The 60948-nt window shown below is 40.4% G+C and overlaps 7 protein-coding genes across 8 annotated transcripts in view; 3 read left to right on the top strand and 4 right to left on the bottom strand.

Annotated features, from left to right (window-relative positions):
* Positions 1 to 8774: 8774 nt before the first annotated feature.
* On the bottom strand, positions 8775 to 9939 carry LOC138617507 (otoraplin-like). Its single transcript, XM_069692581.1, has 4 exons — positions 9743 to 9939; positions 9441 to 9580; positions 9122 to 9232; positions 8775 to 9033 (listed from the first exon to the last, which is right to left on the bottom strand). Exons 1-4 carry the CDS (start codon positions 9855 to 9857, stop codon positions 9010 to 9012), a joined length of 390 nt encoding a protein of 129 aa, XP_069548682.1. The 5' UTR covers positions 9858 to 9939; the 3' UTR covers positions 8775 to 9009.
* Positions 9940 to 11041: 1102 nt separating this feature from the next.
* gtpbp2a (GTP binding protein 2a) lies at positions 11042 to 23191 on the top strand. Its single transcript, XM_069692770.1, has 12 exons — positions 11042 to 11649; positions 13029 to 13055; positions 13817 to 14001; positions 14212 to 14320; positions 14608 to 14805; positions 14974 to 15148; positions 18588 to 18807; positions 18970 to 19105; positions 19232 to 19290; positions 19384 to 19555; positions 19878 to 20042; positions 21063 to 23191. The coding sequence occupies exons 1-12, from the start codon at positions 11455 to 11457 to the stop codon at positions 21249 to 21251; spliced, it is 1830 nt and encodes a 609-aa protein (XP_069548871.1). The 5' UTR covers positions 11042 to 11454; the 3' UTR covers positions 21252 to 23191.
* Positions 23192 to 23953: 762 nt separating this feature from the next.
* On the bottom strand, positions 23954 to 28686 carry polh (polymerase (DNA directed), eta). 2 transcript variants are annotated; one of them, XM_069692767.1, is made up of 10 exons: positions 28505 to 28686; positions 27408 to 27542; positions 27012 to 27244; positions 26708 to 26901; positions 26520 to 26623; positions 26285 to 26404; positions 25895 to 26018; positions 25627 to 25692; positions 25328 to 25500; positions 23954 to 25234 (listed from the first exon to the last, which is right to left on the bottom strand). In XM_069692767.1, the coding sequence occupies exons 1-10, from the start codon at positions 28639 to 28641 to the stop codon at positions 24238 to 24240; spliced, it is 2283 nt and encodes a 760-aa protein (XP_069548868.1). In that variant the 5' UTR covers positions 28642 to 28686; the 3' UTR covers positions 23954 to 24237. The 2 variants fall into 2 exon arrangements, with proteins under 2 accessions (XP_069548868.1, XP_069548870.1); XM_069692769.1 differs by having other exon boundaries at positions 26708 to 26883.
* Positions 28687 to 38721: 10035 nt separating this feature from the next.
* LOC138617530 (polymeric immunoglobulin receptor-like) lies at positions 38722 to 42201 on the top strand. Its single transcript, XM_069692605.1, has 6 exons — positions 38722 to 38728; positions 38986 to 39309; positions 39609 to 39908; positions 40049 to 40136; positions 40293 to 40356; positions 42115 to 42201. The coding sequence occupies exons 1-6, from the start codon at positions 38722 to 38724 to the stop codon at positions 42199 to 42201; spliced, it is 870 nt and encodes a 289-aa protein (XP_069548706.1).
* A 1690-nt stretch (positions 42202 to 43891) lies between these two features.
* vdac2 (voltage-dependent anion channel 2) lies at positions 43892 to 49867 on the top strand. The gene is made up of 10 exons (XM_069692766.1): positions 43892 to 44025; positions 45390 to 45461; positions 45585 to 45634; positions 46375 to 46527; positions 46650 to 46702; positions 47574 to 47801; positions 48197 to 48215; positions 48330 to 48461; positions 48575 to 48632; positions 48799 to 49867. Exons 2-10 carry the CDS (start codon positions 45395 to 45397, stop codon positions 48888 to 48890), a joined length of 852 nt encoding a protein of 283 aa, XP_069548867.1. The 5' UTR covers positions 43892 to 44025; positions 45390 to 45394; the 3' UTR covers positions 48891 to 49867.
* A 1119-nt stretch (positions 49868 to 50986) lies between these two features.
* On the bottom strand, positions 50987 to 56030 carry LOC138617622 (neurofilament medium polypeptide). The gene is made up of 3 exons (XM_069692765.1): positions 54996 to 56030; positions 54781 to 54905; positions 50987 to 54382 (listed from the first exon to the last, which is right to left on the bottom strand). Exons 1-3 carry the CDS (start codon positions 55923 to 55925, stop codon positions 51403 to 51405), a joined length of 4035 nt encoding a protein of 1344 aa, XP_069548866.1. The 5' UTR covers positions 55926 to 56030; the 3' UTR covers positions 50987 to 51402.
* Positions 56031 to 57867: 1837 nt separating this feature from the next.
* Positions 57868 to 60948, bottom strand: part of comtd1 (catechol-O-methyltransferase domain containing 1) — a 3219-nt gene continuing 138 nt past the window's right edge. The window contains exons 2-7 of the mRNA XM_069692764.1: positions 60779 to 60897; positions 59730 to 59835; positions 59025 to 59143; positions 58486 to 58540; positions 58268 to 58401; positions 57868 to 58146 (exon numbers count right to left, since the gene is read on the bottom strand). Coding sequence (XP_069548865.1) covers positions 57994 to 58146; positions 58268 to 58401; positions 58486 to 58540; positions 59025 to 59143; positions 59730 to 59835; positions 60779 to 60897 — 686 coding nt within the window. The 3' untranslated portion in view covers positions 57868 to 57993. The remainder of the gene's footprint in view (positions 58147 to 58267; positions 58402 to 58485; positions 58541 to 59024; positions 59144 to 59729; positions 59836 to 60778; positions 60898 to 60948) is intronic.

Genomic DNA, 60948 nt, shown 5'->3' with positions numbered 1-60948 from the left:
TTTGCCGTGTCTCTAACATGTTTTAAGATTGCAGTATTTTCTTGCGTTAGTTTGACATCCGAAACTGAATTTCTCATGAACTTTTTGCAATCTGCTCATACTACCAAGGTATCGTCTTCCAAAAGGTCTTTGGGTTTCTGCTTTGCCGCTAATAGCCCTGAGCTGCAATAATTTGATTGTCAGTGTAACATTGGCAAATTGCCACTGACCTTAACTTTTAGGTAGAAAAGCAGAAAACATTGTTGGCGTTGTATTTTGAGCCAAGCCCATTTGCCAGCAGCCAATGCTCTGTGCCACATAATGGGATGATTTGTCAAAAACACAACAGTAATCAGCTAAATTATATCAGTGGGTGATTGAGAGTTTACAGTAAATTTGTAGATGCGCCATCCTCATCACTGAGACAAATGTTCATGCCCCGCATGTAGTCAGAAATGATGTTGCTGTCATGACTGCAGTGCTTTAATTGCCATTACTTGTGTATCATGCTGAGTGCCCCCAACATGCCAGAATCAAATACCTCTAACGCATTTGTTGCTGATGATTTTGATTGGACACTGTGAAAAACATTACTTGAAAGTTAATTTTTTCTAATCAAGCCTCCTGAGCTGGACCTAGTCCTCAGCTACTCATAGCACTGCCAACTTTCCCATTTTCTTTCGCTCATTAAGTCGTCAGCAATGTCAGCTACCTCCAATCTGATGTGTGAGTAATTATCAGCTTAAGCCAGGCTGTGACGTTTGACAATCCCCGACATTGCAAGCGTTTTGAGAGAGGCTGATGAGACACCCTGACCTTTGAGGCACAACAGGAAATAATCACACTTTAACTAAAATCGCTGTCATAAGCCCTGCTGAGCTGCATGTCCTCAATTCAGACATACGTGTGCAAAAAAAAAAAAAAAAAAAAAACAGACTAACATGAAAATTGAATACAGAGCAAGGTCATTCTTCCAATCTGCCTCTCTTAGGTAACAGGCATTAGAAATGATGTGTGTGAGCATCCTCCAAACAGACATTTCATATTCTTATTACGTCAAGAATCGAAATATGAGATTAAGAAATTGTATTATGATTACACAGCTAAAAAAAATAAACCACAAGAACTATTAGGTATAGAGTGTAAAATATTCAACCTCAGCCCATCATCTTCAGAAATGCGCCTGTTTTTCTAAGAAGCTAATTTCTAGTGTGTCTGTGACTACAGGAAGGGGACAGGCCAAGTGACCTTAGCAGGATATGATGACAAAGAGGTTGAATCATTAAAACAACATATCCAGCAGTCTCTGTGTGTGGGCTCTGATGCGCTTTCCATTTTAAAAGGACATTAGGGCTAATGGTAATGGTAACTCAGAGGTTTCCAAGCCTCTTTCCAGCACTGTCCGATGTGCTTGCAGCCAAAGAGCGTTGTCCATTAAGAAAGCAAACAATGGATATTTTTCATAGGTCACATAGGACATAGGACAAAGGGTAAACATGGCTAGGCCACAAACAATTAGTGGTTTATGATTTGCTTTAGCTATTTTAGCAATGCTAAAAGTTCTGATGTTATCCTCTAATAAGACAAACAAATAGACAGGAAGGAATGAACGAAACGGGTGACAAGGAGTAAAAATCACACAAAGACATTGACATGATCATACTTAAGCATCAGTTGCTGGGAACAAAGGTTACAATAGATGCAGGGAAGCTGTGTAATAAAAAAAAAAATCGATTTTACGTGCATGAGCATTATATGTGTGGATACGCATATTTTTCCATGTCATTAAACTGAGAAGGCTCTTTCTGTCTGATAATGTGCTTCGTGTGTAAGCAGCACACACGTAAGTTACAGCAGCGACTCTCATGGAAACATGTAGATTGACACCTCTCATTGGACTCTTAGCACAGATGTGAGAACCTGCACCTTTTGAGCCAGCCTGAGATTAGTGATGGCCACAGTCCCTTTGTAGCTCCGTAACTGCACTGAGTTGACAGCGGCTAAGCGATATGCCGGCCATTGTGTCCAGTGACTGTAAAGTCAGCGCAGCTAATTAGCAGTTATGCCCTGTGCTGATTAATTTATTCTGTGCAGCCTCATGTATTTATTCGAGTAAAGGTAATTCATTTGAATATGGTTTAATTGTTTCGACTTCCCAACCTCACTAGCCATAGTCACTGTACCGTATTTTATCTAAATGATTAAAAGCCGTTCCCCTCATTAAAACCAGTCGACTGTGCAGCGGATGATGAGCAATGCTTCCTTCCAACACCTTCTTCACAGATCCACCATGTCATTGTAAAAACAGGCTGTGAGCAAAGTGCGTAAATAAAACCTGCACTGGCTGCTCCAGGAGGGTCAATAAAACTACAAGCTGAAATGCATTTAGAGATCCTCAATGAGAATCTCATTGTTCATTCCACCCCTGCGATTTGCGAGGATATCCCAGCCAATCAATACAAGGACCATTAAGCTTAACAAACCTGGGTCCTCTATAAACTGCCTGCAGGCTCTCTAGGACAGCCTGCCTACCTGTAAAGACTCAGAGGCAGGTGGCTCACACAAAGCAGGATGTAATTTTGTTCTGACACACTGTATTCTGACACTTACTTGTCACCTAGTGCCCAGAACCTCTCATGTTACTGTACATGTGGTGACGCAGATAACCCCCATAACTAATAATGCTAATGTGTGCGTGTGCATGTGCTCCATTTAGACCACACTATTTGCTATGATTTGACATTCAGCAAATGGAGCAGTACATGACCAGTTTTCCCCTCATAATGAGAAGTTCTAATACAGCAGGGTTTTTTTTTTTTTTTGTTTTGTTTTTATATTTCATCACTGACAGTCATGTTACTCTCTGGCAACAACCTTTGGGTGGCTGCAAGACTGAGATATGGAACTTGAATGAAACTGGATGAAAACTAATAGATGAACCACAGCCTAATGCGGTACGCCGACACACTACATCAAGATTCGACAGTCAAAATGAGAGCTGCTGTACCTAAAAATCCAACCATAAATAATCGCTCTGTGTTCAAGTCACTCCTCTTTACTGACAGCTGAGCTATATAGCTCGACAGAATAAAATGTTTGTCTGTTTATTGTTATTTTTTTGGAAATACCTATTGAATTTCAAGTTAATATATGTGTTCATAATCCTGATCTCAGAGTAATGACCAACTTAGGGCCATTTTTCCAGCTTGCTGTGTATCACACTGCCTATTTCTTATAAAATATTACTGCTTAATTAAACAATATTGTTGTGTGATATTGATCACTATAGTAAAAAACACACGACAGAAAACAATTATAATTTTGTCGGAAATACAGTTTAAGATGTCTGGAAAGCACAGAAAGCACAGTACAACATCACAAATGTTGCATAAAACTCCACACGAGAACATTTGCTTCCATCAGACCCATACGTCTGCGAGTGGAAACACACTGCAACACACTTTTATTTCACTGCTTAATTGCCTTACTTAGTCTTGCTGCTTTTGTAATGGGTAATTGGTTGTCATGACAAACACTCTATGGCTATTCATAGCTCAGAGGCTTGTGCAAAAAAAGAGAAAAACATTCGAAGATTTCTGATGGAAGCTTTCCTCGCTAGAAATACAGTATAGCAAACGTTAGCCTCTTTTTTTTTTTTCTTTACCCCAATTAATCTGTAAGCCTGATGCAGGGATGCTCCACAGGACAAAATGGACCCACTTTACCAGAAAACATTCAGTTCTAAGTGTCCTTAACAACATATAAGCGGGAACTAAAGCATTGTGTCTGCTAAATAGTTTTTCTGATGTTTGCAGGTAAATCATAAAATTAAAAAAAAAAAAAAAGTCATGCTATTATCACATTCAAAAGTATGCTTCTGTTGAGATGTTAGGGACTTGTTTCTTTTTCTTTCTTTTTTTTTAAATGCAATGCCATGGGAAGTACGCATCAAACACAGCAGACAACCTCAGAGGACCTCCTGTCATGTGTTACTGAAACACATGCATTATTTACAAGGAAATAAAAAGACAAGACTGAAATATCTGTGACCTCCAAGTCACAATTTGACTTCTATAACAAAAGGAATAAATAGAGGATGGCTTTGCGGCTTTCAGCTACTGGATACAAAATAACTTTTCAAGACTTTGCAAAACTCAGACATGTTTACAGGAAACATGTTCATAATCGAGAGATTCTAAAGAGGACTGAATCATGCACGCTCACATTCAAACAAAAGGGCAAATCTGACATCAGAAAGATGTGGGGGGGGGGGTTGTTTTTGTATTTGGGATTGTTTCTAGCCACCTGACAAATATCCAATATTTACATATAGGCTTGTGTGGGGAAAGCACACAGACACCTTATTTTGAAACCGCAAACTTTTGAGTACTTAATGAGATATACAGTATGCTTTGCTGCATTATCACTTTTTTAGGGATAGCATTTCCATAATGACGGAGTGGCCAAAAAAATATTTGTGTCACGCAAACGCAGTGCAACAAGCTGATTATTAATGGGAGAAGTCTCGGATAAGGATAAACCTTTAATCATTCATTGATGATTGGTTAGTATTCAACCTGTTCACACCATTCACATCATTTATTTATTACGTGCTGGACTTTAATTACATTTGTATCATTGATTACTTTTATAACTAATGTGTCAAAACTGTCTCAGAACAAGGTCTGGTCTCTTGCGTTACATTTGTTAAAAATGACAGGCTAATACACCTAATTTCCTCCCGGTACCATTCGTTTCCTGTCTTTTTCTTTCAGCATTATGACCTAGAAGAATTTCATTAGCCAAATACAGATGGCTGCTTTACATAAGGCATCTCTCGGATCATGGTTGATAAGCTTCTGACACACTGCTGAAAACAACACTCCCACTGTCAAACACGTGCATACAGTTACCTTTCGGTAAATCTCTTTGGTAACCATGGTGGCAGGCAAAACAGAGGCAAATAAAGTATGGAAGGAAGTCCTCTCAGATGTAAAAGGTGAGGGGAGCCTTGTCTTGCTCACTTGAGTTTATTCAGGTGTGGCAGTGACCATTGAGTTGAGGAAGAAAGGTGGAACAAAAAAAACAAAAAAAATCCATACCTCTCTTAAACTCATTTAGCTGTTTTCCTCCTCTCCGCCCTCAGAGCCGATCCTCACACACACTTTCTAAGAGACATTAAGGCAGTTCACTGGAAGATGTATGCGCATTCATTTACTTAAAAAGATTTTATACAATGAACACGTGGATCACTGGGAAATGTGACTTGTTTCACTGTTAATCTATTGTTCCTCTTTCTTTCTCAAAATGCAAGTTCTCAAATGACTTATTTTCTTCCGTCAGAAAAGAGCTGTGCACATCAAATAGTAGACACAACGGAGTGCTGAGCTGTTCGGAGGGTTGAACACACAAGAAATTAAATCAATGGCTTCTTTGTGCGGTTTTGTGACAGAGAATATGGGGGGAATTACACTAGCTTGTGCAATTATATGAGTCAGAGATATAACAGGGAGAACACGTGGCTAGAAAGAGAAAGAATATTGTTGAAGCTGCACTTTTCTTCTCAATGAATCACTGCCATTATCGTTGAAATATGGCAGCGGCACCGATGACACAGCCTGCTGGTAGGCACACACTCGTGACACAAAACAAGACTGACAAATGCATTTTGAAACATAGAGGATATTAATCAGGTGAGAAGGACACCACTGATCCCCAGGCTTCAGCAGTGATTGATTTGGGCTGACTGATTGATTGATTAGTTCAAACAAGCAGTGAGCTGGCATTTTCTGACATTCTTGAGGAATATTTGTGCCGACAAACCCCATCATTCAAGCACCTAGAAGACACTACCGATTAAGACAGATTTTGCCTCTAGTCGTGCATATGTACATAGGGTCTTTCATCACACTGGAGAATAGCAAATTCGTTTTCTGTCTGCCATTGTCCTGAGTAAATATCTTTTTCTCAGGGGCACAAAGCCAGTTGTTTGCTAACAGAAAGAAATGAGCTGCTTCAATCAAAAACATTCACCCTGAGTCATCCCATGGCCTCAGAGATATACAGCATGTTTGCGCTTCAAATGTTCTCCTTCTCAATCTTGTATTTATTTTACTCTCACCTCAGTCCTCTTCAGTCTAAGGTTTAGGGTCATTTTTCAAAGCCAGACGAGACTGAGTTATTATTTTAAGTGCAGTGCTCTGGAGTGTTTTGTTTGCCCAGGAACTTCTCCCACACAAATGTTTGTGAAAGGATCTTTTGCTGACTATATTTCTCTCTCTTTTTATAATTGCCTCATCTTTGGAAAAAAAGAAAAAAAAATCCTTTCGTGTATTATAACTTGCTGTATTTACACAGACAGGCCAGGCATGACTTTTTTGGAGATGTAAAAAAAAAAAAAAAAAAGGAATCATGTTTTCCCGAGTCTAAAATGTCACACTCAGATGCTAACCAGACCTGAAGCTGTTGATTTCTCAGCTGCAGGGTGCTGTGCTGCTGCCTGTAGAGGTGTGGCTGTGACACCGGATGGAAAAACAAAAAGCAAAACAATCTACTGTAGGCTGCGTTTGGCAGCTGCGCTCACACAGAGGAAACAGACGTACACAAACATCAATCTCTTCTGTCACAGTGTCCCTGCCTGTCACCATGGAAACACCCTAAAGCTACAGCTGTCTGGCGGAAGATTGACTTAACTTGCTGCGATTTCTGAATTTTGAGGATTTGCATAGGCCCACGCACTCTTACATATTCAATTGGTAATCGGCTAAAAACGATCCTGAGCTTTTCACGTGTTTGGGACAATTGTTAGTAACAACCACTGAATTCAGCTCATTTGTGGATAATGTGTAATGATTCCAATCTCAGTCCAGTATGACGACATATTGAGAAAGGGGCTATTTGTCTGAACGGAAATTATTATCAAAAATGCCTCTGGAAATATTTCATTTTCTTCTCCTGAAATTGTCCCTGCTTTGCCAGGACCCTCAGACATGCCCCGGGTAGGTTTTTCCTGAGTGACATTTTGTGGAAGCACATCTGAACCACATTTGTATTGATCTATGCAGAGAAAGGGGGAGATTGATCGCGTGTGTGACAGCTCCATTTCCTAAACTTGTAAGCATACCTTTCTAAGAACGCCTCAGGTCAGGCCGACCTAAACTAATGAAAAATTACCTGTTTGCAGAGACCTCAAAAATCAATGCATTCAGCATTCATGACTTCCGGAGATAGCAAGGAAATGAAACTTCAGCTCTCAAGAAGAATAACAAAATCACTGCGTCTTACTTTATGGAAATTAAATGTTTGAAAGTCCACTGTTTTAAATAAGGACGATTTGATTGGGACCTCAGATTCATCAGCATATCTGGGTGGGTGCTGTGATGCAGAGAGAGAAAAGATACAGATTATTCAAAACCAATCAAAAAGAGATTTGGATCATCTTTTGGGAAGAGTCTTAACGGTGACAATACGTCAGGCCACGTTTAATCACGATTGTTCTTTGGAAGCTCCGTGTATGTATGTGTGTGTGTGTGTGTGTGTGTGTGTGTGTGTGTGTGTGTGTGTGTGTGTGTGTGTGTGTGTGTGTGTGTGTGTGTGTGTGTGTGTGTGTGTGTGTGTGTGTGTGTGTGTGTGTGTGTGTGTGTGTGTGTGTGTGTGTGTGTGCGCGTGCGTGTGTGTGTTTGAGACAGACAGATGTAATCTCTTTGGGGAAGTGATCATTCATATCACATCATTTTAGCACTTTTGGGTTGTGTGTGCAATACTTTATGAAAATAATACCCTAACAAAAGCTCGACTGGTCATAAAATCCCAAGTGGCAACAAGCAGCCTTTGTAAGCTTTCAAAGAGGTCTGACCTTACATGTATTACATACAGTATATTTCAAAACAACATGGGGCCTCTGACAGCGCTTTTAGCAAAACAGATGCATTTTTTTTTTAAACAAATTCAGCGCAACAGTCTAAAACAAACTGCTGTTTAAAAAAAAAAAAAAAAAAAAATTATTCATTGGTTGATCAAAACAAAGAATATATTAACAGAGAAGAATAATAAACCAGTGACGATGGACGCACAGGACGCTGCAGAGCACAGACAGGTAACTTTCGTGCTCTGAACCTTTGTAACAGTTATTTACTTTGGATAGTTTAATATGTCAGGTTATGTTATTAAACGCAGCTAATGTTAGCCAGCTTGCCTGCATCAATACATAAGGCCAGTCACATGGACGTGGTGCGGATTTCACAAACCTGGAGCAACTTCTTCCTGAAACGTCTTCACTTGTTGATGTTGCTGAAGTGGGGGCCACTTCCTGTGAAGGGTGGTTGAGGTCGACTCCTCTTGGAAAAAAAAAACCTTCTCCTGTCAACAGTTATCTAGCAAGTAGCTCGCTGACTCGGTTGAGATGACAGGTAAAATAAAAACAAGACGTCACAAACAGGAGAAAATCCCCAATAACCACTTCAGGGTTGAACACTTCACCTGTAGGTGGCAATAGGCTCGTGTGGGTTCCAAAAATGATGGACAGGACAAGGATATTCAGGATAGAGGTCAATAGTTTTACACCAAAGTGTGGTTCACGCTTTCTTGTCATTTGCAAGTGCTTTCATCAAGCTCCAGTGTTTACTGTAAACAAAACAGAATATTTTATATGTTTATGAACAGGAGAAGATCTGTACAGCAGCTGCCTTCTAGTTGTAGCAATTCCTGGTTACTAGTAGGAATTGTGATTACCCAATCCTGAAAAGTAAAAAAAATAAATAAAAATAATAATAATAAAAGCAGCATTTTGGCGTGGACATGGAAGAAAAAAGATTTATTGAGCAAAAATATCTCAAGCAACACATAGCTGACTGCACAGCAGGTGTGTTGGAGCTATACAAAGGGATGAGAGTCCAGGTTTTTCTTTCAAGCTGAAGCGAAGGATGTAGTTGGACTTTAGTCTGAGACCGGCTCGGCAGAAGAAAGACCTACTGTTCTATAAAAGCCAGAGTTATAAAATAAAGAAGGGCTTAGGCCTCAGTCTGCCGTGCCTCAGGCACAGTAGAAGTCCATGTCCTGCAAGAAAGGCAAAACATAATGTGGACCACCACCTACAACTCTATAAAATGAATATAAAGTATTCCACTTCGACCAATATACTCACGGTTGTTTGCATCTTAACTGCGTCTTCAGTAAACTTCTGTGTCTCCTTGACCACAGTTGCAGGGAAGTATCCAATGATTCCCATCTGGTCCACATACCGCTCACCGTAAACCTGACAATGAAAATAAGATAGCCTCTAACAAGCCCGACGCTGTATGTTTTATGCATTTGACCTTTAAATAATTAAATGCTTGTTCCATTTCATATAGAGTGAAATTAGTTTGTTTGTCACAGCTGTTGAAAATCCTCTGTGCCTTTTTGTAAGTGATTCTAAGTGTGCAGTGCGACTTAATAACATGCAACAAATACTGTGCACATACACTCCCAGACCAGAAGACTCCACTGCCCTCCGGTGGTATGAGTTTAGAATACACATAAACCATCTGACCCTTCCTGAGGTTGATAAATCTGCAGTCAGGAGCTATGAAGTCATCCAAGGCTGTGGCCATTGAGAGAACATCTAATAAATACCATAAAACAAGAGAGGAAAGAGACATATTAACATCTACTATTTTAAAATGCTGTCGAAAACGTGCATTATATTGCATGACTTTGATATAGGATAGTTTTCAGAGTGCATTCTACACACTGTATCTTGCTTATCTCCAATGCTCTGACTTACATGAGCACTCTGCATCTCCACAAATCTTGTCGTCTGCGAGTTTATCCATGAAGACGGCCCTTGCAGTCTGGTGCAGTAGTCCCACACAGAGCAGAATCACCAGTGGATAACTCATTCTCACCAAAAGAGAAGAACCAAAGTGTTGCAAGTGGGTACAATATGAATGTGGACGTTTGAAGGAAGTTAAGGCTATAAAAACAAAACAAAACAAAAAAACACTTCCCTCAGCCAGGACTGAATGGGCTGAGCCCCCGCATCAGAGGTCGCCTGACCAATCAGTGCAGAGTTTTAGAAATGCCAGACTCTGGAACTATTTATCTCCCACAGGGGAGCTGGCGGACTTTTCTCAAAATGCAGTCTCTTTGCAGGAACAAGCGGTCACAGTTTATGTGAACTGTGTGTTAACAAGCCTATTAATTTGCTGAAATACAGAGTATTTTTTAAAGGTTCCTAAAAGTGCTCTCTTTCTGGACAGACAAAAATGCACAGCAAGAAGCAAAGTTAACTTTTAAGGCATTTTATGTGAGTACAAGTTAAATCAATCTAATCTATTGAATCTAAACCTCACGTAAACATGCAACTAATCCAAGATCATTAAAGAAATTGAACCAAACCTAAAGTCTACCTTATACGGAAAGGGTTAAATAATCCTATGAAATACAGAGATACAATTTCAAATGGTGTTAAAAACTAGTCCAAAATACTTGTTAGCCATTCTCAACTTCCTCTCAGATAGAAAATGTGGCATTGCAACTTCTGCGTTCTGTCAGCAAGAATCTCTCTGCTTTATTTATTTATTCATATTTGGCTGCTTGCCAGATTAAAAAGTTACAATCTAATAAAACTAAGTCCAAGTCCATTATTATTAAGAAATAGACTGGTTGGACAAGCTGATCTAAACTTTGGGTTGCAGTCATTAAACCTTTAAGGGTGAAATAAAACCTCAAAAGAAAGTAAAAGAACTGACAGCAAACTGATCACAGTGTGAACGTCTTTTGTAGCTGAAATAATGAACCTAAACCTTGACAGAAAAAAAAACAAAAAATGACATACTGAATATGAATACACAACTGAAGAGGTATTGAAACCACTAAATCCCAATCTGGAGATCAAATTCTACATGTTGAAATTGATGACAAGTCTTTCGATTATGTTTCATCATGTTTTGTAGGCAAACTTTCCACAAAAAAAAAAAAAAAAAAAAAAAAAAAAAAAAAAAATCCTTGTAAACAAGAACGTCATTTCCTTTTTCGGCCGATGCAAAAAAAAAAAAAAAAAAAAAAAAAAAAATATCGTGCGTGCGTGCGCACCCAGGTAGCTAAACGGGCGGAGTTTAAACATGCATGCAATGTAGTGCAAGTCAGAAAACAAAGCGAACCTCTCACTTGCGGTCTAGTGGTGTATAAAACAGGCGTATCCTTTGACAGTCATTGCTGTGACGTAAGCGCAGTAAACTCAAAAGGACAGTCTCGACCGAGCTGTTATTGTTCGGTTTGAAGAGTTTGGGGGAGGTCGGTGCTTTGTTTTTATTTTTTTTTGGGGGGGGTGGAGGGTGTGCGGTAAGATACCATCAGCGGGCTAATTTCACTGAAATACTTGCACCTGCATGCCGGGCCGGAGTTGTTGTTGTTGTTGGTTTTTTTTCTTAACAGCGCAGCATCAATATTTGTCCAGGTGGTGGTAAGCTAACGAGTCAGGTCCCAAAGTAGCCGATGGATGCGCGGGTATCGGACTTATTTGGCTCGGGAAATGGACACGGCTCTGGATCTCAAGCGTCCAACGTCAAGCCGGGAAATGGCCACGGTGTAGCCCCCAAAAAAGCTTGCGCAAAGAACAACAAAAAAGCCAAAGCTCGATTCTCCCGCAACTTCAAACCGAGCAACAACACCCCGTATCTACCTCCCGAGGTAAGGCTGGAAATTACGCACAACAACAAACAACAAACAACAAAACAGCTAGCGGCAGTCGAGCTAATACTGCTCACGACGCGTAGCGAAGTCTACATGTAAACAAACAAGTTGTTTGTGCGCATGCTGTGTGTGTGTGTGTGTGTGTGTGTGTGTGTGTGTGTGTGTGTGTGTGTGTGTGTGTGTGTGTGTGTGTGTGTGTGTGATCGTGGATTTTGTTTTCTCCATTGCGTTTCCTGTCGCCGGGGTTAGCCTCCCTCCTCTCGACTGGTCGCCTGAACCTGCAAGTGACACGTATAGCTTAGTCGGTTCCGGGAAGCGCACGGGATGGTTATATCGGGCCAGGATTAGCGATCTCGGCATCGGCCGACAATTTATTATTTGCGATTCGCGTTAGTTTTTACACTGTCGTGTTGATCGGAAGCTGCTCGGATGAACTGAGCAACTCGTGTTTTTCGCTGGCTGTCAGAAGCGGAACAGCTGTGTTTGTAAACAGGGGGGGGCAGGAGGGGGGGGGGGGGGGCGGGTATTACAGCCGGTACGTACAATATGTGTGAGCCATCAGATTCGTGTCCCTGCCCTCTGGGTATCCTTACCTCCAAACATCTCACTTCTCACGCCTAAACCTAACCGATGGGTCACCAACGAGATGAGGCTATTATCACGGTCCCTGATGTTCACTCGGCTAAGGACTGTGTTGTTGCACCAAAGCATAAACTTACTTGATTAACCTGTTTACAGCGTGAGTTACTTAAACTCAACCCATTTATCAGTTGAGCTTCATTTGCTCTAAAACGTGAAAGAAAAAAAAAAAAAACTACGTCACCTCAAAGCTTCCTAAAGCCTAAAATACTGTGTCTTAACTCGGAGGCAAATACAAACACATTTGTTTTCAGGATTATGCTGTGTTGTCAAAATGATTGCAGGTTGCACTTAAAGAGATAAACTGTACTGTACTCCGGCGCCGTGGTCGTGAACTCTTAATTAACATACGCCAAGGTGTCAGCTGCAGGTTCCAGCTGATCCTTGAATATGATGACCTCACGGACGGCTATACAACTGACTAACTGCTTAGTTAGCCTTCACACGCTGCAACTTGATGTGTAATTAGACAAGGCAGGCAGGCAGGCGGACGTGTAAACATCAATATAAATAAATGTGAGGTTAACTAGTCAATATCCCTCAAAGTGGGACAAATATCTCCCGTGTATACGAACAATAGTGATCACTCCAGTGACCGCCTATTCACGGGACACTGACTGCTCATTCAGTCAGATTGCTTTCCTTTTTGTTTTTAAACAAATCAATAGCCTGTTGTCTCACTTCTCTTCAGCCTGACAGCTGTTGTCCCTTTTTTTGTTTCTCTCCCGGTCTCTCAGGCTGAAGAGGGAAATATAGAGTACAAGGTAAGAAAATTAGCTGTGATGCAAGAACCTTTTTTTTTTTTTTTTTTTTTTTTTTTCATACACAAAAACAAATCAAATTAAATAATGTTATGATGTTAAGAGTTTTTTTTTTTAAGAGTACATTTGGGTTCCCTTTTAAAGAGTGCTTGTTGATTTACATAACATTATAAAGGTGGTTAATGTGTAGGTCAGCCACTTCATGACAATAGTGTAGATTAGATTTAGACTTTATTAATCCCACAGTGGGGAAATGTGGTCATCACAACACAGAAACACAAAAAAGGTGCACACAATAAGAAAACATTTACAAATAGGTATACATAAATAAGAAAGATACAAAATAATTATTTTAGGGAAAAAAAAAAAAGAGCAATGAATATTATATACACACACACACACATACAGACTTCATACACAAAAACAAATAAAATTAAATAATGTTATGATGTTAAATTATGTTATTGGTCATTACCATCAGTCAGCTACATATAGGTAACATGTCAGAATATACTAGTGCAGTCTTGCCATGGAAAGTCAACACCACCGTGGATTAGCGAGAGCATTTTTAGTATCTGGACAGCTGCTTCCCTGCTACCTCAACATAGACTTTATTTGTTTTGTTTTTTATTGCCTCAGTCCTACAGTGATCCTTTGTAATGTTAGTTCATTGCATCAAAATGATTGAACTACCATCTGAACAAATTGCAATTTTAAATTTAGGTTTAAGTTCAGCGACATTGTTCGGTCTTTTCTTTTTCTAGTTGAAGCTAGTGAACCCCACACAATACCGCTTTGAGCACCTGGCAACACAAATGAAATGGAGACTGCAGGAGGGCCGAGGCGAAGCTGTCTATCAAATAGGTGTTGAGGACAATGGCATGCTGGTGGGACTGTCAGAGGAGGACATGAGGGCGTCACTAAAAACACTTCACATGCTGGCGGAGAAGTAAGTTCAGAGAGTGTTTTTATTTACTTTTTATTTTACCAGGTTCACAGTTGGTTACTTAAATACTCCTTTGTTACCCGAACTAAACAACTTGCAAGAAAGGTTACACGTTGGTCCCCAATATATGCAAATGATATAATATAGGTTTACCAGAAATTAAAAAAAGATACAGAATTCACATTCTAAAACTTATATATTTTTTCCTGACAGAGTTGGAGCTGACATTACAGTTCTCAGAGAGCGGGAGGTGGACTATGACTCTGACGAACTTCGTAAGATTGCTGAAGTTCTCATTCGCAAGGTGCCAGATGACCAGCAGGTTAGTGGGGCTACTGTGAAGGCGTGGTGTTTTTTTGGCCTAACCGCAACAGCACCACCGGCACTATAAACATGAATGTTGCTGACTGAGTTACTAAGCGATCATAGTTTCATTGTTGGTCGACCAAATGTTTTGGCCATCCGTTTTAAATGAAAAGCTCATATCGATGGCAATAGCCGAACCAGAGAGGCCCAGATGTCCCTGTTCCTCGCAGCTTCTTCCAGGTCTTAAATTCGCGGGCATTTTTCATGCATTTTTTTTTTTTACTTGGTGTTTTTTCCCGGCAGTTCTTGGACCTGCGAGTGGCCGTACTGGGTAATGTGGACTCGGGTAAGTCCACTCTGTTGGGGGTGTTGACACAGGGTGAGCTGGACAATGGACGGGGAAGAGCGAGGCTCAACCTCTTCAGACATCTGCACGAGATCCAGACTGGACGCACTTCAAGCATCAGCTTTGAGATCCTTGGCTTCAACAGTAAAGGAGAGGTGAGGGAAGACCCTCTGCCAAAGGATGAACAACATGACTTTCACTGTTCGAGTAGCTCTTTCTTAGCCTCATTCTTATACAGTGATGTATCAGTCTTTCTTTCACCAAACCACTGCATCAGGAGGTAATGTTAGCAACCGATAACTAGCTTCACTTTTTTTTTCTAGGTTGTGAATTACAGTGAGTCTCGGACAGCAGAGGAGATTTGTGAGAGTGCCTCTAAAATGATCACATTCATTGACCTGGCGGGTCACCACAAGTACCTGAAGACCACCATCTTTGGCCTCACCAGCTACTGTCCAGACTTTGCGATGCTGGTCGTCAGCGCAAACACTGGCATTGGTGAGCATTCGCTGATCAATTACATTTTTACGTCTAATTTCATACAAACTTGAGTATTATTTTTATGTCAGCTAAATGTGCTACCCTCACTGTGTTTATCCAGTCACTTGTTTATTCAGTTTGGCCAAATTGAGAGGGGATCTGTCGCAGGCTGGTAATACACACTTGCAGGACTGGTCTGTCAGTGTGCCCATGTTTGTGTAAATCACACCTCCACACTGTAGTGGATTTAACCAGCTGTGGCTCAGCACTTTTCAGGCATGTGATATTTGACCTTACATAACAAACCGCCCCTCCACAACACCCCCCTTTATCCCTCCTCCTCGTCCCTGCCGGCAGTGCTAGTCCCAAAATATCTCAAATACCATCCTTTCACGTCAGAGGGGTTGGACCCACAGGAGGTAGTTCTGAGCTTGGTCTGCCTCTAAACCTGCCTCCTGCAAATGGGTCAGTAAGTTAGTGCGGATTTCAACGTTGCTGACTTTTACAGAAAGGACATAACACTTGCCAGTCACCGGATGTCAGGCCCCAAATACTTGCAGGCTTCAGCCTTGTTGTTCTCTGCGACTGACTACACTTCTTTCTTTTTTTTTTCTTTTTTTTTTTTTAATAAATTGAACATTTTAGAGTGAGTTTCATCAAAAAGTCCACACACATCCAAAAGTTACATTTCCCTCTACAAGAAGACGCTGTTCTCTGTAGGATTCAAAATAAACAAGAAACAGACAACAGCTCAATAAACTTCTAGTTCCTGAATTAAAGAGGAAAATGCAAATAAGCCTATCATGGGACACAATCTACCAAGGTAAACAGTGATTTGCGTATTGTTTGTGTTACAAATGGGCTTTTCACAGTCCAACTTTACCCAAATTTATATATATATTTTTTAAAATTCAACTTATTTAGTTAAAGTACCTTCTGATAAATTTCAGATTTTTTTTTCATTAAAAAAAATAACATATTGAACTTAATTTAGTGAACTTATTTCAACACCTTGTTTTGTTTATCAATTCTGTATCAGTGCATAACGTGCTTCTACCAACCCAGACCCTTATTGATAACAGCAAGTGAGACCGAGAGCAGGAAGCTTGTGTACAGGAATCTGTACTTTGAAACCTGAGCTGCTGAAACTGGTAGGACAGGTCAGTAATTTGTAGGATTTGATATTCAAAAAAATGTTGGCAAAGTGGGATTCACAAACCACAATGCGCACCACCAGGGGACACTGAGGCCCCGAGGTCGCTCTGCCATTGTGACATACAGACAGTACTGACAGATGTCTCAGAGATCTCTGCTTGGCTCACCTCTGACAGATGACTACGTGAAGGAAGAGCTTTAACCGGTGACTTTAACAAGTGAACCCAGTTGAGAACTCGCTGTTAAAAAGACCTTTTGTAAATAATCTTTATGCTTTTGGAAGCAATGCCCTGAAGTTCCATTCGGTTACAAAGAAATCGGTTATTTTTCCTTTTGCTAGTGACAAGGAGACCTGTATATATGAAACCCGAGCTGTTGGGACAACACTTGTTACTTAGCACTGCAGCTCACAGCTTGTCACAGTTATTAAGTGAACTATATTCAGCAGCTGTTAATGTATGGCGGGCAGGTTTCAGCTGTTTTGTAAGGTCATTTTGAATATATGATTTCACAGATTTTGCTAAAGGTTATTAACAAAAAGTCCTAATACATGTTTTGAAGTTATTTGTTTAGGCTTTTAAAATCTTTGTCACCATTGAAACAATTTTAACTTAAAAAATTTTTTTTGCTATTATTATTTTTAGAAAAAGCCCCAAAAAGTGTTTTCCAGCCACAGTCACAAAAGAATATACAGGCTCAAAAAACTTCAAACTATTAAGACTATTTGATTGTTGTAAATCTGTGGCTCTGGTACCTTTGACCTGGATGTCCTTCAATAAACAAATATAAGCATTGTTTTATATTATGTGTATATATATATATTTATTATTTACATTCATTCAGCAGTGATGTACCACCACCAAGAGAAAAGTACACCCTCTGCTGATAAATTCAATTCAAAATAATTTATAAGGTAAATAAATTCAGTCCCTACATTTAGAAAAATAGATTTTCATCCTGATAAACAAGGAAAAATTCATTCACTGTTTTAACCTCTGGTGCGTAATAAGGAAACGATATTGAAATCTGAAAATAAAAATAATACTGCAATGCTACACATTTTTTAAAGCCTAGTTCTTCTTTAATTCATATTTATTTATGCTTGAATCTCTGTATTTTTTTCCACTTCCTTGCCGTGTTTATGTGGATTTCTGGTCTAAAATGGGTGCCCTATACACGTTGGGGGAAATGGGGTCAAGAATGAGAACTGCCTCAGCTACGCAACAGAGAGTAAAGGACATGGTGTTTGCAACCCAAGATCTCCAGCTTTAATTATGAAAGAGTAATGGATCTGTGTAATGAATATGGTTCGTCTTAGGTTGTGTCTGTGACAAGCCAACAAGCCAAAGGGCAAGTCATCATAATTCTGTGATGCTTTACTGTGTACCGTATTTCGAAACCTTCACCTCAACCAGAATTAAAATTTTTGCAATGCGTCGTCGTTACCTTGGATGAGCTGGAAATAACAGCAGCAGAAAAACACTGCGCTGCTCACCTGGCAAGAGGTCAGAGTATTTTGAGCGTCCGTCAACCTATAAATGTATGCTTCGGGACTTTATCCTTAAAATACCTTGTGACACAAGACTAAGTCGAGACCCGAATCCGAGCCGAGACATAACTTAGTACATGTATCACTTTCTCTCAGGTGCCAGCTTTGTTTACAAATAAACATAACAAACCAGGCATCTGTTTAAGGTCACTGGCTATCCCTGGACAAGGTCACTTGGTTTTTAAAAGTTATTTTTTTTGGCACTGTGGACCAGCTAGGTATCAATGACATAATAACCATACACTATATGTTTGAATGTTTTCCTGCACTGCTATCTTGTCTGCCTCGTGCGATTACATAATAATCATACGTCATGGTAAATTCTACCCGGTCTTATCAGTCTTGATATACGCTCTTTAACTCTCATTATGTGCCACGCCATAGACAGGCAATGTTATCTCAGCTCTGTCTCGAACAGCCCAGCTTACAATGCTGTAATAATTTCCAACGAGCCGTTTGCCATTCAGCGAGATGTCAATCTTTGTGTTTATACACAGAAAAAAAAACGTCCTCGTCTCGGAAGACTTGATTTCATATCTGACATTTTTTTTGTTTCCTGCGAAGATCCCTTTCTGCCTTTTTAATGCAAATTACCCTGGAGAAACGCACTGACCGCATCAAATAAACAATGCCTCGTGTGCTTGGACGGGAAAGCTATTTTAGTGGCATGAAGAAAACGCAAAACAAGACGTAACCAATATGTAACTGCTATTCCCCGCCTCATCCCCCTCTCTCTCTCTCTCTGTTTTCCAGCTGGTACGACATGGGAGCATCTTGGCCTGGCCATGGCTCTGAAGGTGCCCATCTTCATCGTTATCAGTAAAGTGGACCTGTGTACGCGGGCCACTGTGGATCGCACGGTGCGGCAGCTGGAGCGCGTCCTGAAACAGCCGGGCTGCAACAAGGTGCCCATGGTGGTAGGCAGCACCGACGACGCCGTCACAGCAGCGCAGCAGTTCGCCCAGTCACCCAGGTACGAAACGCTTTTGTATACGCAATTGACACATGTTCATGAACCTTTCTAGTTACACATGTTGCTCCCTCTATAACTTAAAACACTTATAACAGTCGAGGTTAGAAACTACACGGTATTATCTTTGTGTCCTCGTGATTTGCTTCGTGCTCTCCCTGGCAGCATCACACCCATCTTCACCCTGTCCAGTGTGACTGGAGAGAGTCTCGACCTGCTCAAGGTCTTCTTCAACATCATCCCTCCTCTCAGCAACAGCAAAGAGCAGGAGGAGCTCATGCAGCAGTTAACCGAGTTTCAGGTGAGTCTCAGGCGAAGTTTGTTTATGCATGCATACGATCAGCTGGCTGTGATATGCACTCCCCCAGATGAAATGTAAACAGGTTGATGATTTTGATGGGACTGACAGCCGTGTGCATCATTACAGGTGGATGAGATCTACACGGTGCCAGAGGTGGGGACTGTGGTGGGAGGAACTCTGTACAGGTCAGCCTGTTCAAATGCTTTTTTCATTCAAGGTACATGTATTTATTTATAGCGTGGACCTTCCCTTACCCTCTATTGTCTTTGACCATGCAGTGGTATTTGCCGCGAGGGGGATCATCTTGTCGTAGGGCCCACAGACTCGGGCCATTTCCACAAGTTGACCATAAGCAGCATACAAAGGAACCGCTCAGCATGCAGGGTACTGAGGGCCGGCCAGGCTGCGACACTCGCCCTGGGCAACTTTGACCGGTCACTACTACGCAAGGTCAGATTCTTGATGTTCACTTTTCTTTGTACAGTGTGTGCCCGTCTCTGTGTTTTCAAGGAGTGTGTCTGATGTGATATTTTATCATAGATTTTTTTTTATATAGGTCTTGTTTGTTTTATATAAACAAAATAGAAGATATCCATAAATCAATGAGGCAGGCAGAATCTAAAACAAACGTATACATATAAGATAAAACTAAAAAATGATACCAAGACATATTATTGCATTAAAGAGTTATAATTTAGTATTGACTAATTTAGTATTAATACTCAGAAATCTAGTCTTTGTGTACCACCATCCTTGTGTTTTCCACTCACAGGGCATGGTGATGGTGAGTCCGGAGATGGATCCTACCATCTGCTGGATGTTTGAGGCTGAGATCGTGCTGCTCTTCCATGCCAAGACCTTCCACAAGGGCTTCCAGGTTACTGTGCACATTGGCAATGTGAGACAGACCGCCACTGTGGAAGCTGTGTACGGCAAGGTTAGTCCATCCACTGAGCTACGACCTTTCCAGCCTGAAAATGTATTTCAGCTTTGATCCCAGTGAGCAATCTTCAACAATTTATGTCCCAGCTATTGGACACTATAGGTTTCTTCTTAATTGGTGTCAACTGTCTCACATTCACTCACAGTTTAATACAAATTATAATCCAATCGAGCACATATCCGTTGTCAGGTTGCTGTTCATGCTCATTTGTAAGTTTGTATGCGTTGACAATTTGGGCAGCAACTGAGCAACCACAATTTAATTGTAATGTTTAGATGACCACTGCTGCTGTCATGCTGCTTGGTCACCTACCATGCTCTCTGAATAACACATGGGAAGGTCACAGCCCAGAAAGCAGACTTTAAGATCTGTGCTGCAGAAAATACACTAACTAAATAAATAGGCAATCTAGCCAATCAAGTTGAAGTAGGGCATAACGCGGTCAGCCCCACCTGGCATCGAATTTGTGCCATCCGCTTTTATTGGCAAAGGCTCTGGGCATCCATATTGTCTTCCCACATTTGAGGAGCTTGATATTGCATGGGGTTGTCCCCACGGAGCGCTCAAATGTAATTGATAATACAATTTAAAAGCTATTCTATCCTGTCACTGACCATACATTGTATAATAATGATCAACAGCTACCAAGGATTTTTTTTTTTATTATTTTTTTTTTTTATATATCATGCATTAATCTGGAATAGTTTTTGTCATATGTAAACATGGGTGACATGATCAAATCTGGCCAATGGTGTCACACCACTCCATTGAGTCATTTGAAATATACAAAAAAAAAACTGGCTTTGCAAGTATTTTATGAGGAGAGATAAACTTGACATGTTTATTAAAGCTCAAGGATATATACACAATACATTTTGGTGAGTAACACCGAGTGTAAACTTAACGTTTGTTTGCTCACAAGCAAACTCCAAAGAACCTTTTCTGCTGCTGCACTTGACCCATAATGCTGTCTTTGTTTTATTCCTCTTCTAATGCTACATCACTGTACCACAGGAAGAGCTGAGGACAGGGGAGAAAGCAGTGGTTCTTTTCAAGTTCATCAAGCACCCAGAATATCTGAAGGTAGGAGCGAAGGTGCTTTTTAGAGAGGGTGTGACCAAAGGAATCGGCCACGTCACCAAGTTGCAGCCCATCGCTCAATACCTACGATCCCAGAGCGAGGACGAGGACGAGGACGCCTAAAGTTTGTCGGACAACCTCAGCAGGAACCACCGTCCCAGCCTAAAACAAGGTGCTTTACAAACCACTTCCTGCTTTCTCCAAAGGCCGCTGTGCTCTTTTCCCTTCATGGTAAATCCCTTTTACAGGATGTTGTTGTTTTATCACTCTTTTCCAAAGCCTTGTTACCATCTTACCTGTTTGTCCTCTTCAGCTTTTTAAATAACTGATATTTGAGTCTGTTTTCTGATGGTGAGGTTTAAAATGTTACTTTCTTTGGCAGTCATCAGGGGAAACCCCTCAACCATCTCTATGGCACATTCACTGAGCAACACCTACCAAAGTAATACTGAGTGTGACAGAGAACACACAGTTGCAACGTACAGTGCCAACCAGGAAATTACACTCTCACATCCATAATGTAGTGATGCTTCCAAAGGTTACACCTAAACGCACTCCTAACACACGAAATAAAAAAGGCTCACACACACACACACACACACCCACTGAAATATAAATGCCAGTGTTGACCCACCTGTGGCCGAATAACTGATCACAACTTAACAGTTGCAAGTACGACATGCTTTGACATTAAGGCGTATCACTAATGTAATACAGGGCGATGTTGTTGTCGTCGCCACAGCAGCTTGTCTGTTACCAGCATAGTGCCTGACTGATAATCACAAACCTCTGATTTCACTTTCGAATACTCTTAAATTAAATTCCTTATGTTCTAATGTGAGATCAAAGAAAAAGCAAAGAGATGTATTTGTGGGTCTCGGGCATAGCTTGTCAATCGCACGGAAGCTAAATCACCCTGCTTCTAGCCGCGACGCTGACAAGGGCACTTTATGATGGTGAAGGAGAGTAATGCGAGGTATGTAAAGTTGGAACATGGCCCAGTTTGTCAGTCTGCCAAGATGACTCGTATTGGCAACCACCTTTTATGTGTCACATTTGTCTGAGAATTATTTTTTATTCACAAATGATGCCTCGCGATGAAATGGTGAGAAGGTTTCAATCTCGCCGCCTGCCTTTCAAGTGCTTTAGTTACTCAGGTCACTGTAGATAATGTCTTAGACAGCATTCCACTTTCACAGAAGGACTCCAGCGGAGGTTTCTGTTGCTTACTTGGGACGACGGGAGAAAAAAGCAGACAAAGTTGTCGTCTCTCAAAGAGATGTGTTTGATTATGCATTAGTATGTGAAGCTGCCTACTGACGCAGCTGCATTTAAAACCAATTACATTTGAGGTACTTGATGGCGTCTCTTCACTTAAGTTACTGATGTCACAAACTTTGAAGGGGTTTAACACAGTGCCTAGTGGAACTACTCGTTGAGTAGCCTTCCGTCACAGCCCAAAGTTTTACAATTTAGTCAAGAAAATCTACTTTAGTTGGTGCTACTATGAGAAACAGCTTTTGATATTTGAAATACAACTTTAAAAAAAACAAATGTTGATACTCTGTTCAAGGATCTTTGTTGGCCTTACCACCTGTCTTATTACTGGATGTTGATGTAATTTATACACACGTTATTGTCCCGTTGACATCAGTGATATCAGGACAACTGAAGTCTGTGCTGTTGTGTTGCACTCGCGTTGTTTATGCACAGTTTGTGTGCAGTCAAAGATAAGGTAAACTAAGAATGCGTTTCAACCAAAATATTTTATTACATTTATAAAGATTTCAGGTGTTTAAGTTTGTTTTAATTGATCTCAGAAGTATTTTATAGATTTCGAGTAGTTTCAGATTTTACAGTTCTTTCAAAAACTTTTTTCACTGATGTCTTTTAAAGAACACCGGCGCACCTTCACTTTTTTGAAATCACGTTCGAGGCCTGTTTATTTCCTTTTAATTAAAAGTGTAATATTTTGATTAGTCTTTGGGTGACATGCAATATTTATGTACAGATCCAATTTGTGTGTCATGATGTACATGAATAAAACTTTTATTGCTTCTTTAGCACGTGTTTTATTTTGTTCTATTACATAAAACACAATACTGGTCAGTGTTTTCAACCATGTCCTCATACACCTTCATTTGTTTTCTGGCTCTTGTTTGACGGAGCCATGACTCACTAAACTGAATTGAGTTTTAATAGCCATTGTTTTGTTTTTTCCAATTTTCTGGTGTGACTCCTCCCTATTCAGCTCCGCAGCTGATGCAAGACGTTGCAAGAATGGCTCACTCAGGTCTTTCAGTGCTACAGAACAATACGTTCCTCACTACAGTAAAATATAAAGCGGATGACTCGGCTCTTTATGGTACAATCTCTCTCACCCTAATGACAGCCATGTTAAAGGTCTAACAAGCCCACGGATGGCTCTACCTAAATTATGTCATCCAGTTATTAAATGAATCAGATACTTTTCTATCGCAGGCTTTTGTACAAGCATTTCCTTTCACATTATTCTTCCACACGTGTAGTGCCTTTTATGAAGTTAATGATGTCTCTGATCCTTTGTATTTGTTTTCAAGAAACTTGAGTGGAGTGGTTGTTGTGCAGGCCTTATCACCAGAGTGACTGGTGTTCTGTTTGTCTGATTAACTCTGGTGTCTCCTAACTGACATAAACCACTGAAGTAAAACTATCTGCAGCTGTTTGAATACTCAGCAAATGTCAAAGTATTTTAAATACGATATACTCTATTGTGTTGCAAAAGGCCTGAATTCATAAGAAAACTTTATTTTGACCATTAAGTGAGGATTGCTCCTCTATTTCTGACTGACTAGTGCCATCTGCTGGTATGTCAGAATACCACAATACAATGTTCACAACTACAACCAGTAAAAACAAGTATCCACTTACCAAATATCTCCCTTTATAATCAAAAGCATCTGTGAAACCAATTAAATAAATAAGCAATTTCTTTAATTTGTAAACATTGTTATAATACAAACCACAATAATAAAAAAAATAGTTTGTGATATACATGTTCATATAATTTTTTTTATTTAATTATATTATTATTTTATCAAATCTAAAAAGCCAGTTCTGCAGCTCGTTTTCAGGTCCTCTTGAAAAAAGAATCCAGCGTGCCCGTACTTCCACCTTGGGAGCGGGGTCTTTTCGGCTGGGGTCCTGATTGGCCTCTGGATTTCGTCTTGCCCCGGGAGGACTGGGCTGTGCCTGCTGCTCCTACTCTAAGAGGAGTTAGAGAGGTACTGGAAGACGAAGAAGAGACGGCGGAGGAAGAGGAAGCGATGGTTGCTGAACCTGTGGATGACGAGAGTGAATTCTGGAGGTCCAGGGCAAAGTGATAGTCATTGTGTTCGGGCATTTCCCAGACCAACACCTCCCGACCACAGCGCTCACAGTTTAACAGGTCCTCTGTGGCCACACTGGGCGGATGGCGATTTAACTCTGGATCTGTGTCCAGTTCATCCCTTAGCTCGTGACAACCCGACCGTTGAGATGTAAACTCCGAGTTATTTGAAGGTAGACCTGACACAACACTGTCTTCAGAGTCTTCTTTGTCAACGGGTCCAGGTGTCGGTCCTGTTTCAGGCTTGATCAAAGATGAGACTGAGTCCTGTGAGCTTTTTTCAAGGCTATTCTTGTGGAAGAATGAGGAAATGCCAGAGCGGAGGCCGCTTGAACTAATTTTAGTTTGAGAAAAAGGTGTAGGCACTTTGTCGGCAGAGGAAGGAGCAGGGGAGTTGGCATCTGTCTCCAGCTGACTTTCAGAAGCAGATTTGTTGTGAGGTGAGGAAGGTGGAAGGAATTCTGCGGAGCCTCTTCCATCGTCGTCCTCATCGACATCCTTCGCATCCTTCTTTTTTTGTTTTTCAGCTGCTTTTTGAAAGAAAGACTGGATGGTGCCAGGTTGTTTGCATGGGGAGCCATTTTTTAGTTCAGAAGGAGGCTGGGTGGAGGACTGAGTGGTGGAGAAAAGCCTCTGTGTCGAGGTAACATCACTGGAAAGAAAGCCAGAAATCCCGCCTGCTGATGGGGCATCACTGAATTTGCTCGCTGAGAGGTGCAGCAGGGTGAGGGCCGGAGTCCTGGAGACATGATGCAAGACAGATTGTATAACTCGCACAGTGTTCCTTCAGCCGATGACTATAAATGTCATTGCATTACTCCATTCTAATTACCATGCAGCCTGGTGATTTCCTGCTGTGTTGAGACTCTTGATAATGGCAAAGCTGTCACTGGATATTTTGGTCGCCTCGTAGCGCACTAAAGCACAACATCGGGAGAAGCTGCTTGGCCTCTTATCACCAAGCTGACGGACACCAACGGTCAACAACTTCCCCACTCGGCCGTTCTGCACGAGATAACACTGGGTGTATTCACAATATATGACACTGATGGAAAACTCCGATGAGGAAACAGTAGCACTGCTGTAATAAGGCAGAGGCATAAGTTTCACAACCATAAAGCTTTCTCTTACCACTTCCCTGTCCTTGGTCAGCCTCTCCTCCAGCTCAAGGGCCAGTTGATGAAGCCAGTGCTGTACCTACACAGAGGTTATTTATAATATGAATGGATATAAAACAATGTCAAATATTCCATATTTGTTAACCCTCTCACTAGAATGTGTCTAATATCGGCGTCTCCCTTTGACATCTGGCTGCATCGACTACATTTCAGATATAAGACTACAAATAAAAACCAAATTGAGTAATGAATTTAATATGGAGGTGGAAACAGAAGCTGACCTGCTCTTTAGTGGCCAGCGATGTTTTCCCGGGGAAGTTTTTACTGCAGCCAATGGACTTAGGAAGCTGTCTGGGTTTCACAGCTTCAAACTCAATCCCCCGACACAAGTCATACAGCCACTGACTGCAAAGCAGAGAGATTCAATGGGAAAAAAAAAGCGGCTCAAGTAAAAAGACAACGTTAAAGTCCACTTTATTTCTGAAGCACTTTTATCATACCGGTTTGTCTTAGTAGGAAAAAAAAACAAAAAACAATCAAAATGTTGATTACACTTAAAATTATGTTAAGTGTCTGATTTAGTACATAGAAAGACTAAGAATGATTATGACGTCCTTTTCTTTTCTCTTTTTGTTTTACTTTTTAAAAGGACAGCAGTGTTTTTTTTTTACCCTGTTTTTTCTCCAAAGTGCTGTCCGAGCTGGGCCTGAGAGAAGCGAGTGATGTCTCCCATGTTCTCTATTCCTAGAGTTTCTGAAATTGAAGCACCCAGCTTCCCCCCCAGGTTACGACTGCATGGTTGAAATAAGTGATTCAAGAAAACAAGATTTTGTAAGTCAACTTCTGTTTTTCACACTTTCTGTCACAACACGAGTGTCGTTTGCGATTGATGGTGTTGATACTCACATCTTGCCGATGGGCAGAGAGTTGAAAAGTCCTGTCACAGAGTCCAAAGGCAGAATAGTTTGTCTGTTAGGTTTGTTCAGACCGCAGGCCAGTTTAGACAAAACCTTGAAAAAGGAGAGGGTAAATTATCGCAATTGCAAAGATAATTACTGCTCTTACATTTTGGCACTACGTGAGAGTTTGACCACCTTGTTGTGAGATATCCCTGCTGAACATCGGAAACCCGTGTGTTTCTCAACGGCTGCTCTCATCTCCTCCACAATGACGGCCCCTGCAGTAAGCTGCAGTTCTGAAGAGCTCCGCTCCCCTAAGAAAGGCGAGGATGACGACAGCCACTGCCGGAGGCCTCTGGACCGCTGCTCCTCTGAGGACAAACGTGACGCTGTTGGGTGGATGCAGCCCATAGTTTGTGCAGTTTTAGATGCGTTTTAATTTTCAACACCGACTTCCTGTGACCAGTGTTGTTGAAACAAAGTTGGGTTATAGCCATACCTTTATCCGAGACAACGTCCGCTGCGGATGGTTCCAGTCCAGGTGAACTTTGTGGGTACCCCTGAATGTAGGTTGTCCTCAGGAGGTGAGACTCAAATCCTTCGTCAGTCGTGTTTTTCAGCCGCTGCTGTGCTGCTGCAGTCAAATCCATGTAGGCCTCGTCAATGCTGGCCCTCTCAATCACAGCAAAGCGAGACATCACCTCAATCACCTCCACACTCGCCTCTCTGTAACTACAAAGATTAAGTTGAGTAAGTTATTTACCATAAAAACACAGGTCGCTGGGTTAAAAATGCAAAAAAACAAAAACAAGAATGCATAAATTTGCTTTTAATCCAATCAAAAAGAGGAGGTTTGGGATGGGGGGGAGGGGGGTTGCACATCACCAGCACTTACTGTGTCAGGTCTGCTTTGCCATGAGACTCGCGCACTCGTGCCACCTGGAGATCTGGGCACAGTTTTTTGGCATCATCCACCCACATGCTCCTGGTGACGCCATGGGCCCGGGCCTCGTAGCTCACAGCTATGATACTAACACAGAGGATCGTATTGTAACGGGAGACCTGTTATCACTTCATGCTTTATTTAAATGCAAGGGGACATGTTTTAGCTGTACGTCCAAGGTCTGTAAGACGTGAGGGTGGGTTGCCAACACAGAGACAGCAATTCCGATGGTCAATACAACCGAACAGACACCGATGAAGGTGGATATGAAGTGTGTGAGAGAGAGAGAGAGAGAGAGAGGAATGTTTACATGTTCTTTAAACAATGTAGTCACTGTCTAGTGGCATGCTGTCGGGTCACATCATAGACGTGTACTGTTTAGAGGGATTGATTGATTGATTGATTGATTGATTGATTGATTGATTGATTGATTGATTGATTGGGGAAAAAACAAAATCAAGGAAGAAATTCACAATCAATGCCAAACACCATCACTGGACTCAGCAAAAAAAATAAAAAAATAAAAAAAGGGTCAATGGTATCCTCTATGAGTCCTTCACGCCAAAACACCTGCACAAACGTCATGTGCTTGAGGAAGACTTAAAGATAATTAAAAGCTGGGGGGGGGGGGGCCAGGAGGAGGACACCGAGTTCAGATTACCTGTCATACTTCTATAATAAATAATGAACTCTGATACTTAAAGTCGAGCTATTTACTGCAATGTTCTTTATTTGATTCTGCGACTACAGTTGTGAGGTTTTTTTTTTTCTTCTTCCTCATTTCATTTAAGAACGACAGACGTAAATAAAAGTGATTTCTACGTCATTGTTCACGTTACTTCCTGCCAATTCGGCGACCGTGCTTTGACCTCGTTTGTGTTTTAGACGTCTGCACAACTTCCGTTTTGTTTTGTTTTTTTGTTTTTTTTGCAACGCAACAATCGCACCGGATGTCCAGCGGCCGACCGCGAAGCTTGTGACACGGATCGGTTGCCTCGATCATTAAAACCGTCTCTCTCTCTCCCTCCCCGTAATCGTCAGAAACTCACCTCCCTCCCTTCCAGGTCTTGTACTGGGCCACCACGCAGGGAGTGTTCCTCAGAGCCGGATTCAGCCTCTGCTCCACCTGGACGTAAAAGCAATCCATGTCGACTAACGCCACCACTCTCTCCTTTCCGTAGTCCATTAGAGAGGAGAGGAGGAGGGGGGGATGTAATATTTACACTTACCGGCTGGGCGCCGGGAAAACAACAACAACAAAAACAAAAAACGGTGGTTTTGTAACCGCGCACTCGTTCGAAGTTACATTAAAAAAAAACGTCATCAATAGTCGACGAAGAAATCCACCACGTGGGAAATGATCGGTCCTTGTCGCGTATACTACAGTGTCTGACGACCATAGACTGTAGACGCACGCATAATAATAACCTGACCGGTGACTACCCGAACACGCCCTGCCATTTGGTTGAGTGTTTGCACTGTAATAATAATTCGTTAATGTTGTCGGGCGCGCCTGCGAAATATAGGCTGCGCCTTAATGTGGACAAACAAGTGTGCACTGTGTAAACATTTCAAAGATGAAAAGTACGACAGATTACTGTTTGGTGCGACCTTTGCTTTTAAAAGGTAGGCTACAATAGACACATTTTAAATTTGAAAGTTTAGTTTAAAACATTAAAAAAACAAAAAGTAAAAAGTAACTAAAATGATCTACTGACTGTGAAGTAAAACTTTTAATTACACACGTGCTGAAGCATGCTAACTTGGCAGCCCCAGTTCATCTCATCTCATCTCATCTCATCTCGCAATGTCACCCTGCATTTCAAGAGGTGATAGTGAGTCACAGTACTGTCCAGTTTGTCCTCCGTCCAAACGTGAGAGGAAGGAAAAAGTATTCTAACATCCTGTCAAATTAACGGAACAGTAAAACTCCCTCACTTCTCTTCACTTCCTCCGCTCTCGGCAAGTGAAGGAATGAAGTTTTTGATGCTGAACTTGTAATATTTCTTCGAGGGTGGAAAGTGTTTCTTCTGGACGTGTGAGCAAACAACTACTAATGCTTATGTGGCCCTCTGTGACCCAGTGGTGGACTAGCGACCTGTCCCGGGTGGACCCTGCTTTCGCCCAAACTCAGCTGGGATAGGCTGGTGTGGCACAAGCAGGTATAGATGACAGATGGACGGATAAACACATTTTCTGGAAATCCTTCCTTCCCTCCTTTAACGGCAGTGTGAAGTCCTGAGTGATTTAACTCATGTGTAGCTTTAAAGTAAGTATCAAATGGAATGTGCTTTACTCTAGGAAAATAAACAGTGTACTGTTTTGAAAGCCACAAAACCTTTGATTTGTACAGCAGGACCAAAATAACTGTCAACAATGAGGAAGTGACTCACCTATGATTACCCACTGTCATAGAGAAAGGGCTCATTCGCTGACAACGTCTGATGTCGCTATGACTTTTTCATAAATTCTTCAGCTAATATTCGCTGGTCTCATGGGTAAGTCAGCTAAGCAATGAGCTGTTTATTAATACAATTTCGGTCTTAATTTCAAAGTGATCCGTCACTAATGTTGATTATTAAAATTGTGTTTTCATAAAAATGTACAGTCAAGTTATGATATTAACTGGTAACAAACACGTTTGCTATGTCAGAGTAACTTACAACTGATACGGTGCATTTGAAGGCACCACTATTCATTGTCTGCTGTTGCTTTGTCAGGAGTCCACTGTGAAATGATTACGGTGAGTAAAGTGTCAGTGGCGGCTGGAGGTTCCATCTCTATCCCATGTCTGTATAAGCCAGGTGACAGAAACCGTGTGAAATACTCGTGTGAAGGATATGTTTGGCATTTTTGCAAAGTACTCATTGAAACAAGCCTAAATGAAATGAGATCAGAAAGGTTTTCCATTTCCGATGACACAAACCAAGGAATCCTCACTGTGACTATTAATGATGTGACATCTAAGGACAAGAATTCCTGGTGTGGTGTGGAAAATAAAAATAAGGAATATGCTCGAAAACGTTTTCAACTGTCGGTCACCGAAGGTAAAACCCTTCAAATTCTGTAGGTCTGATTTTACAATCAGACTAGGTTTAATTTAAAGGTGGGTCGCATCTGTATGTATTACAGCACTTGAAAGAGGAAATGTAACTGTTGTGTATATAAATGCAGTGCATCCGGAAGGTATTCACAGCGCTTCACTTTTTCCACATTTTGTTATGTTACAGCCTTATTCCAAAATGGATTAAATTCATTTTTTTCTCTCAAAATTCTACACACAATACCCCATAATGACAACGTGAAATAATTTTTTTTGAAATTTTTGCAAATCTATTAAAAATCAAAAACGAAAAAAAAAAAATCACATGTACATAAGTATTCACAGCCTTTGCCATTACACTCAAAATTGAGCTCAGGTGCATCCTGTTTCCACTGATCATCCTTGAGATGTTTCTACAACTTGATTGGAGTCCACCTGTGGTAAATTCAGTTGATTGGACATGATTTGGAAAGACACACACCGTCTATATAAGGTCCCACCGTTGACAGTGCATGTCAGAGCACAAACCAAGCCATGAAGTCCAAAGAATTGTCTGTAGACCTCCGAGACAGGATTGTATCGAGGCACAGATCTGAGGAAGGGTACAGAAAAATGTCTGCAGCATTGAAGGTCCCAATGAGCACAGTGTCCTCCATCATCCGTAAATGGAAGAAGTTTGGAACCACCAGGACTCTTCCTAGAGTCGGCCGCCCGGCCAAACTGAGCAATCGGGGGAGAAGGGCCTTAGTCAGGGAGGTGACCAAGAACCCGATGGTCACTCTGACAGAGCTCCAACGTTGCTCTGTGAAGAGAGGAGAACCTTCCAGAAGGACAACCATCTCTGCAGCACTCTACCAAGCAGGCCTGTATGGTAGAGTGGCCAGACGGAAGCCACTCCTCAGAAAAAGGCACATGACAGCCCACCTGGAGTTTACCAAAAGGCACCTGAAGGACTGTCAGACCATGAGAAACTAAATTCTCTGGTCTGATGAAACAAAGATTGAACTCTTTGGCCTGAAGGCCAAGCACCATGTCTGGAGGAAACCAGGCACCGCTCATCACCTGGCCAATACCATCTCTACGGTGAAGCATGGTGGTGGCAGCATCATGCTGTGGGGATGTTTTTCAGTGGCAGGAACTGGGAGACTAGTCAGGATGGAGGGAAAGATGAATGCAGCAATGTACAGAGACATCCTTGATGAAAACCTTCTCCAGAGCGCTCTGGACCTCAGACTGGGGCGAAGGTTCATCTTCCAACAGGACAACGACCCAAAGCACACAGCCAAGATAACAAAGGAATGGCTTCGGACAACTCTGTGAATGTCTTTGAGAGGCACAGGCAGAGCCCGGACTTGAACCCGATTGAACATCTCTGGAGAGATCTGAAAATGGCTGTGCACCGACGCTCCCCATCCAATCTGATGGAGCTTGAGAGGTCCTGCAAAGAAGAATGGGAGGAACTGCCCAAGAATAGGTGTGCCAAGCTTATAGCACCATACTCAAAAAGACTTGAGGCTGTAATTTCTGCCAAAGGTGCTTCAACAAAGTATTGAGCAAAGGCTGTGAATACTTATGTACGTGTTATATTTTCGTTCTTTATTTTTAATAGATTTGCAAAAATTTTAAACAAACTATTTTCACGTTCTCATTATGGGATATTGGGTGTAGAATGTTGAGGAAAAAAATGAATTTAATCCATTTTGGAATAAGGCTGTAACATAACAAAATGTGGAAAAAGTGAAGCGCTGTGAATACTTTACGGATGCACTGTATTTCAAAGTAATAAAGTGGTGCAGGCTGGGCAACACCTGTGTAACGGATGACACCGGGTCAATAGATGGAACAGCTGTGAAAAGAAATAGAAGTGTCCCTAATGTTTTCAGTGTGACGATGAGTGAACTGAGAACAGAGAGCCTCAGCTGGTATTTCTGTGACACTGGGGACTTTCAGATGCCAGTGAAAATAATTGTTTGTGAATTAACTACAACTACTACATTGAGCCCCAGTAGAACAAGTGAGATACGAACATAACTTATTTTCTATTTTCATAACTTTGCAACATAGTATGAAAATGAAGTTCGTAAGTGATTATCACAAAGGTAACAAAAATGAAACAGTGAAATAATGCCTGCTAATCTTCCAGATACTGAATGATAACCTAAGGAATATGACAGTCTAAAATACCTCGACATCATCTACAGTATGGACTGACATGGCTTTTCACTTTAAAAACTTTCACAAGGACAATTTCAACAACTCACCTGCAATCCTCCTCGCTCACGCTTACTACAGCTCAGCCCACAAACTCCACCATGAATAGAGCAGGTGGTGGGAAGCCTGCAACATGAACATAAGTGATTTGTGCTTTATTGTATTTTAGTCTACAACTAAACTGGGTTCTATTTAAATCTGAAGAACATAGTTTAACCTGGAAGAGCATTATTCCGCTTCTCTCAAAGATTTGTGTTTTTTGTATGCATTAGGTGCAAAACTTATGTAATGTTTTAAAATTTGGAGTTTTATCTGCATTTATCTTCTAGTTCCACTAAGATGATGATTATCATCACCACACTCGTCTCACAGCTGTTGATTGTCCCTGCTGCCTTTCTTGGATGGAGGATGATAAGGCGTAGTTAGTCACTTAAAATCTCTGAGAAAACAAAGTCAGGAATAAAATCTGTTATTTTGATGTATCTTTATTGTTTAATATGTTTCAGATAAGACCAATCCTGATGTATGTGACACCACCACGGTAAGATATGACCATTGCTTTACTATGTTTCAGGAAACACAAAACTTGGCTACACTGAACAGACATTATCTATAGAATGCACTTTAAAGTTAAAGGTGTGATGAGTGGAATTTTCCTTTGCGAGACACATTGAGTCGGAGCAGAAGTAAGAGCTGAATAGACCGAAGTATGAACTGAAGATGTTTGCAAAAAAAGTCAGGAAAATTGACCAAATTGAGGAAGTTGCTTTACCTAAACCACACAAACATTGACAACTTACCATTGAAGACCATTTTAACCAGTTTGCCCTCTTCAATTTCCAGTTTTAACAACATTTTCTATATTTTCCCATTCCACCTGATTATGTAATACTTTTGTCTATCAGGGACTTCCAGTACTTTCATTGTTCCCATAAGCGGATTGCCAGATATTGCTAAGAATTCAGATTTGTGGATGTAGAAGCACAATACCCCTCAACAGACATTGGATGTATGTATTACCCAACATTTTCACAATGTGCAGGCAGTATTTCTTCATCTTCACTGGCCAACTGATGTAAGGCTACTGCCTTTTGAAGGAGGAAGAAAGATTGCAATTGCAGTTACACTTGCATATTGAAGACAATCAGGAAGTAAAGACTCAGTTTTGCAGCACTCATGTCTGCTCACTCATCAATATGGCTGTTCATTTCAGTATTCTTCTCATATTCACTGGACTGACAGGTCAGTGGCCTGGTTCGTTTTAAAGTGATAGCCTATATGCATTTCCTTATCTTTGTACTGCTAATGTTAGGTGATGATAAAGATTTCAGTTATATAATATTTTGTAATAACTTGCCAGTGATTTATTTCATAAATTCTGGAGACATCTATTCAAATGCAAAACATTTGATGTTAAAATGCTATTAGTGAGTAAAATACTTGTTCTTGTTGCAGGAATTGACACCACAGACATTACTACAGTCAGACAAGTATCAGTGAAGGTTGGAGATTCTATCTCTGTCCCCTGTCTCTATCACTCTGACTACAAAAACCATGTGAAATACTTGTGTAAAGGAAAAAACCGGCGGAACTGTGAAATTGCAATTAAAACAGACCAAACAGATAGTTCTGGAAAGTTTGCCATCTCTGATGACAAAATCCAAAGAGTCTTCACTGTGACTATAAATCAGCTGACAAGCGATGACTCCCATTACTGGTGTTTTGTGGAGATTGCTGGTATACGGCGAGATATTGGAATCTACTTTCAACTTTGTGTCACCAGGGTAAGAGGAAAATTTGGGTATTTTTCAAATAAGCTTTTTTCACAGACAACATTTTGACATGTCAGAGTAGGAAGAGCACAGATCTAACAAACCAACATGTTATATCCAGAAAAGGCTGGATTGTAATACTAAAATCCCTTTGTCAGTCAACATGTAATGAGAATAAACAAAATGTTGAAGGAGCTATTACTTTAATCAGAAGTTAATATATACAAAGCATGAGTTATTCAATGATACCAGTTTATAGTATTCAGCTACCCAGAGCTTTCTACTGAATACTATTTGTTTTTACCCATCTAGAAATTCCCCGTCTACATGTGGCTCATCAAGAGATAACAGGATATAATGGATATAGTTTAACCATCAATTGTTACAGTGGTAACTCTAGAATTATGAAGTGGTGCAGGCTTGGCAGAGACTGTGTGACACAGACATCTGGATCAATAGATGGAATGAGAGTTACCATCAATGCAAGTATCTCCAGTGGTTTTACTGTGACCATGACGGGACTGACGACAAAGAGCAATGGCTGGTATTGGTGTGACACTGAAGACTTTCAGATGCCAGTGCATGTAACTGTTACTGAGAAACATATCACTAGTAAGTACTCCATGTGACTAGAAATTACAAGATTATATTAATTACAACCATTTGAAATGTTATAGTTGTCCCAAAAAAGATGTTAATGATAAGTATTTGTCATATTACTCTATGAATGATGGTTCTGTTTTGAATTACAGCCACACCAACACCCACTACTGTTACTGAAGGCATAACAGTTGCCACTGGAGATGGAGAAAATTCCTCAGTTGGAAATGGACAACACAGGTCAGAAGTCTTTGCATTTATATGCAGTATTAAGAGCTGTGCCGTTTTATGGTCAAATTAAACAGCCCTTGTAAGGTCAAATAGGGCCTTAAAAACACTATTATCACATATTAAAGTTAACTAATTTACTTTGTGTACTCAAAATATATGCTGCAGTGCTTCTGTTGACCTAAAGAGCCTCATCATCCCTCTGAGTTTGCTGATCTTTATTGTAATCGTGGCGTTGTTCCTCTGGTTTATGCTGAGACACAGTAAGTCTGTTTGAGCTTCCAAGAGATATTTGTTTGTATCTCTTTATCACAGTTTGAACTTCCATGACACATTTGTTTGTAATTCTTTATTTTCCCTCTGGAATGAGATTATTGTTCATTGTCATACTGAGTCAGTAACAGCACTTTCATTTTACCAGGGCAGACTAAAGGAGAATCATCCGCCACAGCAATGGTAAGATAGGCAGATTCATTTCATTCATTTGTAAAAGTGAAACATACAGTGTAGTTGTCAGCAATTATACTGAAGATGGGAATGTTGTCTTGTCCTGAGATGCTAAACTTGGTAAACATACCTACAAAATCATCATACTGACATTGTAACTGAGAGCATTTTGCCAACTTTTACGGAGCTTTGTGATGAGTAATATAGTGCCTACTGATAGTTAAGTGAATGTTCCAATCATAAAAAGGATTTATCCATATAAAAATGGTTCTTTATAATTGATGCATTTTTTTAAGTTGTGTAAAGCAAGGTCTCGGAAAGTCCTCTGACATTTGGTTTGTCTCTTCACCACAGGTGGATGGAGAAGTAACATACTGTGACGTTAAACACAAGAGAAAAACTTCAGGCCAGGTAACCCATAACTGCAGTGTTATCAAGAAATGAATTTGAACATTTTCAGGGAATATGTCGTCCCTCTGAGAATAATTGATGCATTTTTTTTAAGTTGTGTAAAGCAAGGTCTCGGAAAGTCCTCTGACATTTGGTTTGCCTCTTCACCACAGGTGGATGGAGAAGTAACATACTGTGACGTTAAACACAAGAGAAAAACTTCAGGCCAGGTAACCCATAACTGCAGTGTTATCAAGAAATGAATTTGAACATTTTCAGGGAATATGTCGTCCCTCTGAGAATAAGCTACAACACTATACCATTACAGATAGACTTCTAATGTTTTAAATTGATAAAATGAAGCTTAATATGCTATGTTTATGAAGTAAATCCAACATGCTGTTACAAAACCATATTTGCTTAAAGGAAATTCAACTAATCTCAATGCCTTTAAAGGGAAGCATTTTTTAAAGAAATGCTTAATATTTTGACAAATGTGGAAACGTAGATTTAATTGAATGATAGAAATGTGTTTTGTCTTTCTGTAAATCGTTTGGTTTGCTCATCCAACAGACTAAAGAGGAAGCAACGTACTCTAATGTTGGGTACATGAAAGAAAATTCCGCTCCGGTAATCCTGACATGTTAAAACCATATATTTGTAATAAACAATACAAGTGTGCCTAAATCTATCTTACTGTTTCACCAAGTGCAGCTTAATAAAACAGTTTAAAATCCATTGGAGCTGGAAAAAGGTTAATTCTCTTTCCTTATCCAGATGTCGAATGCTGAAAGTGATGTGTACGTGATATACAGTTCTGTGGTTACCAGAAAGAAAAGGGTAAGTATTATACACCTGAAACCAGATTCAAATAGTTTTTTTCCATCCTTCCTTTTTCACTCGTTTAAAATCATTTCGACAGAAAAAGTTTGGCTACTTATTGTTCTTCTTTTGTATATATCTCCTTTTGCATTACCTTCCAAATGATCAAATTTTCTTCTGTTCTTCAACAGGATGAAGCAATAGATACGGCCGTTACGTACAGCACATTAGCTCAGCACCGCCAAAACATTTAAATGTGACATCTGTCTTTCTTTTTTTCTGTACAAACAGGAACCTTTCTTAATATTAGCATTTCAGTGGGTTGTCTGCTGTCATTGACCGCAGTTTCTTGTTACGTCTCCTTTTATTATTTTAACCTGTTACCAATTGTATTTCTGCATAGCTGCAAAACATGTTAAAGAAGCATTGACACGTTTGCTTGGCAAGTGTTTATCAAGACCACCAACAGCATGTTTCTCAGTGGACTTTTTGTTATTCTGTAATACTTCATCACCTGACTCCCTCCATTGCTAACCTTTGCTTACCTAGTAGGATCATTAGTGGTTACAGTAAATGCAAATATAGGTAGTTTTAACACCCTTGAACTATCGGCCAATGTTGTCAGTTTTGGTGTGACGAAGGGCTCATTTTGAAGATGTGTGGGAACTCATTAAGCATTTTTGTCATTGTACTTAAACATGTAGTATATTCAGTAATATTGTGTATTGAAGAACTAGATTATTTGCAAGGGAATGTGGCCAAAATGACAAGTTTGCAGTGTAAAAGTAGGCCTATGGGCAACATTACAATTCAAGAGCAAAAAAACTTCAGGTGAGACAGTGGAAGGATATTTTCATTATTTGAAGTTATGTGTGTACTTTAATTTCTGCACAACCTACTTACAGTATGTAAAAATCCCTCCATACATCTTTTTTTTTTATGTGATCTTGCACCCAGTATACAGCAGTTCAGGATACTTTTATACAACATCTAACTCAGCAAAAAAAGTGAAATCATAAAGGAAGTAGGCCAGTCTGAACTTTTGCATTTGCATATCTAGATAAAGTAGGAAGTCGAGGCAGACTTGCGATGCACGAGTTCATGTAATTTGGTCTACTCACTCGCAAGGATGGCTGTTCATCTCATCGCTCTTCTCATCTTTACTGGACTCAGAGGTCAGTCACAGGAGTCATTTTATAACTATGTCTATATTTTATACTTCTCAGAATCAGAATCAGAATCAGCTTCATTGGCCAGGAGAACTTGACTCCGCTTGCAACTTATTTTTTAGCGTACAAAAATAAAAACAGACGTGCAAAACATAAATAGACACATATTCCCAGCAACAGCCGAAAGAAAATTGGGGTTTCAGCTTTTGTCAGCTACGCTCCAAAGCTGTGGAACAAACTACCTGTAGATATCACGGAAGCTAGCTCAGTTAATACTTTCAAAAGAAAGCTCAAAATATATCTCTTTACATCAGCCTTTAACTAGATGCTCTTGAAGCTCTCTTACAGCTGCAATGCACTTGAACTACTGCGCCTTGAAATGCATATTGCTCAATTTTATATTTTTCACTTGTATTCCCTTTTAGTGTGTTTTATCTTTTTTATGCTTTTATCTTTCTCGTGCATTTTATCTGTTTTATCTAATTTCTTTTCTATATTTTGAATTGTTTCTTTATATCTGTTTTTATGTGAAACACTGTATGTCATTATTTTTGCTGTGAAGCATTTTGAGCTGCATTTCTTGTATGAAAGGTGCTATACAAATAAAGCTTATTACTATTATTATTATGATTGTTTTTTACAGCTAATAGATTAGCTAAAAGATAATAATAATGATGACTGTTAATGAGTTTTTTATTTTCCAGTTTTGTATGGCACATTTTGATGAGAATTATTTAAAATGAACAAGAAGAGCTGCAACATGTACATTTACAATTGGCAGGTCGTGTAAAGGAAGAATATATAAAGTGAATGCATCCATTGAAATGCTCCCTTTGTTCCTCTTGCAGGAGTTCACAGCATTACTACAGTCAGTAAAGTATCAGTGAAGGCTGGAGGTTCAATCACTATCCCATGTCTCTATGAGTCACGATACATAAACAATGTAAAGTACTTATGTGAAGGAAACTATTGGAGAAGCTGCATTTATAAAGTTAAAACAAATGAACCAAGAAGCACAGGAAGGTTTTCAATCTCCGATGACAAAAAAAAGAAAACCTTCACTGTGACAATAAAAAATCTGATGGCTCAGGATGCTCATTACTGGTGTGCTGTGGAGATTCCTGGTTTTAAGGCAGATGATGGAATCTACTTTCAGCTTTCTGTCACCAGAGGTAAGAGCATATTTGGGTAATTTTTCAAATAGGCTTTTTTCACAGACAACATTTTGACACGTCAGAGTAGGAAGAGCACAGATCTAACAAACCAACATGTTATATCTGGAAAAGGCTGGATTGTAATACTATAATCACTTTGTCAGTCAACATGTAATGAGAATAAACCAAATTTTGAAGGAGCTATTATTTTAATCAGAATTTAATATATATAAAGCATGAGTTATTCAATGATACCAGTTTATAGTATTCAGCTACCCAGAGCTTTCTACTGAATACTATTTGTTTTTCCCATCTAGAGATTCCCCGTCTACATGTGGCTCATCAAGAGATAATAGGATATAATGGATATAGTTTAACCATCAATTGTTACAGTGGTAACTCTAGAATTATGAAGTGGTGCAGGCTTGGCAGAGACTGTGTGACACAGACATCTGGATCAATAGATGGAATGAGAGTTACCATCAATGCAAGTATCTCCAGTGGTTTTACTGTGACCATGACGGGACTGACGACAAAGAGCAATGGCTGGTATTGGTGTGACACTGAAGACTTTCAGATGCCAGTGCATGTAACTGTTACTGAGAAACCTATCACTAGTAAGTACTCCATGTGACTAGAAATTACAAGATTATATTAATTACAACCATTTGAAATGTTATAGTTGTCCCCAAAAAGATGTTAATGATAAGTATTTGTCATATTACTCTATGAATGATGGTTCTGTTCTGAATTACAGCCACACCAACACCCACTACTGTTACTGAAGGCATAACAGTTGCCACTGGAGATGGAGAAAATTCCTCAGTTGGAAATGGACAACACAGGTCAGAAGTCTTTGCATTTATATGCAGTATTAAGAGCTGTGCCATTTTATGGTCAAATTAAACAGCCCTTGTAAGGTCAAATAGGGCCTTAAAAACACTATTATCACATATTAAAGTTAACTAATTTACTTTGTGTACTCAAAATATATGCTGCAGTGCTTCTGTTGACCTAAAGAGCCTCATCATCCCTCTGAGTTTGCTGATCTTTATTGTAATCGTGGTGGTGTTCCTCTGGTTTATGCTGAGACACAGTAAGTCTGTTTGAGCTTCCAAGAGATATTTGTTTGTATCTCTTTATCACAGTTTGAACTTCCATGACACATTTGTTTGTAATTCTTTATTTTCCCTCTGGAATGAGATTATTGTTCATTGTCATACTGAGTCAGTAACAGCACTTTCATTTTACCAGGGCAGACTAAAGGAGAATCATCCGCCACAGCAATGGTAAGATAGGCAGATTCATTTCATTCATTTGTAAAAGTGAAACATACAGTGTAGTTGTCAGCAATTATACTGAAGATGGGAATGTTGTCTTGTCCTGAGATGCTAAACTTGGTAAACATACCTGCAAAATCATCATACTGACATTGTAACTGAGAGCATTTTGCCAACTTTTACTGAGCTTTGTGATGAGTAATATAGTGCCTACTGATAGTTAAGTGAATGTTCCAATCATAAAAAGGATTTATCCATATAAAAATGGTTCTTTATAATTGATGCATTTTTTAAGTTGTGTAAAGTAAGGTTTCGGAAAGTCCTCTGACATTTGGTTTGTCTCTTCACCACAGGTGGATGAAGAAGTAACATACTGTGACGTTAAACACAAGAGAAAAACTTCAGGCCGGGTAACCCATAATTGCAGTGTTATCAAGAAATGAATTTGAACATTTTCAGGGAATATGTCGTCCCTCTGAGAATAAGCTACAACGCTATACCATTACACATAGACTTCTAATGTTTTAAATTGTTAAAATGAAACTTAATATACTTTGTTTTTTGTGTTTTTAGTTATCAGAGAGTGGTATAATGACTCGTAGAAGTAAATCGATACCATATTTGCATGAACAAATACTTTGTTAAAAACAGCAAAAGAAAAAAATATTCACGATTATGTAACCCTCACCATGGCTCTGCTTTCATAAATGATGCAAAACAAAGTGAAGAAGAGAGCCTTTAGGCCTGGTAAAAGATTGATATTCTCCCTTAAAGAGCAATGCGTTTTCTGTGTTTTTCGGAACTTATAATATAGACATTATTGGTCCAATATCACTCGTTAATTGTGGCAAACAAAATGATGCCCTGATACAGATTTCAAACTGTTGTCCTCTACTTATTTTCAAAGAAAACAAACTTTTATAATCTACAGCATCTTTTTACTATAGATCTCACAATAAAGGCTCAAATAAAGTGTAAATTTAGGCTGAAGGAAAGGTTTAGGCATTCTTGTGTGCTCCCAAACATGATTTTCCTTCATGCAGCATAAAGAAAAGTACTTTCCTGTTCAGTAACCACCACCAGAACTTATTCAAACATTTCTGTGATCACAAAGATGTCTTATGTAATAAGGTTTTAGAAGACACTCATTTGATCGTGTGTTTCTATTAAAAGATAAGTATTTATACGACGCAGTTCCTGATTTCCAAATTAACAAACAGGGTTGAGTTGATGTATTCTCATTTGATTTAGCCTGAGGCTTTACTGTAAATAGCATTTAATTTGTTGTGTCATGCTGAAGAGGAAGTAACATACACTGTATGAAGCAGTTCAAGTTTTGTCGAGAATAAAGCTGAAACCCTTAAAACTACAAGTTGTATTGCACAACACAGTATATATTGTAAATACACTAAAAGAGAAATGCACACAATCACATAGATTTTACGATATATTACCGTACATAAACTGATTAAAAGAAAGAAAAGAAGTGTGACAAGCGATCTCTGTTTCACATGTGGCTCTTTATTCTTTTTCCAGAGGTCAGACGCTCAAAGCGATGAGAATTTTCAGGGAATATATAGTCCCTCTGAGAATAAGCTACAAGACTATACCATTACACATAGATTTCTAATGTTTTAAATTGATAAAATGAAGCTGAATATTCCATTTTTTTGTGTTTTTAGCTATCAGAGAGTGGTATAATGACTCGCAGAAGTAAATCGAACATGCTATTACAAAACCATTTTTACAAGAACAAATACTTTGTTAAAAACAGCAAAAGAAAAAAGTATTCACGATTATGTAACCCTCACCATTGTTCTGCTTTCATAAATGATGCAAAACAAAAGTGAAGAAGAGAGCCACTAGAGGCTAGTAAAAGAATGGTATTCTCCCTTAAAGAGTAATGCATTTCCTGTGATTTTTGATTTGATGATATATTACCATAAATGAATTGATTAAAAGAAAGAAAAGAAGTTTAACAAGTGATCTCTGTTTCACATCTGGCTCTTTATTCTTTTTCCAGAGGTCAGATGCTCAGAGTGATGCGAATGTACTATACAGCTCAGTGGTAACTGTAAAACAACAAACTGCACCAAGGGTAAGTTTGAAGAGACCCAAGCCCAACCTCACTGTTTTTCGCATGGTAAAACTTTTCTTGTTTTTTCACATTTCAACCTTATTTGCAGCATGACTCTAGACTCTTTGTCCGGTGCATCTCATATCATAATTTCTTCTGTTCTCCAACAGGCTGAATCTGAAGCTGAGGATGTTACATACAGCGCTTTGGCCGAAACCAAGCAAAACCAGCACCCTTAAAGCTTATCTGCCTGTATAATATTGGATGCGTTTGATACAGTAGTTGAAATGTTTTTTTCTTTTGTTCATTTTTGGTTGTGCCATTACTAGACTACTCTGTGTTTGACAAGACCATTGACAACATTTATCTTGGTTTAACCATTGTCCTACAAATAGTTATTAATTTTCATTAATACATGTATTAAGTTGTATTCTGTTTGGAAACTCATAGTTTGATTTTTTTTTTTTAAATATATAGACAGTCTTCATTAGAGCAAATTCCATCATATTGCATGTTTAGAGAATAAGTCATTATTAAATAGGCTATCATGCATACATCACACATCTATCATATACTGTAGCCTACGGACTGACTTGGTTCTGTATTCTTACTGACCTCCATATTTTTGGTTTCCTGCATTTTATAACAGATATCAACCAAATGCTTTACAACTATTTGATGTCCTTAAAAGCAACATCCGACATGTATGCAGTAAAGATTGGCAACCTTCTGAAATGTTCTCACTGAACTAATTATCATCATTATTATTCGGGTATTGTAATGCATGACGGTGGTGCGTGAAGGCTTTATAACTTTGACTTCTACTGGTATTTGTTATCGAGGGTAGAGTAGGCTAATTGTTGCCATGTTTGAATAAATTAACACATTTCAGGCCTTGTGCTCAGAGTGCTGATTTTTATTTATTTTTTTTTTTTTTTTGCTTTAACATTTTGTCTCTATTGAACATTGCACTCACTATAAACTACTGTACAACCACAACACATTTTTGTAAGACAGTTTTTACAATTGTAATGTTTATGACAGATAACCTAAACGACAAATGCACTCATTATTTTCTGTATTTTTATTCTTTAACTTTCTTACGTCTCGTAAATTCGCTTTCATACTTTCTTCCAACTCCGGCCGGCACGCTTGACGACAGTGACGCGAAACGATTTCTACTCAGGCGCGTCACGCGGCCACCCCGGGGGTCCTGAGCCGGGATGCGATAGGTCTGGATTTTCATTGCGGTGCGAGTCTCCTTCAGCTCGCCCTCCAACCGGTGACGCCTGCCTCGGCCGTGCGGTGTGTGTGCGTGTGGAAGGAATATCTCCAGTAAAGTCGCTTCAGTTTACCGCTAGCTCCCGTCTTCTACCGGTAAGTGACTCGTTTAGTCGCGTCTGACACTTTAAATATAACCCCACCCCCACCCGGTAAGAAGGAAGAGTCGGGTGTCCGAGCGCGCTTTTACGCGTGCCGGTAACCCCTGCTGGCAAGTTCAAACGAAGCTATGCTAGCAGTGCTTAGCGTGCCGCGTCTGACACACGCCGCGTTTAAAAAAAACACGGCCGGCTTTGTGTTATCTTACGAGTTTGAATGCTTCCGACAAAGCGCAGCGTGTTCTCTAAAGCCACTCTAGGAAAATGAGTTGCAACTTTCAAACTATTTCGCTAGCGCTATTTTTGTGTGTGTGTGTGTGTGTGTCGATCTCGCTTCGGCCTAGTTCGCTTGGCGTAAAGTAGCTCACGGCTTCCGGCGAACCGTTAACCAAACGCATCCCGTTCATTGACACCGGCGTGTACTTCTACCGCTACCCCGGCAGCTGCGGGGTGCCAGTTCCACGTGGAAAGGAGCAAGTTAGGCCTCGGCGAGGTGCTCCGGTGCGTCAAGATGGCTCCCCTCTTACCCGGTTAACCTTGTCTGTCGGCTGTCAAGACGCCGCTGCGGCTACCTGGTACCCCGCTGCGGCTACCTGGTACCCCGCTGATGACAAGCGAAACCAGTGTTGTGATCGTCTCGCTTAGGGCCTGGGAAAGTCCTAAATATAACGACGTGCACTCTAATCTTGGTGACTCGAAACTCATCCCGTATAAAGAGAACAGGGGGTTTGATATAAGGGGGGTGGGGGTGGGGGTGGGGGGGTTGTTCATTGATCTGGTCCTAAAAGTAGGATGGTGAGAGTGGTTGAAAATGCCCAGCAATGCAAAGCTTTCTTCTCAACAGGTGTGGCAACCGCAGAAAGGATCGATGCAGTTACTGCTGACGTGCTCAGATTAAATGCTTTCGTTTTTTTTTTATTTATTTTTTTACCAATTTTAATTTAAGACTTAAAGCATATTTATTATTTTAGTAATCGACCAATTTCGACAATGTGCCCATCGCTTCCTGGCTTTTGTTTACTGCAACCTTAAGATACAATAGATGGTGTGAGTTGTCCTTTTTTTTTTTTTTTTTTTTTTTAAAGACAGCATCTTGGAACCAAATATTGATTCCATTCAAGTCATTTAGAGAAACTTTCCTGTCTTGCTGCATAACATTTTCATCTGTAGATCTTGCATTTTCAGTTGTTAAATCAGCCTTATGCACATGGACTTTTATAATTATATTTTTTTATATAATTATATATATATATATAAGTCCATATATTTTCCATTTTTGTTACTGTATGCAGTGAAATGGAAATACTTTTCGTTGTAGGCCAAGAGAATAATTTAACCATTGTATTTTGCTCCTGTCTACAGATACAATGGCTGTGCCCCCCTCATATGCTGACCTGGGCAAATCTGCCAAGGACATCTTAAACAAAGGCTATGGTATGGTTTCTTACAGTTGGACCAAGTAGTACAGGAATATTAAAACTCCGGTGCCGCAAAAGTTTAGTTGATTTTGGTAGAGCAGTTTTGAAATAACCTGAGTAAATCAAATCATTTCTTCAGGATTTGGCCTGGTGAAGCTCGATGTCAAGACAAAGTCAGCCAGTGGAGTGGTAAGCTAATTTCTTTCGACATTTCACGTGTGGTTTATGAATAGACAAATAGAACTGACCTCATAGTCACTACACTTTATGGTATCAACAGCCATAAAGGTTGGTAGTTGCCTAAAGGAGCCTTATTTCACATCTTATCTTTTTTTTTTTTTTTTTGTATGACCCAACAGTCTGAAACCTGATAGTAATCAATTTACAATGAATCCAACCCGAGGTACAAACTTCTCCCCTGGTGAAGCCCAAACCTGTGATAGCGTCATTTTTGCTTCACAAACTACCTATTGGATTATCAAGGTTGCTACTTAATTTTCTGTCAAAATGATCAGTCGCATCAGCTCCACAATTTTGATTTTTTTTTTTTTTTTTTTAACTTTATTGATCCCACAGTGGGGAAATTCGGTCGTCACAGCAGCATGGAAAGACCAAAAAGGTGCACACAATATGAAAAAGAGCAATGAATAAATACACACACACAGACTATATACAAAAAAAAAAAAAAAAAATAATACAGTTTGGGATGAATGGAGAAAGTGACCAGTGCAATGAAATTAATATGAATTGGCAATTTTATGAATTAGGCAATTTATTTATTAGTAGTTGGGCTTATTTGTGTGCAATTTTTTGGCTTTAACCATAAGAAACAAGAATTAACAGCCTAGCCAAACTCTGCAAGTCAGTGCACATGTATTAATAGTTGGCTTTTGTTGTTATTCCCATTCCTCTAAAATTGTTTCTTGCAGGAATTCAAAACATCTGGTTCCTCCAACACTGATACAAGCAAAGTCGCAGGCACTTTGGAAACTAAATACAAAAGGTCCGAATACGGCCTGACCTTCACTGAGAAGTGGAACACCGACAACACCTTGGGAACAGAAATCACTATTGAAGATCAGGTGAGCAAGATATTCAAACATTTCCTGATCCTTTTATTGAACGGTTTGTGTCCAAAAGAAAAGTAACAAGTCAGCGTTCATGTCCTGTAATGTCAAATTGTTTCCCATATTGGTTCTCGCAGATCGCCAAGGGACTGAAGCTGACTTTTGACACAACCTTCTCACCGAACACCGGGTAAGATGGTGGTTCAACCTGCTTTCATTTATCTGGAACTCCAAACAGGTGTGGCGTGTGCTGCCTGTTGCCTCTCCATATAAGTAATTATGGCAACCTGATCTTTACTGCACATGCTTGAGACAAGTGTCGTTTGCTGGCCACGTGATCCTGGTCCCAGTGTGGAGCCTGTCTGTTGTAACACACTCGCTGTGATTGGTTGTCTCTCTCCAGAAGAAATAAATGCTCAGTTTTACTCTTGTTCTCAGATGCTCGGGCAATCCTAAATGTCTTTTAAGTTTCCGTGAGTTGTAAATCACACGAGGAATAGGTCACATGACGGCCCAGGGGAAGCGTGTCTTCTTTCATATGGTGTGTGGGCGGGTTGGTGAGGGTGGCTGCCCAGTGCTCAGCCAAAGGCTTGTTTACAAACCAAATCAAAGAGGGAGGGTGGGGGGGGGGGATCAGTTGTTTGAGAAATTAGAATTTTGAGTCTGCCATAATTCTCAGTTTCTACTTGAGCTCCCAGTTGGCATGGAGCGCAGGTGTACAGTTATATCTTGGGGATTTTGAATCTGAGGCTGTGGCTCACAAATTGGATGCTGCAACCCCCCACCCCCCTCTCCCTCCCTTAGGTGCAACATGCTTTTAAGAGCTTTTAAGAGGAACAAGGAAAACTGAAAGAATTGCATGACGCTGAACTACTTTGACTCATAATTTGGGTCATTGAGATAAATTGTGTGTGTTTCTATTACCGTAAGCATTATATGTTTCCGCCAGGTAAACTGTAAAGAGTTTTAGTACCCTGTCGAATGGAGCAGCAGCCCTTTAAAATCGGGCTTGACTAGGATTTTAGTTAGAGATTCAGAAAAGCCTGTTTTCTCATCCACAGCAAGAAAAGTGGCAAAGTCAAGACCGCCTACAAGCGCGAGTACGTCAACATGGGCTGCGATGTTGACTTTGACTTTGCTGGCCCCACCATCCACGGAGCTGCTGTCGTCGGCTTCGAGGGATGGCTCGCCGGTTACCAGATGAGCTTCGACACTGCCAAATCCAAAATGACCCAGAACAACTTTGCCATTGGCTACAAGACAGGCGACTTCCAGCTTCATACCAATGTGTAAGCAGAGATCTTTTCACATGAAGTTTGGCTCCCCCCCTCCCCCTGTGTTTGACTTTTTTCACCAACAGGATGAACGCTTCAGTCCAGTTGTTCAGTGGCGACTCGTAACTGAACAGAGCCTCAAACAAGAGTTAACTGTACATGCGACGTCTTGTTCAAAGCATCGGATGTTGCACAAACGCTGCCTAAAACGACAAAAACCCAGCAAACATACAGCAATCCCTTTCTGGGATAAATCATTTCAAAAATACTTCCAAACTAGTGACAAAATAAGAAATCCAAAGCACACAAAAGCGGAAACCAATGTTTCCTCCACCACCCTTTTTATTTAGAAATTCCAAGTTGTGTTTCCTGTAGCAACGAGATATCTTCTACCTTATGCTCTTCAACAGTAATGACGGAGCTGAATTCGGTGGGGGGGGGGGGGGGGGGGGGGGGGGGGGGGGGGGGGGGGGGGGGGGGGGGGGGGGGGGGGGGGGGGGGGGGGGGGGGGGGGGGGGGGGGGGGGGGGGGGGGGGGGGGGGGGGGGGGGGGGTCTATCAGAAGGTGAGCGACAAGCTGGAGACGGCGGTCAACCTGGCATGGACCGCCGGCAGCAACAGCACACGCTTCGGTATTGCAGCCAAATACCAGCTGGACAAAGACGCCTCCATCAGTGTAAGTAGTGAAGCGGAGGCTTTCAGATTGGGGTGGTTAAGGACGGAAATTGACCGGAACCTGTGTAATTAATTGCCCCTAACTGTCTTTAATATGTTGTTTTTACCCTGCAGGCTAAAGTGAACAACAATAGCCTTGTTGGTGTTGGCTACACCCAAACTCTCAGACCAGGTAAGTTGGTTTCCTACAGGCTCATTACTTTTACAGCGAAACGTAACCGTGCATGTTTCCAGGCAAACCCGCATTCCGGCAAGTCTCACAACCTGTGTTTGAGACAGGGCGATTTTGATGTTTGCTTACTGGGATGGTTAACGTCGGTTCCTCTTTGCACGTGCAGGCGTGAAGCTCACCTTGTCTGGCCTGGTCGACGGAAAGAACATCAACGCAGGAGGTCACAAGCTGGGTCTGGGCTTGGAGCTGGAAGCCTAAACTCCCCTCGTACTGCAAGGGACTAGGGAATATCAGAAGAATCTGGCCTTTAAATGTATGTCCAACTCAAACCAGCAGGGGGATATCTTGGGAGATAGGCTACAGGTTCAAAGGCTACTGCAACAAACTCTTTACTTGAGCACCACTTCAAGTTGGTGCGCTTGTCATTGGTACATTTGACCTTTTTGTTGCTTTTTTGCTTTGTAGTTGCATCTACTCAAGGGACAGCTGCTGGCATATTATTTATAAATCATGTCATTTGTATTTCCCCATCCAGCGCTGCCATAATAATCCGATCAATACAATCCCTTTTTCATCAACTCTGTGGCTTAATTGTGACAAATCCCAGACACTACGTTTTATTATGAGAACATTAGCTCATGGAATTGCGTGGTGAAGGTTGTCATATTTCCTCTGATTTTTACAATTATGTCCGTCTGATATTCCTTCGTCATTTTAAACAGTTTATATCCGCAAACCCTTGTCAAGTACACTAGAATTTTTTTTTTTAATTTTTTTTTCTTCTTCTAATATTTAAGCAATGCTGCATCCTTTTTGTTCATGCACACAAGGACAAAACTAAAGCTCGTTAAAGTTTTTTTTTTGTTTCGCGTCGGCCATCTAAGGTTTGCGACGTTCTGTTCAAGCTGCACACGTGATCTTCCCTCAAACTGGGCAGTTTTTGGGTTGCTTCAAGTTGGCATCTGCAAGTCTGAGAGGAAACCTTTACATGTGGCCGACCAAGCAGAATTAGTTTTTGTTTATTCTGTACTGACTGCCAACTGGGAGGGGGGCACAAAAATCAAAGTTCACAATAATGCCAAACTATCATTGTCTGGAAGAGGTGGAAGTTAAAGTTGCACATCAGCACTCTCAAAAGTGCTTCTCTGTACTGGGCAGACACAGAGCCCACAGGAAGTCTTGAAGGTCCTTATGTGTATGTATGAATTTTCAATAAAGTCTTTGAACTCCAACAACTGCATTTTCTGCCCGTGATATCGAGGTGCTGCTCACCATGACGCATTAAGCAGCTGACATTCATCGGAGTGGCACGCGACTGTTCGTACGTACCTTTTACACGATGCAAAAAAAGATTAAGGGCCAAAAGTAACTTCAGGAACTTCCTGTAATTGTCTTGTTTTGTGTTGTGCAGTAGATTTTAAATGGGTTTGACATGTGCGCACACGACAGCAGAAAGAAAATGTGAAACCGTGTTTAAAAAAATATTGCAACCTTTTTTTTTTAAAGTCATCATATTAAAAGTCAGACTTTTTTTTTTTTTTTTAAATGGAATCACTCCTGACAGCAGTTATGGCCTTTTGACTTTTCAATCTTCTGTGCTTCGTACACCTGAATTAACAGCAGTTTCTGTCCTCCCTCTTTGCAAATCTCAGAGTGTCAAATTTAACGTGGATCATCAAAAACTACGGTTTCCAACTCTTTCAAATGCTGAAGTTGTAGCTCTCGAATATTTTCAGGAAGTTTCCTTGGAAGTCGAGCTCCTAGCAGCGAGTTATTGATGGTCTTTTAAAGTGTTTTTGGAACGAGGGTGGATAATTTCACTTGGAAACGTCCCTTCATTCCTACCAATCAGCACTCTTAAATATGTGTAGACTTCAAACCTCTGCAAGAGGAAAATGTTTTTAGAAAAGAAAGTCTTGTGACGGATTGATTTTATAAGGACGCATAAAAAAAAATTTTTAAAAAAAAGTTACACACAAAGCGGTCAAAGGTCCAAGCCGCAAAAACACCAGCCAACGAACCAGCCAAAACAATCGAGAGGAAACTACGCCGTAATGAAACGATCCTTCATTGGGTGGAAGTGAACTTATAAACCTACAGAAGAGTAGAGCTGTACAAAAATACCTTTTAGAGGAACCGAGATTGTTGTGTGAACCTTTACGCATCACTATTCCTGGATTGAGTCACACAATTATGTGTTCGTGCTTTGTACTTGTAAGCTTGACTTGTTTGGCCCAAACAGTGAACAGGAACAGGTCAGTGGAAATACAATAGACGGCAAGGTACGCCAGCAGTGTCACAGCTCCATTCACAATAATAATAAAAAAAAAAAAAACAATCACAGGTTCTTTTGATATTGCATTTATTTATCAGCACATAACAAAGCAGATAATGATCAGCGTAACATTCAAAATGCACCCTGCAATTACATTCGTATTTCTATTACTTTTGTGGCGAGTCAAACAATTTTTAACGCGAGTTGATTTCGAGTTTAAAGGCAAAGATGCTGGAAGAAGAATCACGTCCTCTCCTTTCAAACTGGTTACGTTGCAAAGAAATTGCATTGCTGAGCCCCTTTGTTCTCTCTGCCTGACTCTGCTAATGCCTTCAATTTGCATCTGCATTAGATAAGCCATTCTCTATTTTCAGTTTAACAATCCCTGATATTTGACTCTTATCGACTTGCCGTCTCGTAATGTTTTAGGTGGAAGTATTCTGTATTCTTTATCACCTGCCGCAGATATCTTCCTCCTCAGCTTTACCTGGAGGATTACTTATTCTCTGGCTGCTCAGACAGCTTTGGTTTCTGGACCTGGCTGCTCTCTGGCGCCCCCTGATGTAACTCTTTGATCCCTGCAGTCACGGTGGTCTTCTCCTTTGGCGACGCAGCTTGTACTGTTGTGGTTTTATCCCCGCTGGTTGGCTGCGGACCCTCCTCCTCGGGAAGACTTTTCGCTGCAGATTTTAGAGACTCTTTATCTTGGTCTTCATTGCTGTCACGAGCAGCATCTTGAATGCGTTTTGCTACTTTATCCTCACTTTTTGCAGTGTCAGATTTACTGATACCCTGTGGCTCTGTGTGACCGTGCTTCTTTTCCTCAGCCTTGGGTGTTGCACTTGACACTACTTGAGCCTTCGCCAAACCTTCTGCTGTCTCTGAGGAAAGAGTGTTCTTTGCTTCTGGTGTAAAATCTTTGGTTTTTCCACCTATTTCTGAAACCAAAGTTTTAACCTTATCTTGCACTTCAACTGCACTGCTCAGCTCTTGAGTTTTGTCTGATTCTTCAGATGCTTTGGGTGAAGTTTCATCAACAGGCTTCTTCAAAACCAAAGTTTTAACCTTATCTTGCACTTCAACTACACTGCTTAGCTTTTGAGTTTTGTCTGATTCTTCAGATGCTTTGGGTGAAGTTTCATCAACAGGCTTCTTCAAAACCAAAGTTTTAACCTTATCTTGCACTTCAACTGCACTGCTCAGCTTTTGAGTTTTGTCTGATTCTTCAGATGCTTTGGGTGAAGATTCATCAACAGACTTCTTCAAAACCAAAGTTTTAACCTTATCTTGCACTTCAACTACACTGCTTAGCTCTTGAGTTTTGTCTGATTCTTCAGATGCTTTGGGTGAAGTTTCATCAACAGGCTTCTTCAAAACCAAAGTTTTAACCTTATCTTGCACTTCAACTGCACTGCTTAGCTCTTGAGTTTTGTCTGATTCTTCAGATGCTTTGGGTGAAGTTTCATCAACAGGCTTCTTCAAAACCAAAGTTTTAGCCTTATCTTGCACTTCAACTACACTGCTTAGCTCGTGAGTTTTGTCTGATTCTTCAGATGCTTTGGGTGAAGATTCATCAACAGACTTCTTCAAAACCAAAGTTTTAGCCTTATCTTGCACTTCAACTACACTGCTTAGCTCTTGAGTTTTGTCTGATTCTTCAGATGCTTTGGCTGAAGATTCATCAACAGGCTTCTTCAAAACCAAAGTTTTAACCTTATCTTGCACTTCAACTACACTGCTTAGCTCTTGAGTTTTGTCTGATTCTTCAGATGCTTTGGGTGAAGGTTCATCAACAGGCTTCTTCAAAACCAAAGTTTTAACCTTATCTTGCACTTCAACTACACTGCTTAGCTCTTGAGTTTTGTCTGATTCTTCAGATGCTTTGGGTGAAGGTTCATCAACAGGCTTCTTCAAAACCAAAGTTTTAACCTTATCTTGCACTTCAACTACACTGCTTAGCTCTTGAGTTTTGTCTGATTCTTCGGATGCTTTGGGTGAAGTTTCATCAACAGGCTTCTTCAAAACCAAAGTTTTAACCTTATCTTGCACTTCAACTACACTGCTTAGCGCTTGAGTTTTGTCTGATTCTTCAGATGCTTTGGGTGAAGGTTCATCAACAGGCTTCTTCAAAACCAAAGTTTTAACCTTATCTTGCACTTCAACTACACTGCTTAGCTCTTGAGTTTTGTCTGATTCTTCGGATGCTTTGGGTGAAGTTTCATCAACAGGCTTCTTCAAAACCAAAGTTTTAGCCTTATCTTGCACTTCAACTACACTGCTTCGCTCTTGAGTTTTGTCTGATTCTTCGGATGCTTTGGGTGAAGTTTCATCAACAGACTTCTTCAAAACCAAAGTTTTAACCTTATCTTGCACTTCAACTACACTGCTCAGCTCTTGAGTTTTGTCTGATTCTTCAGATGCTTTGGGTGAAGGTTCATCAACAGGCTTCTTCAAAACCAAAGTTTTAACCTTATCTTGCACTTCAACTACACTGCTTAGTGCTTGAGTTTTGTCTGATTCTTCAGATGCTTTGGGTGAAGGTTCATCAACAGGCTTCTTCAAAACCAAAGTTTTAACCTTATCTTGCACTTCAACTACACTGCTTAGCTCTTGAGTTTTGTCTGATTCTTCAGATGCTTTGGGTGAAGGTTCATCAACAGGCTTCTTCAAAACCAAAGGTTTAACCTTATCTTGCACTTCAACTGCACTGCTCAGCTCTTGAGTTTTGTCTGATTCTTCAGATGCTTTGGGTGAAGTTTCATCAACAGGCTTCTTCATGAGAGCTTCCTCGTCATATTCTTGTTTACTGTCCTCGGATTTCTTCAGAAGTTCACCCTCCGCCGGTTCCTCTGGTTTTAAATCATGTTGTTTTGAAGAGAGATCGGTCTCAACTGTTACCTTTGTCACTACAGCTTCCTTCTCTTGTGTGTTTTCAGGTACTTCACGATGCTCATTTTCTTCCTCATCAAGCCTCTCCTTCATTAAAACTGTGCTTTTGGTATTTCCATCTATTCCACTGCCCCCATCATTGTCAGTTGCATCAGTCTCCTCTGACTCTTCCTTTCCTTTACTTCCTTCCCTATCATCCCCTCCTTTCTCCGAGTCTCCTCCTGATGCTACTTGATCCTGCTGACCATCAGACATCTGGTTACTTTCTCCCTGTCGACTGTCTTTATTGTTATCCTCCTCCTCCTCACTGCCCCCCCTCTCTCTTTTGGTACACTCCTGCTCATCTTTTCCCACCTCTGTCTCCTCTGATCCTGTCTCCTCAAATTCCGACAGCTCAATCTCCCTGGTGGTCTCTGTGATGATCTCCTCTACAAACTTGTAGTGAGGCTCAGCGCGTCTACGTGGGCCTCCCGGGCGGCTGAGGCAAGGCAGGGTGTAAATAGGGGACTGGTGGTAGATGTAGGGCAGGGAGATGTGGGCGTCTGACATTGTGGATAGCCGAGCCTCCTCTCCACAGAGAAGTTTCCTGCAGTGTAGGAAAGACATACTTTATCTACAAAGAGCAATGCATAACTTCTTTAAATCCAAATGAACTGAGAAGACTTGAGATACGGTGCATACAACTTAATTTAAAGGAATGAGAAATTAAATAAACGTGTCATTAAATACAGTCTTGTTAATGCTCCTTTATGCCATATTTCCCTTCAACTTTTTGGCAATGTAATCATAAGTTAATGTGATAATCATAGTGCAACAGCAGACACTGTACCTGTGTTAAATGTTGTATTTAAATGCAACATGCATGATACGTGGTGAAAGCAGAGGCTAAAAAGTATCGAGTAACCTATAAGGAAAGCTGCAAAACTACGATTTTGAATCAACTTTTTTGTCCAAACAAATGTTTTCATGTCATAATAATAATACCTGTAAGACAGTATCTCCACATCCAGAGCCATCTTCACATTGAAGAGGTCCTGGTACTCCCGCAGGTAAGAGGACATGTCAAATTTGCAATTGATGAGCTCATTTTCAAATTCTTTAATTGTGTTCTGGAGCCGGAAAGGAGAGAAAATGTGTTACTGAAAAAACATGTGCACGTGAAATTTATTAAAACGTGGGGGGAAAAAAACCCGTCTTACCTGATAGTGGATCATTTCTTCCTTGTGGCGATCTTCGACATCACGAAGTTGCTTCTCTAGCGCTTCTCTGGTGCCTTTAGCGCAGTCCAGTTCGACGTTTTTGGCCTGCAAGTGCCTCCTGTACTCCTGAATTTCCTGCTGGGACGCTTTTAACGCCTCCCTCTTGGTCTCAGCTGCCTCCGTTAATCTTGCAAATTGAGATCGGAAAGTTTCTCCTATCTGCTGGACGTCGGACACAGTGTGACCTTCCAACTGCGCCCTGATGTCCCGGAGTGCCGCAGTGACGCCAGGTTGGCCAAATTCGAGCGCCCTCACAGTCAGCTGCGCATCCTGGATTTGGTCAAACATCTCCGACACCTCGGCCTCATGGTTTCCTTTCAGGAAGTGGATTTCATCCACGAGAGACTGCGCTTTCTTGTCCAGCTGTAGTTTAGCCTGATACGCGTCACTGATGTCCTTCTTCAGAACCATGATATTGCTCTCAGTGTCTGATCTGCTACGCGCCTCCTGCTCGTGTTGTCTTCTCAACTTGGACAGCTCTTCCTCTAAATTCTCATGCTCAATTTCAATTTGATGCTTCTGATGAGTAATATCGTGAACCAGCTGTCTCAGTTTCCTGAGCTCTGGTCCGTACTCCTTCTCCAAACACGATGCGGGCTTTGCTCTCCCTCTGATCTCTTCGATTTCTCTCTCCAGCAGCTGGTTCTGGTGCTCCAGCTGGTGCACCTTCTCTATGAATCCCGCAAGACGATCGTTCAAGCCATGCATCAGTTCTTTCTCGTTAAATTTCCCAGATAGCTGCCTGGTCGAATTCATGTCCGTGGACGTGCTCCTGATCACGACACTGGTATCGAATCCCAAACGTCTCGCTTTGTGTTGCGGATACATGTCTTGAGGGATTGTGTGCAGGAAGTCGAATTTGTCATCCATGCTGTCGTCGAGATTCTTCAGTCCACAGAGGCTCCATGTGGGCTTTTATAACCGCCGCCATCTGCTCGGTGTGCAGAACGGAGCTCTCCGCGGTGCTGAAAAGGTGTAGCGTCAGCTGATGCTCAATGAGCGCTTACACCGCATTTTGTCGCAGACACAGCAGTGACGTGGGTGAACTGACAGTGTCAATCGAAAAAAGAATTAACTCTGAGTAGTAGTATTATTAACATATTGTTGTTGTTGTGCAGTATTCCCTTTGTGTACATTGGTCGTTCAGTTTTCTCCAAAAATCGTCTTCATAACTCTTTGTTTCCAGCCCTGGAATACTGAGGTGCAAATGTGAGGTGCTTTCGAGGTACTTAGTCTGTAACATGTGAAAGTCAAGCTTTCAAAAATGTTTGTTAGTACAGAAGTATTAGTATTGAAGTATACTTACGGTATAAAAAGCGAACGTAGGCTACTCGTAATACAAAACGACCCATTTTAGAATAATGTGTTGTACTGTTTAGGCACTGAAATAAAGTGAGGCTACTTTCAGAAATGCCGTAAATACTTTTGATTTGTCACTTCTTACAAAGTGCAGAAAACAGAAAAAAAAACACCTGAATCAAACATTTGGTTTGACCACCTTATGCCTTTAACATAGCACTAATACTTCTCGGTACATCTGCGTAGAGTTTATTAAGGTACTTGGCATGAGCAATGTTTCAGTGATCGTGGAGAACTTGAAACAGTTCTTCTTGGATTTTCTGTCTCAGCTGCTTCTGTCTCTTTGTGCAATCCCAGACTGACTCCTTGATGAACCTGTGGGGACCATATCTGTTGCAGGGCTACTTGTTTTACTTGTCACCGAGGACACTTCTTTATGACACCGACTGCTTGTTTTGGGGTCCTTGTCTAATACTGTAGAATACATTTGGGATCAATCACGTGCTTTCCCCACGGTACTGTATGGTTCGCAAGACTTCAAACATCTAAAGAGCCTGAAATCGTTGCCCAGTACTGTATTTTATTGATGCTCTCATTTGTACATCACTTTTTCTATGTTGCTGCTGGTAAAAATGTTCATTACTATATACTTCTTGGTCAGTAGTTAAAGAGCAACAAAGTCTTACTTTTAAACCCTTTTCATTATTTTATCTGAATATGCAAACTAAAAAATGAACTAAATATTTAGCAATATTTACCTCTCAAAGTTATGGAATTATAAAATATCAGAAAATGGAAATACTACTGCTGAAAGTACCTCAAAGTGCATTTTTGCTTTTCATTCTTTACTGACGTAGTATTTGCAATGCAGGTCTTTGATTTTTAATGGACAACACTTTTTTTTTTTTTTTTTTTATACATACAAAGTGTGTTTTAATTTTGTCCTGCTGTCATTTAATCACATGGCACACAAGCCCCCACATGCAACACTCATGTCATGAGTCCAGGTAATATTCAGCCCAGTGTCACTGATTAACGCCATATTTGGTCGTGCTCTGCAGCCACATTAACTGTTTTTTTTGTGTGTTTTTTTTTAAAAAGGGAAGCCTGCTTGCTTTTAGCTTGTACTAGAACAAGGATGTTGATACGTTCGAGCTCTAGTGGAGTTAAAGTGAACTCTTTTGAGTAGTTCAAAGCCAGCTGTAACAATTAATAGAATAAAGTGTCTCTATGTAAATACCACCAGAGCACAACAACTAAAACCAGATACCTCGACATTACTCCACTTACATCATTTGTCATTTTGCCGTGTGATCTGTTGTGGCCCAGTCGAACATATTGAAATACAGCTGATCATACATCGGCCGCTGAACAGAATGTTTGAACATGAAAGATCTCGGATGTTTATCTGATTGTGAGTTGCGGCTTTGTGGTATTTATTGATTTTGATGCTTGAAACTCTGTCACTATTTTTTGTTTTGATTGCTGTTCTTATTAAGACAGTAAACATTGATAGGAAGTTGTAATGTTTAATCATCTGACAAAACGCTATGTTCGACACAAAAGATGCTCCATGCTTACATTTCATTTCAGAAGCAATGCACTGTTAAGAAAAATGTGGAACTCATGATGAGTGATTTTAGCGTTTAATGGCAATGGTCAGTCCATCCCCTATAGTGACCATGCTCAGGTCAATCCTCTGGTCCTTGTATATCTTTTTATTGAGAGCGTCCAGAAGCTGCGAGGTGGTATCATTGGGTGCAGGATTCAAAACCTGTCCGCCCCACAGCACCTTCAAATACAATAACAACACAGCTGGTTTTATTCTGCGCAGTAAAAATGTGCTGCACACCTTTCAAAACTGCCTGAATTCTCCAACAGAAGCTCAACCTCCTCTCGAAAAGTGTACTTACATTGTCAATTGCAATGATGCCCCCCTTTCGAATGAGCTCGAGGGACTTCTCATAGTAACTATCATAGTTGGATTTATCAGCATCGATGAACACAAAGTCATAAGTCCCAGCTTCTCCAGCTGCTATCAGTTCATCTGATGAAACAGAGATACAAATTCAATACCAGTAATTATTGTCATTTATCATTTATCATGAATGACATTTATAAAGGCACTTACTTAGTGTCTTCAAGGCTATTTGTTGCTGCACATCAATCTTACTTTCAACTCCAGCCTGTAAAAAAAACAACAACATTAAATTGTATGAACTGAGAGTTATGCAGGGAATTTCCATCTTTAAACCTTTTTTTTTTTTTTGTTGTTTTTTTTGTTAAAGAGAATGTAAGTGTAGGCTAAAGCAGGAAACGATTTCACAGCTGAGCGTTGCATCTTTATGTGACACAGTTTCCTGAGCAGACACCTTTTTTTCTTTTTTTTTTTTTACTGTCCAGCCTGCAGGATTTTGGGGAGACATACTGACAGGACCTAGATGTACAGAATGCTGTCTGCTGCACAAATAACTCTGACAGAAGCAACAATCAATCAATCTCGCTAAACTTCCAAAAAGCCAAATTATGATGTTGCACACGTGCAAGAAACTGGTCAATGCAGGAATTAAGGTGTACATATTTAAAAAAAAAACATTAAAAAAAAAGAATTCTGGTGTTGACAACATCTTAATGGATGACTGAATACAAGCCAAGATGTTAAGTTCTCACCTCTTTAAAAAATGGTTTGGCAATGTTCACGTAGTTGTCATCTATTTCACAAGCTACCACACGTCCATTCTCTGGCATGGCCAAAGCCATACTCAGTGCGTTGTACCCTGTGTACATCCCTGCAGAATAAATACAGATTGAATTATTTTGCAGTTTTACGTTTAGTCCTTACAAGATGAGAAGCAATTGTCACAAGTAATTAAATATCTCATTTTGAATATGAATCATTTCTGAATACTTTGTGCTGTAGTTTAATTATCACTGAATTTATAGCGTGAAAACATGTATCTCAATTAATGTGGTAAAGTCCCATTGTCCTGTTGAATCTGAGAAGTTTGATTTTTATCAACATGTATTCAGTATTCAAAACACACTTAATTCAAGTTGGTCAAATTCGACTTGTAATTTTTTTTTTTTTAATCTAAAAATGTATTTCAAGTTTCCCTAAGTAAATCAGTTGAAATGTCAAAATTTGAGACAAAACTAATCAATCAAGCCTGAATGGGTACAAACGAATTTCTGTCATGTTCTGCCAGTCCTATGATCCAAAACAGAAAATTTTAAACACCAAAAAGTTTTTAGTGATAATGGCTGTCATATTTGAACTCCAACATTTTCAGTATTTCAGTATTAGTTTAGTTCCAGCATTAGGTGTCCAAATTTGCTTTTAAAAGGGGTCTTTCTTCAGTCTTCTAATAGTCTCACCAATTTCAATAGCTTTAGTGCCATTAATCAGTCGAATTAAATTTGCCATCAACTGCGCTTGTTCACTGGCAACCATCATGACACTCCATCGGTCTTCCATGGTTTTCTGAAATGAAAATAAGAATAATTTGTCATTATTTTGTCTGACTCAATAGACAGACAACATCTAATAAACTGCAAGTAGCTGTGTAGTTCTCTCTGGCACTGTACTGCCCCCTAGTGATCGAAAATTATACTGCTTAGTTCCTGAAATCATGCACTGTTTTAATTATGTATTCTACATCTCCTTGAGTTTATTTCGCTTGTATGTAGAGACACAGTAGAGTAAAAAAATGTGACAGAATAACAGATACAGTTACAAACAGAAGCTAAACAAAAGTCATTTTAAGCAGGTCATTTGTAAAAGTGTTGACTGATGTTAAATCCAGTGGCAGAGAGACCCAAAATTTAGAGGCCGCGACTTCAAAGCCACAATCATCTATAGTTTTTAGCCTGGAGCGCAAGATGACCAACCAGCCTTCATCTGACCTAAATAACCCGCTGGTGGCTTCAGCATGTAGATTAATGTTAGCTAGTGCCTTCCTGCCCATACTAAGCGAACTGTGCTCAAAAGAATCCTGATCCATCCATCCATTAGCTATTTGCGCTTGAGGGTCACAGGAGAGGGGTAAGAGCCTGTTCCAACTCATGTTAGGTGAGAGGCGGAGTGCACCCTGCTTGGACAGGACGCCAGTCAATTACAGGGCTGCCACATAGAGACAGAAAACCGTTCACAATAATAGTACCACCTAAAGGGGCAATTAAGAGTCACTAATTAACCTAATGCACATGTTTTTGGACTACTGGAGAAAACTGGAAGAATTCTGACCTGAACTTCAACAATACAAAGATATCTTGCTAAGAGAAGTAACAAACAAACAAGGATCCATTTCCATATAAGACACTAGTGTACAATTCAATTTCAATTTTATATGAAAGTGTAAAATTATCACGCAACATGGCCCCAAAAAACACTTTACAAAAGAACATCGATTCTGTGTTTCTCTTACCAGTCTGAGTTTGGTGAGAACTGGATGCTCCCTCAGCGAGTTGTTAACCACATACTGCAGCACAGGATCGTTCCTCCCTCGGCCGTGACTCTTCCCAACGAAGGCAGACTTTCCCACGCCTGATCCACAAAAGGCAGAACAGCAGCTAAAATGACCAACTGTCCCATAAA

This window comes from Brachyistius frenatus, unplaced genomic scaffold (assembly GCF_029030835.1).
Source record: "Brachyistius frenatus isolate BFR_SWC_R1_liver_20210118 unplaced genomic scaffold, ASM2903083v1 Contig_13, whole genome shotgun sequence".
NCBI classification, from domain to species: domain Eukaryota; kingdom Metazoa; phylum Chordata; class Actinopteri; family Embiotocidae; genus Brachyistius; species Brachyistius frenatus.
Note: the sequence above shows the minus strand (reverse complement) of the source record. Positions and strands in the feature narration are given on the sequence as shown.

Excerpts from the sequence above, each read along its gene's own strand:
- LOC138617507 (XM_069692581.1), bottom strand. The coding sequence starts at position 9,857 with ATGAGTTATCCACTGGTGATTCTGCTCTGTGTGGGACTACTGCACCAG. Across the intron at positions 9,233-9,440 it reads GAGTCTTCTGGTCTGGGAGT|GTTTACGGTGAGCGGTATGT; the intron begins GTATGTGCACAG and ends TTTCATTGTCAG. Across the intron at positions 9,034-9,121 it reads CAGTTAAGATGCAAACAACC|GACATGGACTTCTACTGTGC; the intron begins GTGAGTATATTG and ends CCTTTCTTGCAG.
- gtpbp2a (XM_069692770.1), top strand. The coding sequence starts at position 11,455 with ATGGATGCGCGGGTATCGGACTTATTTGGCTCGGGAAATGGACACGGC. Across the intron at positions 14,806-14,973 it reads GCTTCAACAGTAAAGGAGAG|GTTGTGAATTACAGTGAGTC; the intron begins GTGAGGGAAGAC and ends TTTTTTTTCTAG. Across the intron at positions 19,106-19,231 it reads AGCAGTTAACCGAGTTTCAG|GTGGATGAGATCTACACGGT; the intron begins GTGAGTCTCAGG and ends GCATCATTACAG.
- polh (XM_069692767.1), bottom strand. The coding sequence starts at position 28,641 with ATGGACTACGGAAAGGAGAGAGTGGTGGCGTTAGTCGACATGGATTGC. Across the intron at positions 26,405-26,519 it reads TCTCTGCCCATCGGCAAGAT|TCGTAACCTGGGGGGGAAGC; the intron begins GTGAGTATCAAC and ends TCAACCATGCAG. Across the intron at positions 25,693-25,894 it reads CGCTGGCCACTAAAGAGCAG|GTACAGCACTGGCTTCATCA; the intron begins GTCAGCTTCTGT and ends ACCTCTGTGTAG.
- LOC138617530 (XM_069692605.1), top strand. Across the intron at positions 40,137-40,292 it reads GTTGGAAATGGACAACACAG|TGCTTCTGTTGACCTAAAGA; the intron begins GTCAGAAGTCTT and ends TATATGCTGCAG. Across the intron at positions 40,357-42,114 it reads TGATCTTTATTGTAATCGTG|ACGCTCAAAGCGATGAGAAT; the intron begins GTGGTGTTCCTC and ends TCCAGAGGTCAG.
- vdac2 (XM_069692766.1), top strand. The coding sequence starts at position 45,395 with ATGGCTGTGCCCCCCTCATATGCTGACCTGGGCAAATCTGCCAAGGAC. Across the intron at positions 48,462-48,574 it reads ACAAAGACGCCTCCATCAGT|GCTAAAGTGAACAACAATAG; the intron begins GTAAGTAGTGAA and ends TTTACCCTGCAG. Across the intron at positions 48,633-48,798 it reads CACCCAAACTCTCAGACCAG|GCGTGAAGCTCACCTTGTCT; the intron begins GTAAGTTGGTTT and ends TTGCACGTGCAG.
- LOC138617622 (XM_069692765.1), bottom strand. The coding sequence starts at position 55,925 with ATGGATGACAAATTCGACTTCCTGCACACAATCCCTCAAGACATGTAT. Across the intron at positions 54,906-54,995 it reads AAGAAATGATCCACTATCAG|AACACAATTAAAGAATTTGA; the intron begins GTAAGACGGGTT and ends TTCCGGCTCCAG. Across the intron at positions 54,383-54,780 it reads GTGGAGATACTGTCTTACAG|GAAACTTCTCTGTGGAGAGG; the intron begins GTATTATTATTA and ends CCTACACTGCAG.